The sequence below is a fragment of the Cupressus sempervirens genome, chromosome 11, assembly GCF_028749045.1.
Source record: "Cupressus sempervirens isolate cs-2001-9-10 chromosome 11, ASM2874904v1, whole genome shotgun sequence".
In the NCBI taxonomy this organism is placed as follows: Eukaryota; Viridiplantae; Streptophyta; class Pinopsida; order Cupressales; family Cupressaceae; genus Cupressus; species Cupressus sempervirens.
This window is the reverse complement of record NC_143128.1, coordinates 148555976-148628064: the sequence shown is the minus strand read 5'-3', so window position 1 is coordinate 148628064 and position 72089 is coordinate 148555976.

Below are 72089 nucleotides of genomic sequence, written 5' to 3'. Positions count from 1 at the left end.
TTTCGGAGTTATAAGGGGTTTAAAACATTAAACGGAGAAATAAGAGGTTGAATGCAAACTGTTTGACAAAATTCCTTTCAGCAAATTGGTTTAGTTTTTTGGGACATCTAGGGGTGCCCATTTCAATGGTATCAGAGCTATAAGTCCTGCCATCTTGTGGAGGTCTTATAGGGAATTTGGAATAGTCAGATAGAGGGAAAAGTGTTTGACGAAATGTCAAAACACTAAAATCAGAAATTAAAAAAAACATAGGCTAAGCATTTATGTTTGAGCATGCGACAGGGACCTTATAATTTCCGTGATACCAGAGCAAAAGAAAATAGGATTTTAGACTTGCAAAGAAAACAGTCTAGTGCATCCATGTAGGGGGGCATTGAATCCATCCATACAAACATAGAGGAGATATTCTTTGATCAGGACAACAATATGGGTGATCGAGATGACAGGAATACAGGATTAGGCGGAGGCAGGAATGCCAGTCCAGATCAGGGGGACATAATGTTTAGAAAATTACTAGATACATTAGAGTAGGGGCAACGTGTGCAGCAGGAGCAGAATAGGCAAATGGACATGATGTTGCAGCTCATGGCTAGACAGATGGGTGTCAATATTAATCCAAGTGATGCCAAAAACAGAAACAATAACAATGAGGGAAACAATAACAATGGGGGAAACAATAACCATGGAGGCCAAGGCAACAACAATGGTCCTGAGAATAACATTAATGGTAATAATGGACACGAAAATAATGAGAATAAGGTTGATAACTTTAAACACGTTGCACGCCTAGCGCGGACTGCGAGCTTGAGACCTCTTCTACCCACCTTCCCACCCAGAAATTTGGTTCAACTAGTAAATGAATCGCAGATTACGGAGTTACAGGATCAGTTCAGGAGGGATTGGGAGGCTAGTGGACCAGAGTTTCAGGCGGATATTTCCCTCAGAGATTATATGGACTTGAGGATGAGACACGTGCCTAGAGGAGGAGAGAGGAATCAAAACTTTGAGCTGAGAAAAAAAGTTGGAAAACTTTCCTTACCTTATTATGATGCTTCAGGGAAGATGACTGCACGAGCTTGCGTGCAGAAGGTAGATACATACTTGCAGCTAAATCCTATGCCTAAGGAGGAGGCTATCAAGTATGCGGCTATGCACTTCGATGGCGTTGCACATGAATGGTGACATCATGGCATGGTGACTTTGGGGCATAATCAGATTACATCCTATGAGGAATTCATCGAAACATTGATTGAGAGATTTGACACTAGGGATCCTGAGTTACATTTCAAGGAACTAGCACATTTAAAATAGTCAGGTTCTATGGATGCTTACATTGCTGAGTTTCAATGCTTGTCTGTACTTGTTACTAATATCTCTCCTAGGAGATTGGTGGTGTTATTTTGTGATGGTCTTGCTGATCCATTATGAGGTTGGGTGAAGGGACATGATCAACTCACCTTAGCTGAAGCAACTAAAAAGGCACGAGATTTAGCCCCTTCGGAATACAAAGGAAAAAACCATTCAACAGATTCTTCCTACTGCAAGGACAAAGACAAAAAATTGTTTCAAAAAGAGTATAGCAAACCCAAAGAAGGATCAAAAGGACTAGACAATGAAACCTTAAATGAACTTCGAAAGAAGAAGCTGTGCTTCCATTGTAGAGAGCCTTCGGACTTATCTCATAAATGTTCTCTCAAGGCTAAGGCAAATCAAATGGAGTATTTTTCAGCAGAAGATTCAGAGTCAGAGGGGGAGGATCAGCACTTTGATTCAGATGAGGGTAACACTATAGAGGAGAGCAACATTCCTAAGGATGATAGATCATTGGCACGCTTGACAGGGGCCCAAAAGGCAATTACATTTAAGGTCAGGGGTACTATCCAGGGGCAGAAAGTGATATCTCTTATTAACACTGGGGCTACACATAACTTCATAGATGCACATTTGGTAGCTAGGAGAGGGTTACAGACAGAGGAGCATGATGGGTTTAGAGTCATGGTGGCTAACAATGATAAATTATTATGCACTTGAAAGATATCTAATTTTCACATCAGGTTTGGAGATGGCTACGAGTTGAAGGACGAGTTCTATGTTGTGGACATGGGAGATTATGATGCCATCCTCGGCATGACATGGATGGCTTCACTAGTGGAGTTCACACTCAACCTAGAAAAATTGGAGATGGGATTCTAGCATGAGGGCAGAACTGTGGTACTTAGAGGTCTTTCAGATGGAGGTTGCAGAGTAGTGTCCTTGAGGAGAATGCAGAGACTTTTTTGTCATGATGACATAGAGTGGGCGGCAGAGTGCTACATTATGCCAACTTCACTAGAGCCACAAGAAAAGAGTCATCCATCAGATATCCAGAAGATACTTGATAGACACACTAAAGTATTTAGTGATATTCCTCATGGGGTTCCTCCTGACAGAGGGATGGAACATGTTATTGAGCTCGAGGAGGGAGCCAAACTAGTTATGATTACTCTCTATCGTCATCCTAAGAAACACAACGATGAGATAGAGAAGGCGATTAAGGATTTGTTGGAGATGGGGCATATCGGGCCCAGTAAGAGCCCCTTTGCTTTGGCAGTAGTATTGGTAAAGAAGAAGGATGGGACGATGCGCATGTGCATCAATTATAGGGCACTAAATAAGAAAATAATTAAAAACAGGTATCCCATTCCTAGGATTGATGAGCTGATTGATGAGTTGCATGGGGCATGCTTCTTCACCAAAATTGATTTGTGATCTGGATACCATCAGATCAGGATGAGAGCAAAGGACATTGAGAAAATAGCCTTTCGATGTCACTATGGCCACTTTGAGTTCATGGTTATGCCATTTGGTCTAACCAATGCACCCGCTACATTTCAAAGTTGTATGAACCAGGTATTCAGGAAGCAGCTGAGGAGATTTTTCTTGATCTTCTTTGATGACATCTTGGTCTTCAGTAAGACCTGGGAGGAGCAATTACATCATCTGGAGGAGGTGTTATCTATTTTTGAGAGAGAGTCATTGTATGCCAAGGAATCTAAATGTGAGTTTGGCATGATTGAGCTCCTTTACCTTGGGCATATCATTAGTGCAAATGGCGTTCGGGTTGATCTCGAAAAGGTTAGAGCTATTGTAGAGTGGCCTACTCCCACAAACCTTACATAGCTTAAGGGATTCTTTAGTTTATGTGGTTTTTATAGGAGGTTTGTTAAGGGATTCTCACAAATTGCTACACCCTTGACAAATCTTACTAGGAAAGGAGCCTTCGTGTGGACAGGGGCAGCACAGAGGTGTTTTGAGCATTTCAAGTAGGTAATGTCTTCATGTCCAGTTCTAGCTCTACCAGATTTCATGAAGTCTTTTGAGCTTCATTGTGATGCATCGGGTGATGGGATTGGAGCAGTATTGATGCAGGAGAAGCATCCCATTGCATTCAAGAGTAGGAAGCTTCGAGGAGTTGAGAAGAGTTATTCTGTCTATGACCGAGAGATGTTGGCCATAATGCATGCATTGGCCAAATTTTGATCATATTTGGTAGGTGGACATTTTGTGATCAAGACTGATCACAACAGTATTAAATACTTCATGAGCCAGTGTGATCTTAATGACCAAAAACAAAAATGGGTGACTAAATTGTAGGCTTATGACTTTAACATAGAGTTTGTCAAAGGTAAGAAATATGTGGTGGCTGATGCCTTATCTCGGAGACCTCACTTATGTGCTCTGGTAGAGATTTCAGGAGATTGGAGAGATCAGATTATAGCAGAGTATGTCGGAGATGCTTGAGCTTCTAGATTGATTTCAAGTACCATACAAGATGATCACTATGAGGTGATAGATGGATTGATCAGAGTTTAGGACAGGGTTTATTTGATTCCATCATCACATTTGAGAGAGACAATACTGAAGACATTTCATGATGATGTTTAGAGGTATGTCAGGGAGTGTGTGGTTTGTCAACAGAATAAGGGAGAGCACACATTTCCTGCAAGTTTATTACAACCCTTGCCCATTCCTAATAGGAAATGGGAAAGTATTTCGATGGACTTCATCACTGGTTTACCACGAGTGTAGGGAAGAGATTGCATCTATGTGGTGGTGGACCGCTTGACAAAGTTTTCTCACTTCTTTGCTATTCCATCCACTTACACAGTAGCATAGGTGGCTGATCTTTTCTTTAGAGTGATATTTAGGTTACATGGACTGCCTAGATTCATTGTCAGCGACCGGGATAGTAAGTTTATGAGTGTTTTTTGGTAAGAGTTGTTTAGGTTGTGTGGTATAGATCTTACACCTATCACTAGTTATCATCCACAAATAGATGGGCAAATAGAGATTGTGAATAAATGGGTGGAAGGATATTTGAGGAACTGTGTAACTGCACAACAAAAGGCTTGGATCAGATGGTTGCATATGGGAGAGTATTGTTATAACACCACTTATCATATGTCCATCAAGATGACTCCTTTCATGGCACTCTATGGTTATGAAGCACCTAGCTTCATAGATTTAGTTTTGGGGGACAATAGAGTGCCCAAAGTGAAAAACTTATTGCAGGATAGTCAGGACATCCTGAAAGTGCTCAAAGAGAATATACAACAGGCCTAGAATCAACAAAAATTGTATGTTGATCAGCACCGAATAGAGCATAGGTTCAAGGTAGGGGATATGGTTTACTTGAGGCTACAACCATATAGACAGTCATCGCTCAAGAAGAGCGAAGCTGAAAAGTTGAAACCTAGATTTTATTGTCCCTACAGGGTGATTCACAAAGTGGGCAAAGTCACCTATGAGCTTGAGCTTCTAGAGGGCAATTGAGTGCACAATGTGTTTCATGTGTCTAGGCTTAAGAAAGCCATTGGTCAGAATGTAGTGCCTTCTATAGATTTACCCCCTTTGGATGAGGAGAGGAAGATTGTGTTAGTACTCGAGGCTATTGTGGACACCAGAGAGAGGAAGCTTAGAAACAAGATAATGAAGGAATATTTGGTCAGATAGAGAGACCTTTTGGAGGAAGATTCTACATGGGAGAGTGAGTAGGTTATTCAGTAGGCTGGACTGAGATTTTTTGAGGACAAGCAATTTCAAGGGTGGTAGACTGTAATGTCCCCATTTTAGTAGTTGACCAAGTGTGTGTGTGTGTGTGTGTGTGTGTGTGTGTGTGTGTGTGTGTTAGCCTTGTTCTACATGGTCTCGAGGGCTAACAAAGGGTTTAATGGGATCCTGGAGTGTTTTGGCCTAGCCATTTCTAGTTTGGGCCAAAATGAAGTTGATTTACTCAGTTTTAGGCATACTTACTATTGTTAGTAAGTCAGCAGGACACAGTGTGGGTCAATTTTGGTGATTGGATTTGATACTCCTCGGTGAGACCTTTCCAATGAGCTATCACTCACATTATTTGGAGTCTAATTGCTAATACATTTTAATGCCTGAAGTTTTATTAAAGTAACGTCTAATTTAATTGTAAAATATTAAAGTGTTACTTTAATATTTATTTTATGGCGATGTGTACCCAAGGGAGACATAAGGGGTATTTTAATATATGTTTTATATACTACACATATTTTATCCCACATTGCCCATATGAGTTGAGGGGACCCTTGGAAATAGAATAAAAGAAAGCATTTGTGGCTTCACTAGCCAAGGTTAAATATGAGAAGAAATTGGTGTGTGAGTTGCAGCTCCGTTCTTGGCATTTGAGGACATCTATCCTCTCTTTTAGCATTCTAGACGTCATTCCCTTGGGGTTTGGCCTTTGGAATTATTTTTTATTGGCTTCATTATCAGGCAATTTAGTTGCATTTCTAGCTATAGGCAGATTTGGTATTTTGCTCATATCTTCTTCACTACTTTTCTGACGCTTATGCTGCTTTGAGGGAATGATATTACGAAGGTAGTGGACTGATTGAAGGACAAAGCACTGTAGTAGCAATTTTGAAAGCATGGGCTGAAGTATTATGTCAATACTGCTGAAGTAATTAGTGAGTTGATAAATCTGCCATGTATTTGGTTTTATGAATTCTGAAAATAACATTTTATTAGCAGCAGTTCATTTCCACTTTGCATATTATTGTAGTTTCTTTCTTGTTTATGTTGTATGATACCAATTCCATGCACAAAACACAACAAACAAATAAACATTTGATTTTTGGAGTTATAAGGGGTTTAAAACATTAAACTGAGAAATAAGAGGTTGAATGCAAACTGTTTGGCAAAATTCCTTTCAACAAATTGGTTTAGTTTTTTGGGACATCCAGGGGTGCCCATTTCATTTACACTATTGTCATTTGGTTGTGGCAATGAATATCAAATTAGAAAGATACAAAGGGAGACCAACCAATAAGGTAATATGGACAATTTCAATTGATTAGAATGAGTACATACATTTCACATATTTATAAAATTTAGATAACTCACATTAATTTATGTGTTTATTAAGACATGTTTTTGTTTTACAATTTTATTTTGCAAGACCTCATTTGACGAAGCATGTTGAAGCAAATTTATATTTTGAGTTCACTTCTATTTATTTCATTCAAATTCTCTTACATATATTGTGAAACATGTTGTAAACATTTAAAAATAGGAGTTCACTTCTTTTTGAGAGTTAAAGGTGTGTAGTTGACATTAAAAGTTAATTATCAATTCAAGTAATGACCTCCTATTTTTTCCCATTACTTTTACATTCAAACATGTTTAAATTAATGTTCGTATATAAATAATTTAAATATTTTAAATAATTTTTCATGTAACATATACTTACAAGATGTGTAATTGCATGAATAAAATATGTTCTTATAACATGATAACATAATAATCTATACTACATAAACTAGCATGATAAGACATTGTAAAAATATAATACATGGTCTAACATGTCATAACATGATAGACTGGGTGATCCCACAATAATGGGTTCCACTTTTTGACCAATTTTGATATTGAAATCAACATTTTTGCAATAAACGTCACATTCAACTGACTATATCACAAAAAAATATAAATAATTTCCAGATGACCTAAACTAATGATTTTGAGTACTCTGTTCCTACTTTGTAACCATATTTTTTAATCTAAAAAAAAATTATTTAGGTTAATTTTTTCATCTCCTTCCAAAAGTAATACATAATAAAATTCAATATTTTTAAAGAGTGACAGTCTGTTTGACACATATAACTTTTTTTCTAGAAATGATAATGATGTAATTCTTTTGGTGTTAGATTCCTAACATCAATGTCCAGAGGATTCATTTGGTTTGATTTATTTTGGTTGAATATTGTATAGTTTATGAAGTTTTGAAGTGACACAAATCATAATTCAAACATACGTTCTATTTGACACAGATTATTTGAAGTCAATTTATCAAAAACCTTTTTTTTTCTTTTTTGAATAAAAAGGTATCTCAATAAGCTAGTTCTTACATATTTAAAAAAAAATTTTGACCTAATTTACTGATTTTTTTGAGGTGTCGAAGTCGGTTGATGCTGAATCAAGAATGAATCTATAATGAGTTAAATTCATATTTGAAAGTCTTAATGAATAGAATATGTATTAAAATTATAGTCATTGGAAAGCTTTCTCCGAGTAGCACAAATTGGCATTTTTAATTTTATAGTAGGAGATCATTCAATCTCAATTTTAGGGGTCAAAAGAGCCAATCTCATTTTTTTCTCTAGAAAACAACACCAAAAATTTGTAATTTGAGATGTTTGTATGAACACAATGTTTGCGCGAACTTGTCTAATATGTTTGTGTGAACAAATGTTCACATGAACATATGAGAAAAATAATCCGACAGCCAAAAATTTAATTTAACCTGCTCACATGAACATTTATAATAATTTGTGTTCGCATGAACATAAAAAAAGCCAAATTTATGAAGATCTCAAATGAAAAAGTGGAATTTTAATCGCAAAATTGCCGTTACAAATATGTTCACACCAATATATTAACCATGTATGTTCACAAAAACATACATTATTTAAATTTAACATGTTAGCATGAATATAGAATGCTTATATGTTCGTGCGAACATAGTTAGCACGTTCGAGTGAACATATGTAAAATTCTATATTGGAGTTTTTCATCATTTTGCGATTTCCTTCATCCCCCAAAAGTGGTATCCAATATTGTGGGTTCACCCATCTATGAAGCCAAAAAATAAATATAATAAAGTTAACTATCCTAATACAAAGTTTATCAAAATAAACAATATGTGTCATAAAAACACAATCTAAAGGTGCCAAAAGATCTAACCTATTCCCTCCACATAAAGAGGACTCAAATGGATCATCCTATGTAACATGAGGTGTCTTATCATGTGGGACACCCTGTGGGGCATTGTGTGTCACATCCTAAGAAGACAATATGTACATGTTTAACTGAAATGGGTTTCAAAATTTAGCTTTTAGATAAATAAAATATTTAGTACATAATAAAAATAATACCATGTGAGATGAGTGTCTCTCTATAATAGGAAGAGGTACTTGTGAAAGCTACCAAATATGGCAATAGTGAGGTCCTGTAATTTATAATACATAAATTTTTAAAATTTGATAAAGACTATAATGAACTATGTATCTACATAAATCACAATACTGATCTCAAAGGATGATGTCTTTACCTCCATTTAGCTTAGTCACATAGTCTTAGCAACACTCATGGTGACATAGTCCTAAAATTATGGATTACATAAACCTTGAGTCAAAATTATATATACATGACTTACAAAGTATGTAAATTAAAAAGTACATAATTTGCACTACATTTTTCTGAAATAATAACATATATATCATACCTGAGTAGTAGATAGTGTGACAAATGTCTTTACAAATATGCTACCATGATGATGATCATCATGTCTCAAATGGTCAAAAGATGGAGTAAAAATTAAACTATATTGAGGCCTATATGGATAATTATGATCCATCTCCTATTTGTAAAACCAAAATACATAAAACTATGCATGAATCAAAGTTGAAGATAGGTTAATAACAATGTGTTCATAAAAATAGTACAAACTATTTGGCTCCAAAAGTTCATACCATAGGTATTTGAAGCTGTGCCTTAGTGGTTGATGGATCAGAACCTATAGAAACATCGAATTGTGTACAATAGATGACAATCCCTACAAAATTAGATAAAAAGAACATATGAGAACATGTTATAAAATTCAAATTTGAATGTACATTATTTACAGTGGAATTCAAAGTGCATATCATATGAGGGATGCCAATGTTTGTAGGTATTAAAAATAGACATTGCCTCCTAGGATCAACAGTGTCATCCATCCTCTATTATTTGAAAATCAACATACATTAATATGATTAATATAATTACAAACATATATATGTAGAAATTAAATAATTATGTACTTAATAAATTTTAATTAAATTTTTACCTGCTACTCTTGAGTGTTTCCCTCTCCATGTAGAAGGTCAATGAATGATGACACATCAATATTCTCACTACCATCACCATTAGCAACATATGTCTCATAATCAAAGTAAGTGCCCTTCGCATCATGACCATCATCTATTGCATTAAAATCACTCTAGGGGCCTCTACATATACCTCCACAATTGGTACAAATATGTCCAAGTAGATGAATATTTGTCACTTGCATCCACTTCTCTACTAAATTGCCTTAAAGGGCACTCAATCAAGTAAGAGTAGATGACATTTCTTAGTGATGGTGAGGCACTAGGATAATTATTTTAGGAAGAGGTACAAGAGGCTAAGGATGTATATGATTTCTCATATTATCACTCAACTTTTCCTTAGCCCTATCCTGATACATCCCTCCATCAACCCCTTGAAATGATCTAATATCAATATAGTTGGGTTAGAAACCCAATTCAAACTCAACCCATAGTTTCCTAAGAAAGTAGCTAGGTACCTTGTGATTTTAATGTGGTAGATGGTCAAATACCATCCACCAATGCACCCAAAAGTGTGCTGATATATGCATATGTGTTCACTATCTAATAGAAATGCAAGGATTCTTATCACTAATCTCAAGACCCAACTTCGGGTATACAAAATATCTTTAAAAATGTCTTTTATTTAATTTGAGTTGATGGACCTCTCTATAGGATAGGCCATCAAAAAAAAAGAATGTATGTTTTGACTCCATAATCTAAAACTATTGATGTCACTATCCAAATGCTAGATAGAGTGTACAATTGCTTGCATACTATTTGCAAGGAAAAGTTGAGGGGGGATCACACCTAATGCTTTGAATATCACACATGAGGTCACAAATTTTGTGCCTCGTGCTATCCCTCAAATCCTCTTTGGTAGGTGCTTGAGGAGGACTAGGTGGTCATGGAGGTAGGGGTGGAGGTGTAGGTGGAGATGGAGGGGACAAGGGTGGGGATGGGGGTGGGCGAGGGGGTGGGGGTGGGGTTGGTGGAGCATATATGTTTAAACAACATAAAAAATCACAAAATTACTATTTAATAAATTAATCTAAAATATTAATTATATAAATGTACATATTGAAAACCATATCAATTATATATAAATAAATATAAACACTTAAGTAAACTATAATGTTAAGGCTAATTGAACATTATGCCAAATTTAAGCCTAATCATAAAATAATACTCCTAAAAACTATTAGGATTTAACATAAATTAGATTGTGGTTTGGGTTAGGATTTAGGGTTATCAATTTAAAATTAGGATCGAGTAATTAGCATTATGATTGGGGCACAAAATATAAGATTTGGGATTATGACTACTATTTCAAGGCTTATCATTTAAGATAAGGTATTATAATTTAGAATTATGGTTTAGGTTAAGATTTAGGATTTATGGATGATAATTTAAGATTATAGTTTAGCACTTAGAATAAGTGTTTAAAAATTAGGATTAGAGTTAGGGTTTATATTTTAGTATCACATGCTAGCTTTAAGGATTACGACTTTTAATTATAGTTAAGATTGGGATAATTTAGTGTTTAGTAATTTATATTTTAGCATTTAGGACAATTATTGATCAATTAGGGTCTACCATTTATAATCATGGTTTCACATTTAGAATTAGGGCTAGGGTAAAGATTATAGTATGGGTTTACATCATTAAATTAGAAATATGATTAGGATTATGGTATGTATTTTCTAAGAAATTTAATATGATTTTTTAACATTTATATTTAAATGTTTAGGATTATGCTTTAGCATTTACAATTATGGTTTAATAGTATTTAACAATTAGGATTTCACATGAATAATATTGTGGTTTGGGTTAGGATTTAGGGTTATCCATTTAGAATTAGGGTAGCTCATGATTAACATTATGATTGGGACATAAAATGTAAGATTTAGGATTATGACTACTATTTGAAGGCTTATCATTTAAGATTAGGCATTAGAATTTAGAATTATGGTTTAGGTTTAGACTTAGGATTCATGGATGATAATTGAAGATTATAGTTCAGCACTGTTAGTGTAAATAATTAATTATTATTACACTTTACTTAAGTTTACTTAGGTTAATGCATTATTTTATTATTTATTCGTTAGACACCTAGGAGTTTTCATATGCATATGAGTTGTCTTATTGACAGTACAAGAATTAGCAACTCTATTTTAGCACATGGTGTCTAAAACATCTTTTTTACATGACACACCTATGTAAGCATATCCTCTCATCATTGCACTAACTTTTATGCTCAATCATGTATAATCCACTCTTAGTGGACATGTGGTTAGGTGCGAGTCTTATCACTTTTTTGACTCCTAGCCATTCTAGAGGCCTTTATATTTAGGAACTCCTTGTGTATATGTACATCAATTCATTTTCATATTATTATTCTAATCATACTTTATTGGTCCATATTATGCTAGTGCTTAAGCTTCTTAATCTTACATGATTTTTCCCTAAGGAAAATTCTTACATAGTATCAGAGCTATACCAAATTCTTACATGGTATTAGAGCCATAGGAGCATCATTTCATAGCTATTGGAGACCACTTTTCCTCACCTCTTGGACGACCATGATTAAAATCTGGAGTATATGTACTTATTGGGAGCATCTAGAGCCAAAGTGGACCTCACCATTGCATCTAGAAGATAAATTCGATTAATTTTGACTATAAATTTTCCTACCCTAAGCCATAGTAAAATCTAAGGAAATTTTTTTTCCAAACCACAACTTGAAGGCCCAATTTGCGAAATTAATATGATCTCTTTAGATCTGTGCAATTAATTTTTTAGACTTGAATATTTTTTTACATATTTTCATTTTTGCTTTTCAGATTTGCATTTTATTTCTAAAATTATATCAAAAATTTGGCCTTTTAGGCTAGTAGGAGAGATTTTTTGTAGGACAAGATTAGAGCTTACTAGTGCAAATTAGATATTGGAATCATATTTCGAAGGTCATAAAACCCCCAAGTTGACTTTTGTTTCATACAAATTAGACATCAGAGTTGAAATCTAGAGTAAATTGATTTTTGGAGGTGCAACGATGGTGATTTAGGAAAAATAATTGTAGAGCTGATTTTCAAAAAGCGATATCTCCCTCATACAGACTCCTTTTTTTGAGGAATTTTTTTTTTTTTTGGGATAGAATTTTATGTTCTACACATTGGTGCATGATTTTTTAGATCTTTTTTCCTAATTTTTTTTGCAAATTGCAAATCCCAATTTTCACAACTTCAAAGGCTTAGTTCAAGCTCATTTGAACACATTTTTAGGTTTCATTTTTAAAAACTGAATTTTGTTTGTCTACTTTCTAGATCTGCAATCAAATTCTAGGCTTCTATAGATAGAAATACCACTTTCAGAAATTTGTCCTTTTTTATATTTTATTGCTTTGATTAAGCTTCAAAATTGTTGAATATCTGAGCTACATTGCTAAGTACCAGATTTGAACTCCAAAAGGAGGTTGTAAACAACAAAATTAGAAGCCTATTTTTTTCCATTTTGACAAGTGGCCTATTATAAATGCACTACATATAAAGTGCAAAAAGCATCACTTTTAGGGTGGTTCTTTTCTTGAGTGAATAGGGGGGGGGTGTATCTTGTGTTCTTCTGTCTCTCTTTCTCTCTTGTGCTTCTTTTAATTCTTTGCATCATGGGTTCACCTAAAACTCCACTTCTAACTTCACACAATTATAATACATGGAAAGATATTGTGTGGAGTAGACTAATGGAAAAAGGTTTAAATCTATATGTTGTTAGTGCAATTGTAAAACCCACTGATGCTGTTGGACAAGTTTATTAGCAAGTTAAAGACAACTTGACTTTAGAAACGATTAGGAGTTGTATTCGTAGAGATTTGTTCTTCCACATTTCTAACTTTAAGGATGCCAAGGGTGCTTGAGAGAAACTTGAAGGTTTGTATGGTAAGGTGGATGAGGAAAAGGGATTCCAAATTGAGGATGATCTACTTCTATTGGATCCTAAGAATTTTGACACAATTCAAGACTATGTCAACAAAGACAATGAATTGATATCACTACTTAATGATTGTGGTAATCCCATGAAGGATGATAGATTGATTCATCATATCTTGAAGAGGCTACCTTTAGAGTATGCATCTTTTTTTTCAAGTTACAAAACTCACAGGTTGAGCATGAGAAGTGCCTTCACTAAACCTTCATTTGATGCATTTTTTATAAATGTTGATGTTGGACCAATCCAAGTTGATAGACATGGGAATTCTCAAGTCATCCAAATTTAGCTTTGGTAGCTAGTAATGAAAACCAAACAAATCAAGGCAGCAAAAGTTTCACCAACAACAAGAAAAAGAATTGGAAGCCAAAATCAAAATCAGAGACACAACAACCTTGCTCCTCAGAAAAAGAAGGGAAATAATAACAAGAAGGATAAACTATTTTGTACATATTTCAAGAAACCAAATCATGATAAGCATCATTGCAAGACTAAGAGAATTGATGAGTTGGAAAAGCTACTTAGGAAGAACAAAATCAATGTGCCAAATGCTTCCAAGGATTCAAATCCATCCACTTCAAAGGGAAAAGGGAAAGCATTTATGGAAAGTTGAAGTTCTTGAGAGGAATGGATTCTTGACTCAGGTGCCTCACATCATATGGGTTCTTCAAAAGGACACTTTTCTTCATTGAAGTAGTCTAAGGTACCTCACATTTTTGTAGGGAATGATACACAAGTGGAAGTTGAAGGGAAAGGACAACTTGGGAAAATGGAGAGTTCAAAGATGTTCTCTATGTTCCTAACCTTAGCAGTAATCTCCTTTCAATTTACCAAATCAATCAGTATGGAGGTGGCAATAAAGTTGAGTTCCTTCTTGATTTAGTTATGGTGTGAAATCTTAAGGGTGATTCATTTTTTGCAATGGGTAAATTTAATCATGACACAAGGCTTTATTCTTTCTCCCACTTTGTGGCTAACTCTTCTTCACATGCCTTGTTGACACATTCACAATCAAAAAGTAAATTATGACATGAGTGGTATGGACATCTTGCCTTCCACTATTTTCATCAACTTAGCTCAAAAAATATGGTCAAAGGTCTACCTACAATCAAATTCTCAAAGGGTGAATGTTCAACTTGTTTAATGGATATGCATCTAGAAGACAAGTTTAACAAAGGGAAGTCTTGGAGGGCATCAATTGTTCTTGAGTTAGTTCACACAGTTCTAGCAGGCTCTTTTTCACTGACATCAAATATTAAGAGTTGCTATGTCCTCACTTTCATTGATGACTTTTCACGCTACACATTGTTCTACTTTCATGATCAAAAGAATGAAGTATTTGATAAGTTTCTAGCCTTCAAGAGTCATGTTGAGAAGCAATCAGGTAAAGCCATCAAATTTATCTATATGGACAATGAAAGTAGATATGTGAACTCAAGACTTAGAGAGTTTTGTGACCTTGAGGGTATTGATCTTCAAAATTCTATAGCATTTAGTCCACAAAAGACAAGTGTTGCAACAATGAGGATTAGAACTCTTAAGTTAGTGGCAAGTTGCATGATTCAAGTTAAGTCTCTTGATCCATCACTTGAAGTCGAAGCAATAAGTAGAGCTAATCACATCCTTAATAGGTCTCCTCATGATGTCTTAGATGGAACAACTCCTTTTGAGGCATGGTGAGGAAGAAAACTAGTTGTGAAACACTTTAGAGTTTTTGGTTGGCCAGCATGGGCACCCATATCTTCAAGGGAATGCAAGGCAGCACCACCAAGGCCTTGTACTTTCATTTGATATGACAAAAGTTTTAAGGCATATAGAATTATGGAACTTGAGACTCATGAGATATTCATAGAGAGGAATGTTCACTTTGAGGAAAGTTCACCTAGCTTATCCCCTAATCCTCTCCATAATTCATACATTGTAGAAACTGATAGTGACAATAGTGATAGTGATTCAACAGGTTTAGAAATGGGGGATCCTATTGATAGATGCAGAACAAGATCACAACATCAAAAAATTCCACATGCCTACATTGCTATAGTGATAGGTCCATGTAATTTAGTATAGTTGGGTACACCTTGTCTTCCCATTCTAGCATCGGGGGATGACTACATGATAGATATTTCAAGTTTGTTTACGAAGTCCTACATAGCAGATTTGGGAGACATTATTAATAATATGTATCTTCTCTTTGATGAAGAAGATCCTTCTTCAGTTATTGTGAGGGAACACTTTGACCCTCTTGTCCATTCTCTATATGATCAGTCTCACAAGGTTGATATGATAGTAGATCCTTATGTACAATAGTTTCAGGAGGTATCTTTATCATTCAACAAGATAGTTGGTTCTTTGGGATATGTTCTACATCCATCCTTGCTAGATCTAAACTTGTTCTTTTCAGCAGTATTGGAAGGGGTGACCATCAGTATTGACACAAGGATAGTTGAGCAGGTTTTAGAGACACCATTCATCTTCAAGATTCTTTATACACATTGGGGAAACATCTCATAGGTACCTATAAAAATGTTTCTTCCTAAGGGGAGGATCATTATTCAGAAGTCATGGATCAACTTCTACATTCATCTTGGAGCAAATATCACTGATCAACATTCTACATTTTGTGGGGAACTACCTTGTCTCCTTTCTTATTCTTCTATTTCTTCTCTTTTATGGGATTTTATCCTTCTCATACTTCTCTATTGTATATACATGATGTATGTTGTAATGAGGGGGTTTTAATTACTCCATCCATCCTTGCATCTTGTTTTTTCATCTCTCTTTTTGGGGGGAGGGTTTTTCCGATGAGGTTTTCTCTCTTTCTCCATATTCAAAGAGATTCCTTTGCATTTTTACATGGGTACCTAACATGGCCTAGTATCCAAGATCCATTTTGCATTTTTATCATAGCTTTCCTGAGCTTAAGTGCATTCCCCTAAGTCACACTGAAGGGTGGGGGGAGGGGGGAGTGTGTTAGTGTAAATATTTAATTATTATTACACTTTACTTAAGTTTACTTAGGTTAATGCATTATTACATTATTTACTAGTTAGACATCTAAGAGTTTGCATACTCATATGAGTTGTCTTGTTGACAACACAAGAGTTAGCAACTCTCTTTTAGCACATGGTGTATACAACAGAGGAGTTTGCATATTTATCTGAGTTACCATGTAGAAAACATATTTGTTTGCACTTTAATTAAGAACATGGTGTCTACAACATCTTTTTTAGATGACACATGTATGTAAGCTTATTCTCTCATCACCACACTAACTTCCATGCTCAATGGAGGATAATCCATTCTTAGTGGACATGTGCTTAGTTGTGAATCTTATCACTTTACTCTCCCCTAGCCATTCTAGAGGCCTTTATATATAAGCACTCTTAGTATGTATGTACATTAATTATTTTTCATATTGTTATTCTGATCATACTTTATTGGTCCATATTGTGCTAGTGCTTGAGCTTCTTGGTTTTGGTTGATTTTTTCCTAAGGAAAATTCTTACATAGTTTAAAAGCTATACCAAATTCTTACAAGTACTTAGAATAAGTCTCCAAAAATTAGGATTACAATTAGGGTTTACATTTTAGGACCACATGCTAGCTTTAAGGATTATGATTTTTAATTGTGGTTAAGATTGAGATAATTTAGTGTTTAGTAATTTAGATTTTAGCATTTAGGGTAATTATTGAGCAATTAGGGTCTACCATTTATAATCATGGTTTGGCATTAGAATTGTGGATAGGGTAAAGATTATGTTAGGGGTTTATACCATTAAATTAGAAATGTGATTAGGATTATGGTATTTATTTTCTAGGAAATTTAATATGAGTGTTTAACATTTATATTTAAATATGTAGGATTATGCTTTACCATTTTCGATTAAGGTTTAGCAATTAGAATTAGTGTTTAAAAATTAGGATTAGAATTAGGATTTACATTTTAGGATCACATGCTAGCTTTAAGGATTATGATTTTTAATTATGGTAAGGATTAAGATTACTTTCCCTTATAGTTACTGTCACGGTTACCGAGATAGGGATCAAGTGTTAGGTTTAAGATTTGAAGTTACAATTAAAATTAGGGTTTAACATTTAGTATTAAGTTTGTCATTTGAGAAATAGGTTAGGATACTTGTTTTAGGGTTTTGAATTAATGATTTATGTTTAGGTTTCTCATTTTCCATTATATAATGGTTAAAATTTTAATTACTATTAGGATTAGGCTTAGAATTATGGTGAGAGTGATATTTTACATCAAGGTTAATACTATGTTTAGGATTAGTGAGTTGGTTTATAAACAAAGATATGGTCATTGAATTATTGAAAATCTTGTGGTAAAATTTATCTAGCTAAATAATGAAATGATAAATAGGTATGATGACAGATAATTTATAGTAGGGGATTTAAAAATACATTTGACTTGGAAGAGAAATATTTCTTATTGATAATCACAAATAGAATTAAAGAGAGTCTACGTTTATGTCATAATTAGGGCTAAGGTTGTGTTAAGGATTTGGTTACATGATTTTTTAGGATTAGAGTTTTAGTTACTGTTAGGATTAAAGAGTTGGGCTTATGATTAGAGTTACATGAATCTAGGGTTTAGAGTTAAAATTATGGTTTTAATGTAATAGAACACATTAAATACTTAGTTTTATGTTTAGGGTTTAGATTAAATTACTATATAGTTATGGTTAGGTTGAGGTTAGAGATAGGAATATAGTTATTTCACTTTTTTGTTATACGGTTTACAAACTAATTTACAACTAATTACTATTTAGTGGAGATAAATCTAAAAGATCAATGTAACTACATGTTTAAACAATCTAATTTACATCTATCTAATCATTCATTACTAAAAATTCTATTAAATGCACTGAAACATCTAAAATTTAATATATTTTGAATGAACATCTACAAAACAAACATTAAAATTAATAGAAACAAAACTATTTAAATAAACAGATAAAAAACTATTTAAATTAATTGATATAATAATCTAACTATAAAACTATGAACAATGGAAATTTAAAATTTTACATATTAAAAACTATTAAACATGAAAAAAGTAATAAATTGACAGAATTATAAAGCATAAAACTAAAAATAATAAAATAAAATACTAGAAAACAAAGTAAAATACCTAGTACATTGAAGAAGAACAATGGGGGTTAGTAGAAATCCCAAAATGAGCTCCCATTTCTAATTTTAAATCGAGCTCCCATTTATGATGCCAATAAAAATGAATAAACAACCCCCAAAAAGGTAGGTTTTATAGTTTTTGTAAATCAAGTACACGATTTCTAAAAGGGGGTACTTGATTTTAAAATTGGGCTTTGGGTACCTAAACTAAATTAAAAAATTGAGTTCCCAATTTTTGAATACAAATCGGGCACCTAAACCATAAATCGAGTATCCATTTCTAAAAAGGTCTCATTTTGCGAAATTGCCTCCTATAGAATTGTGACCCAATTTTGTGCATTCACCCTTCTAGATGTACCAAATGAAAAATTAGATAGATTAATTCTGTTCTATCTAATCCTACCTAACCCTAAAATGGACAATTGAGATTGAATGAAAAAAGATCTTAAATCTCTATTTATAGAGAGAGTTAGTCAAAAGCTAAGGTTATCATGTGCAAAAACCTAAGGAAGACAAAGAGTCGAGGGTATTTCTTCATTCAGTGGCCGAATAGTAGAGAGTCCTCCTATTGGAAAGCAAAGCAAGAAGGATTAAGAGTATGCATGCTTGAACGATGAATAAGTTATCAGAGCTAAAGTGTGTGAAAGCTAAGTAGAATAGAGGACTGGAACAAAGATTTGTAATCTACAAGTGATTTGTAATTTTTATATGTAATCAAGCCTTATTGTTATTTTCTAATTATTATATTAGTCTAAGGTAAATCCTTTAGATTAAGGTTTACCTAACAGTAATTTTTAAATCCTTTAATTAGGTGACATTCAAAGTGAATGATCTAAAATCCTCTAACAAGGGTCACTCCTAATAGGGTGATTGAAATCCTCTAACTAGATCACATTTAACAATGTGTATTGTAACCTTCAACAGGGTTGGCCTTTCATAGGGAATCACTTTAGAAGAGTGAGAATTTAGTAGCATGTTACTGGTGGTTTTTCTCAAATTGGCTTTCCACATAAAATCCATGTGTCAAATGTTTTATTGAATCTATTATGTTTCATGTTTATATTTCTCCAGAGATATTTTGACCTAGGATAGTAACCTACAAGTTTTAGTATTGTATGATCTAATGGATGCATGCATATAATTTTTTTTATGGATATGGGTTCACTAAGCTATGAAAAGTTCAATTTGTACATTTGGACCTTGAATAACTAATTCAACCCCACCTTAGCCCCACCCCCCCCAGTTATTCTAAAGAATACCAATAATTGGTATGAGAGCCACTTGGTTAAGAGGATTATTTTGAAGGTACGAGGATAAAAGGATCAAGATGTCAAAAAGAGAGGTAACCATGCTTAACAAGGAAAACTTCCCTGCATGAAAAATTCTGATGAAGCTACACCTAGGAGGTCTTAGAGATCATGCACAATCTACCATCACCACTAAGAATGTTGATCCTATTGGAGCCCTAACTATTGAAGATCTAAAAAAGAAGAAAGAACAAAACCAAGCAATGTTGGAGATTGCCTCTGCCCTAAGTTACTTTGAGTTTGATGATATCAAGGGTTTTGACAGTGCAAAGAAAATGTGGGATGCTCTTCACACCATTTATGGAGAAGACACAAATGTTCTTAGAGACAAATGTGAAAGTCTTAGAGGTAAGTTTGAACATATGAGAATGGAAGAAGGTGAAAATGTTGCTCAATATTGCTCTAGAATAAAAGCTTTTGTTAATTCTATGAGAGGAGGTACTGGTAAGATAGATGATGATACTATATTGAGTAAAGTACCGAGAATGCTACCCATCTATGCTATTAGAGTTTTTACCATAGAAGAATTGAGATGTTTACTAGGTTCTAATCTAACTCTGGAAGGTTTGGTAGGTAGGCTTACTACCTTTAAGCTCTCTAATTTTGATAATTTCAAATCTGACAATGTTGTATCTACTTTTAGTGCTAAGCTATGATTAAAGGAACCTAAGGAGAAGAAGAAGAAAAAGGTTAAATATGTTTCTAGTGATAGTGACACAAATGAGGAGGATTTAGAACAAATTTAAGCATTGCTAGCAATGAGATATCATAGAGGCAAAGTAAAATTCAAAGATAAGCTATCTATCATGTGTTTTAATTGCAATGAGGTTGTTCATATTGTTGCTAGATGTCCATAGAAGAAGAACTATAGAAATGGAGACAAATATAGAAGTAAAAGAGATGAGGACAACAAATATTACAAAGACAAAGGCAAGAAGTCTTGCTACATTACATAAGATTAAACCAAAGATGGATCTGATGTTCATGATGATGAAGTGGTGTATGTTGCAATTAAGCATGATTCTAATGAGGATGAGGAAATTAAAATGGTGTCTTGTGTGAACAAAAATGATAGGTGGATCATTCAAAGTGGGTGCTCACATCACATGACTTGAGATAAAAGTAACTTCATTACCCTATTATTATGATGGAAATAGTGTAAGGTTTGGTAAGGATGTACCATGTAAATGATAAAAGGAAAAGGATCTACCAAACTCATAGAAATGATTTTGTGTGACAATGCTTATTATGTTGAAGGACTTAACTACAATTTTTTGAGTGTGTCACAACTAAATAGTTTGGGTAGCAAGGTTGAGTTTGAGAACAAGATAGCTAAGATCTATGATACTGATGGGAAACTAATTGGGAAAGGTGATAAAAAATGAAGTAATCTATTTCATTTTGATATGAACAATTCTACTTTTCCTATTGTAGAATTTGATGATGTGTTGTTATGACACAAGATGTCATGTCATGCTAATTTTGATAACTTGGATAGTATTAGTAAAATGAGTAGACTCATAGGTTTGCCTAAGTTGAAGAAACCTGATAATATAATTTGCAAATAATGCTAGTTAGGCAAGATGACAAAATCTAGTTTTAAGAGTAAGAATAACACTTCTAAAGGAATCAAAAGGCACGAATCTAAATGAGTTTGAGATATTCTATAATGACAAAGGAATCAAAATGCAGACATCTAAACTTAGGACCCCTCCACAAAATGGAAATGTTGAAAGAAGGAATAGATTTTTAATCGACTACACTAGGAAAATCTTGATGGAGAAGAATTTTTCTTTGAAATACTAGTGAGAGGTTGTAAGTATAATTGTCTATACCTTGGACCATGTGCAAGTCAAGTAAGCTACTCATTCAAAACCTTTTGAATTATGGTATGGATACTCACCTAATGTAAAATATTTTAAGGTATTTTGAAGAAAGTGCTATATTCTTAAAGATTTCAAGAATGGTAAATTAGATGATAAAAGTGAAGAAGGTATATTCCATGGCTATTCCACAAGAAGTAAAGTTTATAAGTGTTTAAATACTAACAATGAAAAAGTTGTGGAAAGTGCAAATGTGATGTTTGATGAATATATATAGGAACATGAGGATGAACCTATGAAGAAACTAGAGGAATAAAAATATTTTGTATACTTTTATGAAGGTATGTCTACTAATGAAGATGTTGTAAATCTAGTTGCAAATCAATAGAAATTTTCAGTAATTGTGGAGTCACATACAATGAATGCCAAGTTGCATTCAAGAATCGAGCTACAATTAAGTATTGAGTTGCAGAATGAAGCTAAGGCACATTCTAATTCTAAGATCAGCGTACATGAAAGAGATGTTGAATTACTTGAAAGAGAAGTACATAGTGATTCAAAAGTTGACAAACCCGAGGAAAATAGAGTAGAACCAATAATGTCAAAGTATTTCAAAAGACATTACCCTACTACAAAAATTATTGGAGATAAAGATGCTAGACCAATGACATAGAACATGTTGAGAAATTATACATGTTTTTTGAGCATGCATGAACTTAAGTTAGTGAAAGATTCCTTAGACAATGAGGACTGGAGTAAATCCATGAAAGAAGATATTGAACAGATTCATAAAAACAAGACATGGACTTTAGTTCCTAGGCTAGAAGATAAGAATGTGATTGGAACCAAGTGGGTGTATAGAAACAAATTAGATGAAAATGGTGAAGTCACAAGAAATAAGGAAAGATTAGTTTGCAAAGGGTATGGACAAGAAGAAGGGATAGAATATGGAGAAACATTCCCCTGTTACAAGATTGGAAGAGTAAGAACTCTTCTTGCTTACTCTATGCACAAAGGTTTCAAAGTTTATCTAATAGATGCGAAATCTACATTTCTAAATGGCATATTACAAGAAGAGGTTTTCATAGAATAGCTAGAAGGATTTAATGATGCTAACTACAAGAACATGGTATATAGACTACACAAAGCTTTATATAGTTTAAAGCAAGTACTAAGAGTAGGGCATGAAAGAATTCACAATTATCTTATGAAGATTGGATTTGAGAGGACTGATGATAACAACAATCTATACTTGAAGGAAAAAGGTGGTAAGGTATTTTACTATCTGAAATTTTTGTTGATGATATCATATTTGGAGGTCAAGATGTATTATGTAAAGTATTTGCAAATGAAATGAAGAAATAATTTGATATGTCTATGTTTGGAGAGATCAAATTCTCTATTGGTTTTAAAGTATATCAGATAAAATATGGTACATACATCACTCAATCTAAGTATGTAAAGGAAATATTGAAATTTTTTGGATTGGAATATTCAAAACCATTTAGTACACCTATGACAATAGGACACAAGTTGTCAAAGAATGATGATTCAATTGATGTGAATCAAACATTATATAGGTCTATGGTTGAGAAATTGCAATATCTAGTACATAGTAGACATGACATAGTATTATCTATTGGGATAGTTGCAAGATTATCTGCTAATCTAAATAGAATAATCAAATATCTAAAAGGAATAGAAGACTCTGGTCTATACTACAAGAAAATGAGAAATTCAAGTTGAGAGCCTACACTAATGTTGATTAGGTAAAAAACATTGATGACAAAAAGAGCACTAGTGGAGGAAAATTTTTCTTAGGAAAGAGGTTGGTTACTTGGACAAACAAGAAACAAAATTACATATCTCAATCTACTGTTGAGGCTAAATATGTTGCTACTGCAGTAAATTATACAAACATTGTATGGATCAAACACCTTCTCAAAGGTATGAAGGAAGAAATCATTAAACCAATGATAATTTATTGTGATAATACAAATGCTATAAATATATCAAAGAACCCTAGGATGCACACAAAGACTAAGAACATTACAATCAAGTATCATTACTTAAGAGAGTTAGTTCAAGACAAAGAAGTGAATATGGAATATGTGAATACAAAAGAGCAAATAGTTGATATATTCACCAAAGAATTACCTAAGGATGTTCATGAGTATCTAAGAGGTAAAATAGGTGTGAGACCCCTATCCAAAGTTGCTTGAAAAGCTAAGTAGTGCCCTTCATCAACTGGAGCTAGATATTGTATCTTACACATTGATGCAGTTGATCTTACTTTAGGAGATTTCTAAAGTAATGAGAAAACTTGAAAAAAATAGATCATTCACAAGCAAGGTGATAGAAAGGAGAAACTAAAATTGTTAACATCTGCATATTCAGATAATAAGTCTTCGGCATTGTTGTCAAAGATGGAGATATAATAACAAGGAGATATAAGATTAGAACATGAAATATCTACTCAAAGGGAGATAATGTACATGATGTTTACAAAAGAAGAAGAAATGACTAAAAGAAACATCTACCTAGAAAGAGAGAGATAGTGCTAAGGGAGATATAAGAATAGTGCAGAGATACCTAAGTATAAAAAAAGAGTGATGAAGAGGGAGTCATAAGGATGAGTTGATTGTCTCTTGATCAGAATAGAATTTTGTAGCCTATAAAGAAGTTGATGATAGAGGGAGAGCTTTCAATACAAGAATTTTTTTTCATTTTGGCATTGTTGTTGGTGATGGTTTGCGATCAATGCCAAAGAGGGAGATTGTTGATATAAGATTGCTTTGAAGTGAAGAAAATGTAATGTTTCAATCATTATTTTGTCGCTGATGTCAAACTTGGTACTTTTTGGTAACATAACTACCTAGTTGATTTGAGTACTATCATTGGTTTGATTGAAGATGAGGATTTGATCAAATATGATAACAAGAGAACCTAGAGGAAAGGTTGAGTTATTGTAAGAAAAAGGAGTACAAAGATTAGTCAAGATAGCGATGACATAATGTAATGATTATATACTTAAGGCTGTAAAGGATGGATACATTGATTAAGTCTAGAAGAACAAGTAAGAATAATTGAGTTTGCCAAGCTTGACTAAGTGGATGGAAGGTGCCAAACAAAGTAAGTGCAAGCCAAGCATAAAATTAGTTTGAGCTGAGCAAAGTAAAGATTTAGTATATGCCAATTGAACTTAGTGTTTGTTGAGTTATCTAGTGGAAGACAAGTGGAAGAACAATAGGCAAGCTGAGTGATAGCATATTGATATTGAGTTCAAGTATTCATGTTAAATCATAGATTTGACAAATCTAAGCTAACTATTTTGTTTTCTTGAAATGTGTAAAGTGTGTGGAAGATAACTATGATGAGCTAGTGGCATAGAATTCAAGGTAAACCATTTTATGGTGAATTCAAGGAGGATTGAGGGAGAAGTTTATATAGGAACCAAATGAGAAAGTGTGTAGATTTGTCGTATCCTACCTAATCCTACCTAACCTTAAAATGGATGATTGAGGTTGAACAAAGAAAGATCTTAAATCTCTATTTATAGAGATAGTTGGCCAAAACTAAGGTTGTCATGTGCAAAAACCTAAGGAAGAGAAGGAGTCTAGGGTATTGCTTCATTCAATGGCTGAATAGTAGAGACTTCTATTCGAAAGAAAAGTAATACGGCTTAAGAGTATGAATTCTTGAAGGGTGAACAAGCTATTAGAACTACAGTTTGTGAAAGCCAAGAAAAATGTGTTGAGATAATAGGTGTTGCACACATTACATAATATTGTTATGTTTTATTATGTAATGTTGTGCCTAGATGGACGTGCAACATCTAAAAATTCCCATGGAATATTCTTGATGAGTTGTATTGTCACATTGTGAAAATGTTTTATGTAATTATTTAATATTAGGGAAAAGAATTAAATGCCCAATATTAAATGTGGGGTCAGTGGGTTAGGTAGCACATGGTTTATGTAATACCACTAAGTGGTTTTGTGGGACTTGCCACTATATAAGCAGCCACAAGGTTAGTTGTTGTAGAGAGAGTAAGAGTGAGAAAGGAAAGAGTCAAGCGGGACAAGGCTTGATAGGTTAGCCAAGGGAGCATTTGTGAAGGTTGGAAGCATGGAATGGGATGTGTGGATTCATGCTTGTTCACATAGTTTGCTCAGTTGAGGCTATGGCCATGAAGGCTTCCATGGTTGTATGGCAATGGTATTTTTTGCTGAATAATACATGGTGAAGGATGCTTTTGGAGGCTGGGTTTTTTCCTCAATGAGGGTTTCCCAGGGCATATCTTGTGTCACAATTTTTTGGGTATGTTGTCTATTCTCTTGTATGTGGATTTTAATTCCGTGTTTATTTTAGATCTATTATGGGTTATGTGAAAATAGTTATATTCTTTGTTACCAAGTTTCCTTACAAAATGGAGGACTAAAAAAAAGATCTGTAATCTGCAAGTGAGTTGTAATTTTTTTTTTTGAAATTAAAAGCGACCAAAAATAAGGGGGTCAGCCCTTAACAGTCAAAACGCTAGTAACCAGCACATTACCAACCAGTAACAAAACTAGATAAATAGAACAGGAGTACCAACAAGTAGAGACTTAAACCATAAACCAAAAATAAGCTAGAACCAAAAAGGAAACAACATAGCTACTAAGAATAACTTCTTTGTGGAGAATGAGGAGTTGATTTGTTATAGAGGAGGGTTTAAAAGGGATAAGTTACCTGAGCCCTGGGATGATGTGTGTCTGGTCCTGATGAAGTATCTCACACTGGAAGGCAAGTTTGGAGTGTGCTATTATTATCATTTTCCTTTGTTGAATCACTTTAGAAATAGGGATTTCATTTCCATTCCATTTTTCCTTTTGCATTCACTTGAGGACATGATTAATGATATTAGGGAAAAAAAGAGAAAAGGCTTAAACTTTACCATTATTCATCAGGGGTTAATTTTCCATTTGTATCAGTTCCACTTAGCTTTGTGTGCCCCTAGAGAGGTTTTAGTGGAAAACCCCCACCATACTCCAAATTCCCCCCTGAGCTCCAATACGGGGACAAAAATTTGTACTCTTAGACCATCTCCTAGCAAGGATGCTAAGAAAAAGAAAAAACCTGACATAGCCCTAGAACAAAAGGGAAACAAGAAAATTAAAGTTGATAAGTTGGTTGAGGTTGTTGGAGAGGATTCTGGTGAAGATATTGGGGGAAAAGTAAGAACATGGTCTATTAGCTAGCTTAGTCCTAGGCTAGGGTTAGGCAAAAGTCCATCAGATACCCTGTTGAGGAAGTTTAAGAAGATAGCTTAGGCAATAATAGTGACAAAAGGGAGGAGGAACATATTTCCAACTCCAAAAAGGATGAAGGTAATGAGGAGGGGGAAAAAAGTTTCAATTCTCGGAACATTTCGATGGATGATACTCAAACTCAAGTGTCAGACGAAAAAGAAAGGAATACTGAGACAACCCATGTTTCAACCAACTTCTCACTTAAACCTATTACTTTTTGTGATGAGATGAGCAAAAAGGATAATTCCACAATTACCATTTCTTCCCTTGTTAAGGAAAATTTGAAGATTTCCTCTAACCCATGGGTGCTGCAGGATAAACCACAAGGACAAAAATTGAAGGAGGTTGCTACAAAGAAGGTCAAGGAGCATAAAGAGGAGACTGAGGCGGTGGAGGAGCATTAAATAAACCTGGAGAAAAGGGTCAAAACTTTGGAGGAGGGGTTTTTCACCTTCTCCAAGTTTGGACTTAAAGTTACTCATGCTATTGCTACTACCCTCTAATTGCTGGCACATGAGAACGAAGAAGCTAGCTTGGACATGGAGGAAAAAAACTTACTCTTCAAGTTTCTTGCCGATGATTGGGCTCAGATTCTACTTCATGCAAGGGGAAAAGGGAAAAAAGAAATCTAAGTCTTTTTTAGTTCTATTTAGTTATGGGGATCTAAGGATCCAAAGACTTTATATACTTTTATGGCAATTATGGTTTTGCTGGTAATCAGCTATATTTAAGATTTTACTAGGCATGAGTTGTAATTTGTTATTAGATCAATCCTTACTATTAATTTTTGCTAATTTTATTCATCTAGAGTAAATCCTTTAGATTACGGTTGACCTTGTTGGAACTCAAAATTGAAGCCTTGATTTTGAGTAGCATTCTAAAAATTGAGCCGTATAAGTGCATTTTAATGCATGTTTACCCAGATGTCCATTTGAGGCCTAAGAGTTGTTTAATGTTTCTAAAAAATTTCATTCATTATATCCATGCATCCATGAAGATAAATTGTTCTTCTGAGTTATTCTGTGAAGTTTGATTTTGAGCAATGTTCAAATTTGCATTTTTGCCTAAGTGTCACAAAGTAATAGGTAGCCTAGTTTGCACATGAATATCTCTCATCGAGTAATGTTTCATGAGTCCCACCTTTGGGAGTGTTTATTACACATATCAAAGAACCTATTTTTCAAATTTCAAGTCATATCACCCTGTGTTGATTAGGTTTTGAATCCCTCAAAGTTGGTTATTTACTATTGTCATGTTGATGTAAATTGTAAAAATTTCTGGGAGGTCCTTTTTGACTAGTTGTAACTTTGACCTAGTTGACCAAAGTGAGAAAATTCCTTTTGCATTGCATTCTAGTGGTTACACTTGCTATATTCTAGATTTGAGCCTCTGACAAATTTGTTTGATCTAATTTCAAATGTGATTCCAAATGGAATCTATCAAGTTTAAGTACTGTCATAAAGTGCAGATTGATTAGTACCCCTGGTTGGGATGTCATAACTCTAAACCCATGATAGGTGAGATCAAGTGGATTATAAAATTTTGTACTAGCTTGAAAATTATTTAAGTTGCCAATTTGTAAGTCTTGACGAATCTATCTACACAGTTTCCTAGGTCCATTCCATTTGAGAAAATCCATTTATGCCATTGTTTCCAATTTTACAAATCCAAGTAGCCCACTTTGACCACTCACCAAATGCACCTAGTTATTTTCATAAAAAAATTATGCTCTCCTCATAATAGTGAGGCAATTCCCAAGTTTTTGTTCCCTCAAGTGTCAATTTGACCTATTTTCAAAGCCAAAACTGAATGCAATTTATGGTTTTCTGACATGTTTGCTTACAGTAAGTTTTAAATAAGAAAATTTTATAGTAAATATCTTTTGACCTTGAAGTTTTCATGAGACAAAATCTAACAGGGTAAGAGAATGTGGAGTAGAGAATTGAAATCTTAGATTTTAGAGCTCAACAAGGGGTTTCAATCAATTTTTTAAGCCAACTCAAAGGCATTCCGAGCAGAGATTGAAAGTTTGCAAAAAATGATAAAATGAGTTTTAATTTGTAGTTCCATGAAGAATTTTAATTTTGATTAACATGAAGGGTCCAATAGGCCATTTTGAGAATTTAAGTGTTTGAGTTCAAAAATTTGTTCAGCTGGACCCACTTTGGGGCCTAACTAATTCTCGTTAGATTGATCGAACATCAACAGCTAAAGATGTTTTAAAAAGGGATTATGACACCTCTAATAATTTTTTATTCTTGTAATATGCACATGATTTTTGAAACCAAAAGAAACATCTATAATTTCACTAGCTTTGGAAATGGTCAAAGTGGATATTTTAATATTGATTAAGACTAAATATAATTTCACAAATAGATGTACAATGTTTGCAATACACTACTGATGCTATAAAGAAGATTTACCAATGAGTTATGGATGTTGAGAGCTATTCATAGAAGACTAAGATGAGTAGGCAACGGAGAACACAAAATAATTGAAATACAAAAGGAGATTTTCAAACATATTATATGGCTATGCATGTGAGATTATGCTCAAACATGCTTGAGGTCTTCACCAGTGATGATCACGATAGGGAAACATCTTATTTATTCTTTGAGTTTCCCACTTGATTTCAAGAGCTAGGAGGTTGTGATGACCATAATCAAAAAAGAAAATGTAATTTCTAAGATGTACTATGTAAGGAGGTGCATTTGGCACTAGTCATGAAGAGAAGCCATGATAGCACACAATGGGGAAAGAAACCATTTTGCCACAAGAACACTAGTGACAAAGTCCTTTGGTAAAAGCACATGTGGATGTTATAAGGATAAAGGATCCAACTTTGGAAGTCACTAGATTCAACGCTACATCTGACCCACCAAAAAAAGTTTTCCCCAACCTAGCACTGAAGTCATTGAATGGTATCAGTGATCCTTGTAAATTATGTTTCTGTTTCCTTTTGCCCATTAAGGATCTCAAGTAATAGGGCACTAGACTAGTGGACATCGTATTTTGTGGTGAGGTAATGGATTCAACAACTTGGGAATTGCATTGTTTATTGTGGATAATCTTGGATGATTGGATGTAGTGGTGAATGTAGCTCCTCATTCCTTCTTTACTACTTTTAATGCCATTCTCAGGCCATCTGCAAGGATTCATGAAGAGTTAGCCTAGAAGTTGCTTAGATGAAGAGATGTATACTTGGCGTAGGAGCATAAAGTGGTGTAAGGGAAGTCTTGTGTCACCCAAATATATACTTAGTATTAGTTTCTATTTAATTTTTTTTAATTTTTGGATACCCATTTGGGTCAAATAAAGATTCCAACTCTCATAGTTCCACTATTGGTTTTTTGGGTTAGAGTTTTTGAGAACCTTGGGATATGTGCCAATGTAGAAAATATGTTATTTTGTAATTGAGCCATAATTATGATGATTTAGAGGCTTTAAGTTGGAGGCATGATTATTCTTATAATTGTAAGCACTCTATAAAAAGAATTAGGTCAAAAGGCTTTACGATTTGAAAGTTATTACATTTTTAAGTTTCTTGGAGACACCTTAAAAGTGCTTCAAAGTTAGGTTTGAGGGACTAAAAGGAGTTGTACAGGCCCAAAAAATATGAGACAAGTGAATCTTTTCTATAGGGCTATAGAGCATGTGGAGAGCTTTCCAAAAATGTAATTGGTTTGTCAATCGGAGTCCTGGATCAAAAGTCATGCCTTTGAGAAGTTGGACTACCATTTTTGGATTCTTCTAAATTTGCACCAACTCCTAACATGTTTTCTAGAACCTTCTATTTTTGAGGTGGATTCCAAATTGAATATTCTAAAATTTAACACTAACCCTAAACCTAATTTGGGTTACTAAAGGTCATTTCTAGCGTTGTAAGCATAGTTTTTTGGTGGAGTTTGGGAGAAGGTACTATGAGAAGGGTTTTCTCTAGAATTTGATAACATTTTAAGCCTATAAGGCATGATGTGGTTTCTAATTTTGTTGTAATAAATGTAATAACATATCAATTTTGATAATAATATTACCCTTTTCCTATTATTTTCATTTTGTCTTGGGTTATTCCCTCATCAAGTAGTATTAGAGCAAGTTTTTTTGAGTGTGTAAACAAAGCACTGACTGTGAAGCAATTTGCACCAAGTTTGTGTGGTTGTGTGTTTTGAGATAGAAAGAATATTTCTCCATGAAGGGAGTGTGGTGGAAGGGTAAAAATTGGTCCTCTTGAGGTTAGAGCCCTCCAAAGACAAGCTCAGGCATTGCATGAGGAGATCTGTAGAGGGATGAATATTGTCATAGGCAAAAAAAGTGAGGAGGAAAATGAAGAAGAAAATATTAAGTAGGAAGGGGACAGAGATAGAGAAGTCCTAAAATAGGTGGAGAAGAAGCTTTTTAGGGCTATTTCCAAGCTATGAAAAAGACCTAAAATTGATGTCGGCATGTTCTTGAGAAATCTAAACCTAGATGAGTTGATGCATTGGATCAATGAGCTTGAGGAATTTTTTTAGTATGAGGATATCAAGGTCCCTAATATGGTCAAGTTTGTAAAGGTCAGAATGAAAGGCCATGCAAAAATTTGGTGGTAAGAGGTCTAGCTAGAAAGATATAGAAGAGGAAAGGATAAAATCATAAGATGGGATAGCATGGTGGACAACTAAAGAACTAGTTCATTCCTATTTATTATGAGCTTGATTTGTTCAAGAAGATGCAAGGGTTAAAGCAAGTAGGAAAATCTATCTAGTTATACATAGAATATTTTTACTAAGTCCTTATTAGGGTAGGGCACGTGGAAGCAAATGAGGAGAAGGTTTCTTGTTACATTAATGGGTTAAGACCTAGCATTTAGGAGGAGTTATGTCTCGTTAGAGTGACTAGAATTGAAGAGACATACTAGTTTTCCTTGTGAGTTGAGGAGAAGTTAAAAAAATAGTTTTATGGAAGAAAAAGAGGGCATAGTATAGGAGGAAGGGGTAGTGGCAGGTCATTTGGGGGCTAAAATGAGAACCAAAAGAAAAATGTAGATGTGGGTATCACCAAAAACCAGAGGAATGAGGGTTTCAACCACTCCTATGATCAAAACTTTGGAGATCAAAGAGGAACAGGTAGAGGATGTGGACAAGGTTTAGGAAGAGGATGTTGGAAATATCACCACACATCTATCTCAGACATTCAATGAGTAAACTAAAATAACATGTACAATATATACATCTAAATCATGTAAAGATGTAAGCATTCACACACATAAAACCAGGTATGATTACCTAGAAACCCTCCAAGTGAGAAGGTAAAAATAGGGTGGGGATGACACCCAAAAATCTTCACTACTACAGTAATATAGTGTATCTAATAAAGGTTACAATGTTTTGATCATGGTTCATGATCTGCCCTGTGAAAGGTATACCCTGTTAAAGGCTTAAAAATATTGTTAGGTCTCACCTTGTTAGAGGATTTCAACACCCTATTAGAAGTGTGCCTTGTTAAAGGACTTTAACTCACAATTAAGTAAACACCCTATTAAAGGATTTCATACAACCTGTTAGGACTACTCTATAAGAGATTTTGACATAAATCACCTGTTAGAATGTCTCAACTTTGATCTTGCAGTTAGCACTTGTTTTCCTAATAACAGATCACCTCTAAACATTTTTCTTCTTTATCCTTCTTGATCAGATGTTTCTATGTTTTATACTTTTCTCTATCCTCTATTCTACTCTAACTGATTCTGCTATTTAATCTCACTTCATAACTTTTAAGCCACCATGAATGCTTTGTTTGTGCATGAAAAATTCTCTCTTCGCTCTTTCAATTCCTTACATAATCATTCATAGAGAGTTTTGGGTTTCATCCTCCTTAAGAAGACTTAGTGACTTAGGGTTAGGTATAAATCTAGGGCTGAGATTCATCCATTTTTCTGCTTAATCCTTCCCTTTTTTGATAGGCTTCATGTATTTTCATAGGGAATCCAACTTGAGATTTGTCCTTATCTCCAAAATATCTAAATTTAATCTTAAGTCAGCTCAAAAACTATTTACATAGTTGTTTGTTCCATTACAAACAAATATTTCAAAACTATGTCACACAACATTTGAAGTCTCTGATGCTTAGCATGTACTAACCTTTTTTCTATGACTCAAAACTTTCATTTCTCAACATCCACTACTTAATAGGCTCCTATGTCACTCAACATATACTATTTTCTTGGTACTTGAGTGACTTGGCATAGGAGTGGCTTAGCACTCACTATGACTTGGCTTGGTCTATTATTTTCTTGGCATATGCTATTTGTTCGGCATGAACTAAGTAAGTAACTTAAGTGTGTTGACACTCACTTGTCTAAACCAATATAAGATCAACAATCTCCCCTTTTACATGAGTGTCAAAAACACTTGAGTAAAAATTATCATCCTTAATCTTACAAGCATAATATATCTCTACTCGACTTATGTACAAAACTTCAAAATTCCAAAATTTTGCAATAACTTAGATACCTTAAAATTTTATAACTCCCCCTAAGTTGATATGTCCGTTTTGTATCCAAAATTGGCTAATCTTGTTGACTAAATCTATCTCTACTATTACACTTTGACTTCAATGTGGTGTTTTGCTAATACTCTTTCATCTAATACTTTTGTCGATACTCTTTCATCTGATACTTCCTTGTATTATCTTATTCTTCCAAAAGTAATATATATCCTCCATTCTCTTATTTCATTCTCCCCCTTTTTTTTATTCTTATACTCCCCCAAAAATATGTATCTCCCCCTTTTTGACACTTATGCCAATGGGCTATACATTGATTGTGTGATTGTACAGAAAAGATTTATGTACATCCAATATCATTTTAAGAGCTGCATCCCAATTCTTACATGCTACATCCAATGACTTGATTTGGATTGTGAGCTCAGTAGCAAGGTGAACTAGACCATCTAAGGTAGAAATATTGGGGTCTTTCTTCAATAGGGTTTCAACATACCCTAGCTCTTTGTGCATTATTCCTATATGGGGGGTGAGGGTTGTTTGAATGCTAGTTAGTTTGGACCTTATGTTGGTTTCATCTATTGTCAATAGAACTAGCTGACTCTGTATTTGAAGCAATTCCCTAAAATACTTCACTCTGAATTGGATTCATTGCTAGTCTTGCTCTTGATGTAGAAATTTGGCTCTCTACATTTAGATTATGACTTCTGGTCTCTTGGGTGAAGAGTGTTGTATTGCATAATTTTTTGTACAATGATAATGTGTTCTCAAGTACCTTCTTCAGATCCTCAACCTTAGTTTCCAATGCAACATGAGTTAGTGCTATATTACCAAATATTTTCTAATTTACTTTTTTTCAGAACTTCTTTTCTCACCATTCAAGTAATTTAGAATTTGTATCCAAGTCTTCATTATTAACCTTATCCACTATATTTTTTAGTTGATCCATTAGTGGCTTGGTCTCATCTAGAGTTGGTAGACTAAATACATCTAAAAAGATTTCTTTGATGTCATGAAGTGCTCGCTTCTACCTGTGCTCCCTTCTAAGAATTTTCTAATGCTTTTTCCTTGCTAGGGCCTACTGCAATATGCCAATTTTCTCTATTTTCATGGTATCAAAATCAAATTTTGGTAAAATTATATCTTTATCAAGGCTCATATCTCCATATTAAATTATTTATTTAGCATTTTATGAACTAGGGCTCGACACTAAGATCTACAATTGAGTAGCATCTGTGCTCAACTTCTAAAGAGTATGAATTGATGAAGTGTCAGATACTGGTAAGGTTACTAGGGCTTGAATGGTAGTTTTATCCTTTATTTTTTGCATCATCTCACTCTCTTTAGGATTTCCTTATTCGACCATAATGAATTGACTTGTGCCTTGTCCTTGTACAGTAGGTGTAGATAAGTCTATCTAACTTGTTTCTACAATAGTAACTTGGGCTTCCACTATGCTCTTTTCTACAATATCAATTTTGGAAATTCTATCAACCTTATTTGATATGGATTTTGGTATCTTTACCAAAGGGTGTACATTAGTGACTAGAGGGGTGATAGAAGGTGGTTCTTGTGGATTCACCTTTTCCCTTGCAATATTACTCACTAATTTATGTAGCTCATCGACACTAACCAAAACAAGATTGTCACAAAGTTTGGCCAACAATGTAGACTAATCCAAGATCTTCTTAAAATCATCTTTAGTAAGGGGATTGATGTTCTGAGCTGATAGATCAAAAACATCTTTGATAGTTATTGTCTCAGTTGTGTTACTTTTTACAAGTGGAGGGTTGACATTCAACAATTGTGTGTCTTACACACTCTATTCTTTTGGCTTCTATGGCTTAGGTGTTGCCTTGTCATCTTCTTGCATTTTTGTTCCTCCTCTACTTCTATCACCTTTTTCATCATATCCTTCATCATCATTTACTTCAATGGGTTCTTTCTCTCCTTCCTTTACTATTATCAACCCATAAGTAAGTTTCCACATCTGAGTGGTCTTCATGTCAACATCTTCAATGTTGTTTTACAAAATGTTGAAGGCTCTATATTTAGGTACAAGCATAGCTGCATACTTCTTCATAGCCTTAGACATTTGTGCCTTTTTTAATTTTGGAAGCACTTGGGCTAGAGATGTTTCTCTTATTTGTTTCTCAAGGTTTAGGTAATAGTGCCATTTTTTCTCAACTCTATCATATAGACTCTTAGGCATTAAGTTGGCAATCTCTAGTGGAGTTGTCTTGAATTTTTCCATCATGGCACATATGGCTCCTCCAAATGATTTTTCTCTTCTTTACCCAATTTATCAAAATCAACATGACCAAGTCTTGATAAATCTATACTATTTCTAACATTTTCACATAAATTATCAAGATCTGAAAGAGGATTATGACTCACCACCTTAAATTGACTATTGTCATTTGATTCTATTTTTTCTTCATTACTCTATGCTTATGCCACATACTTTCTTCTTGGTCTCTTTTTGTCTTGACCTCCTTGTTAGGTTTGTTTGTATTTTCCTTGGCCTTTTGTGTAGGTATACGTGTGCTTGCACTTGTATTAGGTGTAGTGGACTTATCATTTCTTGGTTTAACAATTTTCTTAGCTCTTACCATAGGTTGTGCCTTGGCCTTCCTCTTCTTTGACTTGGTAGAATTAGGTGATTCCTGGGCTTCTTCTCCTATGCCTTGTGTCAGAGCTAGGGGTTCTTCTACTTGGGTTTCTTCTTCCTCTTCATCATCATCTTCTTCTTCTTCCTTTGTACCCTCTCTAAACTTAGCTTTAAACTTCTTTACCATCTTCTCCTATTTCTTCAAATTTGAAGTAGTCTTATATTCCACAGCAATTTTGGACTTTTCCATCTCATAGTTTACAAATACCTTTTCACTTTTATCTACCTATTTTTATAGTAAGGTTATGATGGCTACAAAGGCCTCAACCACATTGATTTCATAACCAAGTGGCCTTAAGCATCTTTCTTCCTATGTAGCAGCTTGCACAAATGTATAGTCAACATCCACAAGAAAGTATGCATCATTATAGTGTTTCTCAACTAAGGATACTAGTATTTTCAATATTTTTTTCATTGAATTCTTGAAATCTTCAAAGTATCTTGTCATTAGAGATTCAAAATTCTCTTCTAGATGCTCAATATACTCACCAATCTATATTTCTACTAATCTATTGGTTTTCCATCCCATAGTTGCACATAAAAGAATATACAAATTAAAATTGAACCAAATTTGCACTGTGCACTCTTAGTTTTCTTGATTTCTCCAACATTCTCCATCAGTTGCTATAATTGTAGTTTAGCTAGATCATATGTATGATCTTTCTTTACAATCTTATATCCCACATCCATAGCTATGCAAGGCACATTGTCTAATCTACTAGATGGATAGAACATATATGATACTACCCTTGTAGAAAAATTAATAAGAGGATTAATGATTATATCTATTGTCATACCTCTTTTGTTCTGGAAAGCTCTAGCGTTCTTCTTAGTCACTTCTTTAGAATCAATTCTCATTATCTTAGGCCAATCTAGGGTTGGGTAACTAGTAACCCTATCGATTATTCTCTTAGTTATTTTAATAGGTCCATTGTCTAGCCATAATGAACTATGATGCATTTGGTTAAACACTATCCTAATCCACTCTGTCTTGAATAAATTTAGAAAATCTAGGGCTCCTATTAATCCCTTTATTTCAATGATTTTGAACTCTTCCTTCAAAACATCATTATCAAATTTTTTTTATATGCCTCCCTAATCTCCATGTCACCAATGCTACCAATCTTATAGTTATAGCATTTCCTTACATCTTGCACCATTATTACATTTGCTGGAATCATCAATAATGCACTAGAAGGGTCTTTCTTATATGAAATGTTAGGAATGACTTTGAAAATAGGTTGCTTGACCTTATTACTTACTAATTAAACAGTCAAAACTCTCTTCCTTCTTCAAACTAGACACCATAATGAGAAACTAGGGTTTACAAAATTTTAAACTACGTAGCTTGGCTCTTGATATTTATACCTTGTGAAACCTGGAAAAATGAAATAGAATTAGTTCTTAGATATTTATACAACTACTTGGATGGATTTTGAGATCACCTTCTACTCTGCTCACTCTTTCTCAAAATTGAAATGATGAAAAATGAGCTAAAATTGAAAAAATACCCATTTAAACATTGCAAATGCTAAGTGTTTACAAAGCTATAAGCTAAGCATCAACCAATTTTAGGCTCACTTGACATCCATTGACATTTCCATCACTCAAAAACCACTACAAGCTTGCCATCAACTAGCCTGATTGCTAGCTCAACATCTTCTAACTTCATGTGACACACATAGTAATTATTTCATACTCGACAACAACATAAAAAAATCAAAGATTTATATTGAGTTCCTAACAACATCTTGCATCTTTATTCATGCTAATTTAGTCCTTTTAGTACTAGCTTCCTTTGCATCTAATGTATGATATATCTCTTAAATATTAGTTTCACATACCTTTTGATTGCCTAGTTTGATGAGGTGTGATCAGTTGACCCATTGGGTGAAGTGATCCTTGATGTGCTACAATCATCCTTATTTTTCCATGTCTTATTCATCTCATTTCTAATATGTTCAAAATCTCCCTTTCCTTTGCCTTTATAAAATTCATGACATGGTACCTTTGACCTAGTTGGACAATATCTACTGATGTGACCAATCTTCAAATAGTTGAAACATATGGTTTGACTTAACCACCTTTGATAGTTACCACTGAAGTGTGTTCTAATACAATTCTCATGAACATGTCCATATTCTTGAAAATAATGATAGCTATATGTTATATTATAATCCTAGTTATAAGAGTTGTCATTGTTGTTAGATTAGGTGAAAAACTAATCTCCCAAGAACACTTGCATGCATAACCCTGTCACATGCAAAAAGCAAAGAACAGAAGCAAGAAAAAATCATGGAGGCCAAAAGGCTGGAGACATCTTATGAACATGCAAAGAGAAATCTCTATTATGATCCAATAAGTGAATGAAAAAATACAAATATGTGAATCCTTATAAAAGGAATCACAAAACCCTAACTAGGTTTGCGCATTATAATTAATGTAAAATATTAATTATATGCACCTAAAAGCAAGCTTAAGAACTAAAGTAATAAACCAATTAATTAACTAAATCAAGATGATCTAATTAATAAGTGAAACAAAATAATTACTCTAACATCCCTCCTTAAGCAAAGCTCGAGAGGAAGCTAACCTAGCAAAGCTATGAAAGCAAGAAAATGGGTACTAGCAACAAGGCCTGATCAGGTAACCAATACAAGGAAAAGAACTAGATGAAGGAAACAAAGCCTCCAATCTAGGAAATGTCCCAAATAAAGGAACAAGAAAGAGCATGAAGCATCTCTAAAGCATGAAGCTGCAAACACTATCAGAAGAAATTGCTAGAACCCCCACTAAAATAGTGCATGACCAAGTAGAGAAGACAAAGTCTGAAGAGCTGATCAATCGAAGAGGTGACCTCCAAAAGTAGGAATGAATAAGTGTCTATATAGTAGATGAACCATCTCATCGAAATACATAGGTGCCTAGCCACTGCATCTATCTAGTACATAGGAACAAAAAATAGATATGTAGATCACTCAATCGAACCAAAGAAGCAATAGAGCCAATAGGAGAACCCCCCCATAATGCTGAACAGGGAGAGGGGTGATAGGAACACTGAAATGCAATGCCAGAAACATCTGCAAGAAGAAGAATCAGGAACACCAATAGTGCAATAGAAGTACAAGCACAAGATAAAGGGCAGTGTCACCAACACACAACATGGGCTAATGTCATGGAAGAAACATTCAATTGACAAAGGTGGATGAGCACAAAAGGAAAAACATCATGACCCCCCATGGAACTTTATAACTGAGTGCGAGTACAAACAAACACAAGGTGTACAAGATTTTGAATATGCAAAAGTAGGCACTTTATCTCAGTGCATTTACAGAAAAAAGAATGCAATAGAATAGAAACATACAATGCTCATAAGTTAGATATAAGAGTGAGCCAAAAGAACAGAAGAAGAGATCCCAAGACCTGTAGAATCCAAGTAATCTACCAGAGTGCAAAAGAGAAAAACTCGAAGGAGAAAAAACCTGGAGTAGAATCTAGATAAAAGACCTCTACAACTGAATAACTCATAGAACCAACTTTCCAACGATATCTGGTGACCCTAGAAAAGAGTCTGGATGCTTAAGATATGCCTCTCAGAGTGCAAAATAGAATATCCAACTTTGACTATAAAAATAGGCATTCAAACTGCATCAAAACCCAAAAAAAACTATACCAGCATCTTTATCTCAAAACCATCTTTCTGACACCTTTTTCGAATAAAAAAAAAATGTCTGTATGCTCATGTTAAGGAAGAAAAACTGACAGGGCCTCTAAAAATGCATGAAAAATTCCTTTTTTAATTAAAAATAATAATAAAAAAAACAAAAACACCACACCACCCCCGCACTATCGAAGGAGCGACAGATGGATGGAGGGTGCGCAATGGGTGGGTGGAACCTACAAGTGGCATGGCCGCAGTGGAGGGCGGTCCAAAGTCACCGTCGGAGGTCACCGAGAACTGCTGCAGTTAGTGGGACTGTTAGCGATTTACCGCAGGCAGTTATTGCCAACCGGTAGTAGTCTCGATGATCATTGGCAATTTTCTTAAACTATTGTGTCAAAAACAAGGCCACATTTTATATATATTTTTTGTTTTTTGTGAAATTTCCACCTCATAACGCGTGCAAGGGGTCATACGGTCTAGTCGGGCAAATTTTTTTCCTCCTAGATCAACGTTGTCCAAAATGGACAAGTTTTATATGGATTCTAAGGTTTTTTGGTGCTCTGAATGCAACAGTGATGTTCGTTTGAGCCCAAAGCGACAAGAAAGAAAGGTCCCCCCTAAATCTACATAAAAAACTTTTGAAACCCTTGAAGAAATCCTACTTCTGAAACACTTCAACAAAACATGAATAGTGAGCAGCAAGATGGCTCTGATACCATGTTAGATTAGGTAAAATACTAATCTCCCAAGAACACTTGCATGCATAACTTTGTCACATGGAAAAAGCAAAGAACAAAAGCAAGAAAAAATCTTGGAGGCCAAAAGGTTGGAGACATCTTATGAACATGCAAAGAGAAATCTCTATTATGATCTAATAAGTGAATGAAAAAATACAAAGAGGTGAATCCTTATAAAAGGAATCACGAAACCCTAACTAGGTTTGCACATTATAATTAATATAAAATATTAATTATATGTACCTAAAAGCAAGCTTAAGAACTAGAGTAATAAATCACTTAATTAACTAAATCAAGATGATCTAATTAATAATTGAAAAAAAAAATAAAATTTCTAACAATTGTTTCCTACCTTTGTTTACCTATTTGATGACCACATGGGTTTTGATCTACATTGAAAAGCTCTTTATCCATATTTATGACAGCTGTAGCAATATCCTTCAAATCTTTGTAATGCATGGACCTGGTTCTACATTCATGTGCATGATGACCTTTCTTGTTGCACTTATGGTAGTGAACCATGTTCTTAGGTTTGACATTTTAATTTGCAGTCTTACTCCAACACACATTCGTAGTATGTCCTTTCTTACCACAATTATGACAAGTATGTTTGAAGTTCTTACCTTTGTTTTTCCTTTCTTTGGCACTTTTGGATGAATTCTCCTTCTTCAATGCTTGTGTAATCTAGTCTTGATGTAGCATTATTAAATCTATGGTATCTCAATAATTGGTCAAAGTATTTGATGGCTTCATTTGGTTTGTTAAAACTTTTAGCAAATTCCTTTTCTCTCTTTAGGTCACTCTGAAATTTTTCATTCTACAACTTTAATGTAGTTATCTTAATATCCTTGACATTCAATTCATAGTTGGCATTCATCATTTGACTTAGAGTATCTAATTGTATGTTAGAAATATTGGTTATTTATGATGGTTTCTCTTCTAGTCTATTGGCCAAAACCTTTTTTTCTTCTTCAATCATGGCTTTATCTTCCATTGCTTTCTTCTTTTGTTCAACCACTTCACATAGTAGTATAGCTTGTGATTCTTACTCTAATTTGAGATTTCTGATTTCCTCTGCTTGGGATCTATTCTTTTTCATTAGTTCTACAATTGTTGCATCAAATTCATTTAAGTTTCCATCTGCAAATAGCTTAGTGGTGCCTATCTCATTGTATTGTGTGTCATTCTTTGCAATGGTAATCTCTTTCCTTCTCTTCAAAATATTCTTTAGGTCTTCTCTTGCTTGATTGATTTGATTTATTATGAGATGTATTTCAATGTCCTAGTTCTTAATAGTCTTTCCCAACTTCTGGACTTCCATTTAAAGATCTTTCTTCAAAGATATAAAGCATCTCTTTTAGAGAACAAGGCTTTGATACCAATTGTTGGAAATACAATACAAAAGGTAAAATTTTCTTTTTTTTTTTTTTTTTGGGGGGCGGGGGGGTGGTTGAACTAGTAGTTTAAACTTGGACCCATTAAACTTTTACCACACATCTATCTTAGACATTCAATGAGTAAATTGAAATAACATGTAAAGCATATACACCTAAATCATGTAAATATGTAAGCATTCACACACATAACACTAGATATGATTACACAGAAACCCTCCAAGTGAGAAGATAAAAATCAGGTGGGATGACACCCAAAAATCTTCACTACTATAGTAATAAAGTGTATCCAATAAATGTTATAATGTCTTGATCATGAGTCTTGTTCTATCTTGTTAAAGGTTTGCAAAGATTGTTAGGTCTCACCTTGTTAGAGGATTTCAACAACTTGTTAGAAGTCTGCCTTGTTAAAGGACTTTAACTCAAAATTACATAGGCACCCTATTAAAGGATTTCATATAGATTGTGAGGACTACTCTGTTAAGAGATTTTGACTATCATCATTTGTTAGAATGTCTCAACTTTGATCCTATCATTAGCACTTGTTTGCCTAATTACAATTCACCCCTAAAAATTTGTCTTCTTAATACTTCTCAATCAGATGTCTCTATGTTGTTTACTTTTCTCTATCCTCTATTCTACTCTAACTGATTTTGCTATTCAATATCACTTCATAACTTCTAATCCACCATGAATTCTCTATTTGCACATGAAAACTTCTCTCTTCACTCCTTCAATTCCTTACACACTCATTGATAGAGAGTTTAGGGTTTCATCCTCCTTAAGAAGATTTAGTGACTTAGAGTTAGGTATGAATCTATGGATGACATTCATCAATTTTTTTACTTAATCCTTCCCATTTTCTAATTGGCTACATGTATTTTTATAGGGAATCCAAATTGAGATTTGTCCTTATCTCCAAAATATCAAAATTAAATCTTAAGTCAGCTCAATAATGGTTTGCATAGTTGTTTGTGCCATTACAAACAAATATGTCAAAATTGAGTCACTCAACATTTGAAGTTTCTAATGCTCGGCATGTACTAATTTTTTTTTGTGACTTAGTGCTTACATTTCTTGACATCTACTATTTACTCATCTCCTGTGTCACTCGACATGTACTATTTGTAGGGAACTTGAGAGACTTGGCACATGAGTGGCTTGGCACTCACTATGACTTAGCTTGGTCTATGATTTGTCCAGCATATATTATTAGTTCAACATGAACTAAGTAAGTAATTTAAGTGTGTTGACATTCACTTGTCAAAACCAATTTGAGATCAATAAAGGAGGCTTTCGTGGTACCTATTTTCATTTCAATGAAGAAGGCCATCGTGCCAATGAATGATCACAATACCAAGGAAGGAAAGATAGCAGAGCTAATGGTGAAGAAATGGTTTCTCATGTGGATGATAATGAACAATTATAACATTTAGGGAACATAGAAAGAGGAGAGGTTTTGGATAATGAAAGGGTCTTGCTAAGCAATGAGACTAAAGTTATATAATGGAGGAGTTTGTTTCCTACTAGGTGCAAGTGTGAGGGTAATTGTTGTGATGTGATTATTTATGGTGGGAGCACTGAAAACTTGTTGGTAGAGGATATGGTCTTAATGCTAAAGCTCAAGAGGGAGAAACATCCCCATCCCTATCAGATTTCTTGGGTGGAGGATAATCATAAGGTCTTGGTTAGTGAGAAATGTTTGATAAAGTTCAATATTGGGAGTTACCATGATGAGGCTCTCTATGACATCATCCCAATGGTTGTCTACCATTTATTGTTTGGAAGGTCATGGTAGTTCGATAGACATTCTATACATGACGGTCATGCAAATACATACACTTTGAAAAAGGATGGAGTTCATCACAAATTAAAGCCCTTGATAAAGGATGGTGAAAAGGTATGCAGTAGTGATAGGGTATGTCTTGTCAATGAAAGAAAATTTTTGGATGGCATGAAACATCAACATATGTGTTATTCTTTAATTCCTAGAAAGGATAAGGAAGGTACTATTGAAGTTCCACTTGAAGTTTCAGGTCTGTTGAGTATGGAGGTGTCATCTCTGATAATGTTTGAGAATGGATTTCGCCAATAAGGAGGAAAATTAGTTAAAAAATAAATTTAGTCCTTGGAGCTAGTTTTCCTAACAAGGCTACTCATAGGATGACTTCTACTGAGAGTGAGGAGCTAAATAGAAGATTTCAAGAGCTATTGAGGAAAGGTTTGATTCAAGAGAGCCTGAGTCCATGTGTAGTACCTATAGTACTGGCACCAAATAAGGATGGAGAGTGGAGAATGTGTATAGAATCTCAAGCTATAAATAAAATAACCATCAATTACCAATTTCCTTTTCAAGGGATGGATGATCTTATGGATTGCTTGAGTGGAGCTTAGTACTTCACAAAGATAGATCTCAAGAGTGACTATCACTAGATACATGTACAAGAGTGAGATGAGTGGAAGATTGCATTCAAGACCAAGGAGGGTCTATATGAGCAGTTAGTCATGCCCTTTGGATTGAGCAATGCACCAACACCTTCATGTGGCTTATGAATGAGGTACTAAAGAAATTTTTGGGAAATTTTGTTATTATCTATCAAAATGATATTTTAATTTTTAGTAAGTCTTTGGATGAGCATTTATTGCACAGTTGTAGTATCCTTGAAAGGTTGAGGGAAGATAAATTGTTGATTAATTTGAAGAAGTCCACCTTTGTCAAAAGGGAGTTAGTATATTTGGGGTTTGTTGTATCAGCTGAAGGTCTCAAAATGGACCTAGAGAAGGTTAAGTTCATCTTGCAAAGGCCTACTCCAAGGTCTGCCATTGAGGTGAGGTCATTCCATGGTCTGGTTAGTTTTTATAGAAAGTTCAATAGGAATTTTAGTAGTATATGTGAACCCCTAACTAAAACAATGATGGGGATAGAAAAGAGTTCAAGTGGACTATAGGAGTTGCAAGGAGTTTTGAATTATTGAAGAACAAGGTGATAGAGAAACCTATGTTGGCACTTCCTGATTTCAAAAAAGTGCTCCACATGGATTGCGATGCTTGTGGTAGTGTTATTGGGGCTGTGTTGAGCCAATAAGGTAAACCTATTGCCTATTTTAGTGAAAAATTGAATGATGCAAAGAATAATTATTTTGTTTATGATCAAGAGTTCTATGCAATAGTTTAGGCCTTAAAGAAATAGAGGGATTATTTGTTGCCAAAATTTTTTGTCTTGTATACTAATCATTAGACATTGCAGTACCTAAATAGCTAAGATAAATTGAATTATAGACATTTGAAATGGGTAGAGTTCATGCAAAGCTATACATTTATATTTAAACATAGAATTGGAAGGTCTAATAGGGTTGCATATGCATTAAGTAGGAGATAGTTGTTATTGATAGAAATGTAGGTTGAAGTGGTTGGGTTTGATGAACTCAAGAATCTTTACCTTGAGGACCCTGATGTTGCAGAGGCTTGGAAGGTTTGTAAATAACCTGTTACTCTAGATAGGACCCGGTGGCTATATTGCATGAGTTAGGATGGTTTTTTGTTCAAGGGTAGTGAATTGTGTATTCCAAGGAGTTCCATGAGGAAGAACTTGATCAAGCAGAAGCACAGTGGATTGATGGTAGGACACTTTGGTCAAGATAAGACCATTGCCATTATTAGTGAACATTATTTTTGGCCTCAATTGTCACATGATGTGAAGAAATTTGTACAGAGTTGTCAAGTATGTTAAACAACCAAAGTATTTAGTCAAAATACTGGACTTTATTAGCCATTGCCTCTTCCATTGAAGCCTTGGGAGGACATGTAAGGAAACTTGCAACAAAGAATATAACCATTTCCACATAAACCTTAATAGATTTGAAATAAATATGTAATTGAAATCCACATGCAAGAGAATAGACAACATACCCACAAAAATTGTGACACAAGATATACCCTAGGAAACCCTTGTTGAGGGAAAAACCTAGCATCCAAAAGCATCCATCACCATGTATTATTTAGAAAACATACCATTTCAATACAACCATGGAATTCTTCAAAGCCATAGCCACAATCAAGCAATCTATGTGAACAAGCATGAATCCACAAATCCCATGCCATGCTTACAACCTTCACAAATTCTCCCTTGGCTAACTTATCAAGTCTTGTCCCACTTGACTCCTTCCCTTTTTCTTTGTTCTTTTCACACCAATAACTACCCTTGAGGCATCTTATATAGTAGCAATTCCAACAAAATAACCATGTGCTACCTAACCCATTGACCCCACATTTAGTATTGGATATTTAGTTTATTTTTTTAATATTAAATAATCACATGAAATATTATCACAATTGTAAAATACAATTCATCAAGTATATCCCATGGGAATCCTTACATGTTGCATGTCCATATAGGTGCAACATAACATAATAAAATAAAAGAATACAATTAAACAATATTATGCAATGTGTACAACACCCAATATCTCAACAATCTCCCACTTGTATACATTTCATAGGGTCAATCCATAGCCACATAAATGAACAAGGGAACAATCCCTCCCAACACATCCACTATCATGGATCAAAGTACACCGTATGCTCCATCCTAGTATCCACAACAAAATCAATGTATCTAGCATCTCAAACATGAATGAAGCCAACTCCTATCATGCCATTGCCACTAGACATGCATAGAAGCCATCCAAAGGGAAAGCCACCCAACCTATCACATTAGAAGATCATAAAATTCTGTACCAATTGAAATGCCAAGCACAAAAACCTGATCTAGAGGTAATAACATGTATCCATAATTGTCAAATTATCCATAGCTAAAATAACACCCACAACAAGTGCCAAACCCATCCAACTATCCATACCTCCAAAAGTATACCAAGTGAATCTCACATCATCAACATATCCAATCTATAACCTACAATCACAAGCCTAAAGAGTAATACCTACCACATAAATACCAAGAAGCTCCCATTGCAAAAGATAATGTCAAATCTATAACCAATCCAATCACAACATCTCAAAGAAGTGAATCCATATAGTCTCAAGGACACCCACAACACATAAACCAATAATCTACAAGAACAACTCCCTTAGCCAATCTCCAATAGTCTCATAGGTTCTCCACAACCAATAGAGGAAAGAGATAAAGGAATAAAATTTTCATCTCTCACATGACATACATGAGCACAAACCAGTGATCACAATCTCTAACAAATTTCAAATCTAATGTAAGTAAAATTGAACATCCAAGAAGATAACCAGGACCAAAGAGAAACCTTACAAATAATAACTTGTATCATGTCCTTCTACACAAACCTCTAGATGTAAATTGTGCAAGTATGATCTCCTTCATAAAACCCTAACAAGAAGCCTCAAAAACACCCAAACCATACCATATAAGTAATCATCAATGTAAATCTCTCACAAAGAAGATCAACTCATAAACCATTCCTAATCTAAGGAATATGCCAAATATAGAACTATCTCCCAAACTCAACGAACATAACAACATATGCAAAAGGAGATAACCAATGCTAAACCATATCTCAAATGAACCCTCTAGAAATAACTCATGTACCATAGCTCAAGATCCATATCCATGAAAGACAAGCATAACCATAATTTACCTAAGAGAAATAATGGGCTATACCTCTGAAGTAATAAAACTGCTAATTAGACCAAGAGTGGGGAATGAGAATTCTCATAAAGATATCCAAGTCTCCAACCAAGACTCATCTAAAAAAAATATCCTCTCAAGTCCATATCAGATGAATGCCCCTTAGACTTCCTACTAAAACCATCAACTATCCCAACAAACACATCTCTAATCAAGAGAAATTGGAATCATCATCATCTCTAAGTATCCATGAGCACTTGTAACCAATAAATCCATACCAACTCCAAATTCAACAAAAAAATATCATGAAGTATCCAACTTGTGATCAATGTACTCAATACAAAGAAACTAAAACTAGATCAATGTCAAAGTTCCAACCATGGCCTCATGAACATAGACATGACAACATGATCTAAACCATCTCAAACAAAGAGATAGCATGCTTCATATGAACATACTATAACATGTCAAAACTCTAAACACATATCAAGAGTATACCATGACATAATAATGAAACCATCCTAACACCAAGGATACCATGTCAAATGAAAACATAAGCTACACCTTTACCAAGAATCCCATTAGTTCTCAAGACACAACCATTTCCACACACCATAAAGATAGCGAAGAACCACACGAGTACTCAAGATTTGACCATCTTCACACACCATAAGGATAACTAAGTGCACCATACCAATGTCAAAGATGCTTCTGTAGCAACATGATCTAAGACAAACCTCCAAAATTTACAAACACTCAATAAATATATCAATGCTAGAAAAAAAGGAAAAAACTCTCACTCAACCATGGTATTAAGGCATCATAAAATAAATCTCCTAGATGAAGGTCCTCTAGGTCTACACTCACAGAACCAAAGTATTAGTACCAAGTAAAACCAAGATCTCCAAACCAAGAAGATACAAACAAAATCAAGAACTAATCTTTCACTGTCACCCCATCACTTTCCCAAGCTCCCACTAAACTATGTATCCAAGCTATCCATGACATCATGATGATATACCATTCTCTAACCATGAGAATTAACCAATGCATCAAACCATCAAAGAACTCAAAGTACACATCATGAGCTCCACAAAAGAAACCAAATAACCATGATCCTCAACCAAGAAGATATACCACCATAACCAAATTAGAAATCCAAGCCAATCAACATTAAAGATGTATTTGTATATCCAATCATGTCATGCCAAAATCCATAGCACCATGATCACATCCATGGACTAAGAAACTAACTCTCAATGTGTCCAACCTATTAGCATAAAATAGTCAAGCATAATCCTCCACCATGACTATACCTGGTAACAACATCTCCTCTCTTCTACATGAAAAAAAAAAATTCAACAAATCATGTGACTTAGAGCATAGACAACCCAAATCCAAGCCACCAATCTAAATATGAATTGATAATGAAAGATCAATGGGAAAAGACAACCCATAACCAAGCTATAAATGCAACCTTTAAGTATAGATCGCTTACAACACTGCACTACTTGTAGAACCAACAAGTCATCATACATATCCGAATAAAATACTAACAACCATATCATCATGAGATCAATATGAAATATGAATTGAGTATACAATGACATCAAATGTTAAATCTTCAAACAATACAATGTCATAAACTCACAATTCTACAATAGTCTATATATATATATATATATATATATATATATATATATATATATATATATATATATATATATATATATATATATATATATATATATATATATATATATATATATATCATAAACTATTTAGATCAATATATCACTAAATAAATGATGTGAAACTTGCACCAAATCTAAACCAATCTATAGAGCTCTCCAAGATCTTTTTGTTAACTACCCGATGGCCAAAATCTAACTAGGTATGCCCAAGTTATGCACTAATTTGTGATCAAAATAAACAACATCTAACTTTTGGGCTTTGAAAACCTGAAAAAATGTTAAAATCGCATAACCAACCCTACACCAACTTATAGTGCTTTGAATTAGCTTTCCAATCCTTATAAGAAGTCTGAAATCTGATATCTTGGGAGAAAGTTATGGTCATTTACTAAGATAGTCTCTTTACCATTTTCAGGGCGATTTTTTTTTTGTGATGAAAATTGTGACAAAATTAAATTTGACGGCCATCATGGGTTGAAACTTAAAATAAAATTCATTATCTTAGAAAATGGATAAACTAGGGCATATATCAAAAATTATGGAAACATTTACCTAAATCCAATGGTGAGGTTTGGTTCTGCCTAGGAGGTCATTTTGGCAAGCTCCCACTAAAACCCTCACTTAAATGAAACATCCAAAAAACCTTTTTGTCCAACAATTTCACATGCCCAAAAACTACCAACATTTGATCATAACATCAAACCCAAAACCCTTAGATCTCCAATAAACAACTCATATATCTTGTCCTTTCTTTTATCTTCTCATGCATTCCCATGGATTCAATCTAGGGTTACAACAACACAACCATAGCTCTAATACCACTTGCAAGGAACCTTGCAAGAAATAATATAACTATTTCGACATAACTCATAATAGATCTGAAATAAATATGTAACTAAAATCCATATGCAAGAGAATAGACAACATACCCACAAAAATTGTGATATAAGATATACTCTGGGAAACCCTTGTTGAGGGAAAAATCTAGCCTCCAAAAGCATCCATAACCATGTATTATTCAACAAAAATACCATTGCAACACAACCATGGAAGTCCTCAAAGGCATAACCACAAACGAGCAATCTATGTGAACAAGCATGAATCCACACATCACATGCCATGCTTCCAACCTTCACAAATGCTCCCTTGGTCAACCTGTCAAACCTTATCCCACTTGACTCTTTCCCTTTTTTCCTTCTCCTTCTCACGCAAAAAGCTGCCCTTGTGGTAGCTTATATAGTAGTAAGTCTCACAAAAGCACTAAGTGGTATTATATAAACCATGTGCTACCTAACCTATTGAACCCACATTTAAAATTGGATATTTAATTATTTTCCCCAATATTAAATAATTACATGAAATATTATCACAATGTTACAATAAAACTCATCAAATAAATCTCATGGATTCTTTACATGTTTCACATCCATCTAGGTGCAACATTACATAATATAATAATTTAATATAATATAACAATATTATACAATGTGTGCAACACCCAATATCTCAATAGGACATAAGTATGGATTTTATTCTTTGATTGTTGAGGACATAAAGGGGTAATGATTCAGTATTTGTGGTGGTTGATAGGTTCTCCAAGATGGGACATTTCATTCCATGCCAAAAGACTCATGATGTAGTGCATATTGTAGATTTTCTTTTCAAAAAGGTGGTGAGGCTACGTGGTCTACAAAAAAGTATTATTTTTGATAGAGATACTAAATTTGTTGGGTATTTCTAGAGGACTTTGTCAAAGAAGTTGAAGACAGAATTGAAGTTTTGTTTTGCAATTCATCCACAAATTGATGGACAAATAAAAGTAATGAATAGAAGACTAAGTAATTTGAAGAGGTTCTTAGTAGAAGATAAGCCCAAGGGATGAGATTTGATTCTACCACAAGAAGAATTTTCTTACAGTTTTTCTGTGAATAGGAGTATTGGTAGATCACCATTCTAAATGGTGTATGGGAGTAGTCCAACGACTACACTAGATCTGAGGTAGATGGAGCAAGGAGAGAGGACAAGTGCTGAGGTAGAAGACTTTTTTGAACATGTCAAGAACCTACATGATGAGGTACATGCACATATTGACAAGATGAATCTGTAGTATAAGGCTAGAGAAGATCAAAAGAGGATACATAAGGAGTTCTAAGTGGGGGATCTAGTTATGGTATACTTGAGTAAGGAATGATTTTCAGTGGGTACCTACAACAAGCTAAAGATGAAGAAATTTGGTCCCTATAAAACTTTGAAGAAACATGAGTCAAAAAATGCATATGAGGTGGAGTTACCAAATAAAATTCACATTTTTCCTATTTTCAATATTGTAGACATAATAGAATATCAAGATGATGGTGCAGAGGAGGATTCGATGCTGGAGCCATGTCCAATTCCTACTTTTGAGAAGGAAGAGATTAAATAAATTCTAGATAGCTTTTTTGGTTGGAGTACTAGAAACATGTGGTATGAAGAATACCTAGTTAAATGGAAAGGATGACTAGTGGAAGATTCAACTTGGATATTCATGGCAGAGGTTGCCCATTTGGGTTTTCCTCTACCAACTATAAAGTGATAGGGTCACTTTTCAATTTACCCTAGGTGTTTAATGCAAGAGCATCCAGTGGTGTAAGGGAAATCTTGTATCACCCAAAAATATTCTTAGTTTTTGTTTTTGTTTAATGTGTTTTTATTTCTAGATACCCATTCGGGTCAAATAGAGATTCCAACTCTCATAGTTCCACTATTGGTTTTCTGGTTCAATTTTTTTGAGTACCTTAGGATATGTGCTAATGTGGAAAATAGTTTTATAATTGAGGCATAACTATGATGTGTTAGAGTGTGTAATTTTGAGTGATTATTATACTAGTAATTTAGAGAATTCCAGAAAAAGAATCAGGTCAAAAGGCTTTACACTTTGAAAGTTATTATAGTTTTAAGTTCCCTGAAGACCCCCTAAGAGTGCTTCAAAGTCAGATTTGAAACACTAAATGGCCTTATAGGTGTTCACAAAATGGTGGATGAGTGAAGATTTCCCATAGGGCTATAGAGTGCTCAGAGAGCTTTCCGAATAATGTGATCGGTTTGTCAATCAAACTCATAGATCAAAAGTTATGTCTCCTAAAAGTTGGACTACCATTTTTGGAATCTTCTAATTTTGCACCATTTTTTGACATGTTTTCTAGAACCTTCTATTTTGGAAATGGATGCAAAATGGCATCTTCCAAAATGTATTGCTTACCCTAAACCTAATTTGTGTTACTGAAGGTCATTTCTGGCATTGTATATGCAGTTTTTTCGGTAGAGTTTGGGAGAAGGTACTATGAGAAGGGTTTTTCTTTAGAATCTATTAACATTGTAAGCCCATAGGGCATTTCATGGAGTCTATTTTTGTTGTACTAAATGTAATAGTATATCACTTCTGATAATAATATTCCCCTTTTCTTGTTGTGTTCATTTTGTCTTGGGTTGTGCCCTCATCAATACTTTGCTTAAAGTTTTAGTCCTACATCATTGCCATGATGAGACTTTATGATCTTTAAATACCCCAATATTCATATGCCATATTTCTAAAAGGTTCCCACCTTTTGAGACACAAGGAAAGCTCATGAGGGGCCCACCTAGTCAGCTTGAGGGAAGTAAAGTCAAATTTTAACCAAACACACAACATGAAATGATGATGTGACACATTGACTAGACATGCCAGATGAACTAAAAGATTGAAAAATGATAGCTAGTTGGGTGAATCATGAGGTGACACCTGGTGCAAAAGTTGAGCTAGTGACAAGGCAAAGTAGTACACATGGAAACTTTTCACATTCCTACATGCAATGTGGTAGTTGTTAACTATGCATATGGGAAAGTGCCTAGCTGACATGTAGTGGTCAGATGTGACTTGTCAGGTTTCAAATCTGATGCTCTAGATTTCACCACATGGCAAGATCTTAGGTTCTTCCCCACATTGTGAAGTTTCTTAAAAATTAGGCAATGTGAGGAAACACCTATCCAACATGTTGCAATGGACCTGGGTTGGTGATGACATGGTAGGGGCAGGCTTGAGATAAATCAAGACGTGCCATGTGGCAGGATGCCTAGTAGGTATGATGTGGCATAGTGACTTTGTGGAGGGGCCCAATAGAAGAATGCCACATAGTAGACCAATGGACCAATTAGAGTGTTCCACATGGTACCTGATGGTAGGTGATGAGGTAGGTGACCGATCAATCACAGGTTCACACATGTCAAGCTTGGTTAAAGTAGTTTGACCTGATTGGATTTTGGAGGGAAAATATATAACATGAAAAAATAGTATTTTATTATTTTTTAAGTTTTTGGACATGTATAAAATTTTAAATCTATTAAATTTATATCCTAAAGTTTAAAGTATAGAAAGATTTCAATTCTTGCAAAAAGAAATGCAATCTTAAAACCTATCCAAGGCAATAATTTTCAATTTGATCCTCTGGGCATTCTTGATATGCTGATATATCACTATTATATATCGTTAGAATTGGGAGAGAGAAAAGTTCTCATATTTATGGTTTTTTTCTATATAGGAAGGCATTGGTTCAAGTTATTCATGGTTTTGTACCAGACACCCATTTTAAAATCTCATTCAGGTATATTAGTTGAGATTTGATTTTTAGCTAAGATGGTGAATAGGGTGAACACTAGATGTAGTTAGGAATGATTCTTCACTCTCATTGTTAGTTTAGTGAATGATTTATTAGAACTCTAATTGAATATGTGATTTTTTTTGTCAAAGATAGGGTTTCTCATAAGTTAGAGGAGATATTTTCAAGTTTGTTACAGACAATGATGAGAATCATATTAGATTTTGGTTGTAGAGAGATGAGAGATGCTTTGCAATGACATGAAATGAAGATTCAAGTGGACACATGTAACTTCTAGATAAGATCCAAGATTTCATTCCTTTCCTATATCTTTCTCTTTCTAATTCATTGTAGGGGTTACAGTTTTTGATATTTTTCATTACTCTAATACCATGTTGGTTGTAGTTAGTCTGTTATGCCACAAGGTTGGATCCAGAACTCTCTTTCTATATTCTTTAGTCTTATCTCTTATATAAACAACAATGAATAAAGATATCATAAATAGTTCTAATCTATTGAGTGGTTTCAAGAGTTATTTACATGCATCTTGAATGTATAATTTCAAATAAATAAATACAATGAAAAAAAATCTTCTTAGTTTCATTCTGATTCTCATCTCCTATCTTTGTAATCTACAATGATGTGTGGTGTAAGGACAAATAAATTAGACTCTTTTGCATCCCCTTAAGGTTGTATGTCTGGTGTGTTTTTTTGTTGGAATGAAAAGTGAAGTAAATGTTTGATGTATTTGATAGGGTTGTTAGTTATTTGAGAAGGATATTTCATGAGAATGAGGTCTTTATGAACATTGATGTCTAATTCACAAAGTGATAGGATAGATCTAATATCTTGATATATGGAATATATCACTGGTATCATAGATGTATGTGTGTAATTTATGGAACTTCCCAATAGATAAGGCACTAATCAGTAGCAAGATCAACTTGCTCTTAGTGTTGCATATTTGGGAATTTGCTAAAATCAAAATTATAATCACAATTTTCACTTTTTATTTAAGAGCTAAAAGGATGCCCTCACTTAGCTTATCAATTTCTAAGGTCATGTTATTAGTTATTTCATGTCATTATCTTTGCATAAGTATAAAAGGTATAAGGTTTCTATCTTCTTTACTTTAGATTTAGTGTAGGCTTTAGATAGTGGTACCATATGAAGAATCTATAGGTATACTCACCTAGGTTTTGCTGAGCCCAAAGTAGAAGAAGGGTCTAGCCTCATAGTTAGCCCAATGTCTAAAAGGATGCATTGTAGTTGGGAAGTAGATACCCCTAGATGTATTCTATTCTCATCAAGATAATTTGAAACTGTGATGTTTCAAAACACCAACCAACCTAAAAGTCATTTGTAAACAATACAATATAATTAGTATATATAAGAAAAGTTCATTCTTTGGAATACAAAATTAAAGGTGCATGGTGAAGTTTGCACTCATCCAATATCCCCACAATAGTTCAACAACTATAGTTGCCACATGTGATATGTTTGACTAAATGTCAAACGTGATGAGAATACCACTAGCTTGGAATGAATACAAGTTACAACCCTCATAATGCAATTGGTTGATAGAATGCCAAAAGAGATTTTATCTCATATTTTGCCACCTCTATATTGTAATCATGTCCCACAATACCCAAATGAGAGTTTGGAAGGCCACACTGATGGACATACATGTAGAATGTGGAAGCATTTTTCAGAGTTTCCATGAGTGAAGAAATTTTTTTCCAAAGAATTATGAAAGGAGGAGGCACGCTATCCATTTGAAAAAAAATTTTCAACAGATTATCTAGAATTTGATATCACACAATTGTGTTGTTGGAGAGAATGCCAATGAATCACTAGTTGGTTGAACTTGGGTTGTAAATACATAATTCATATTCATTCAATTTAACTCCACATGTAAAAGGTCACATTCTCTAGATTTTTCTAACCTTCTACCTAGCATTTGTAAAAAGCACATGGAGATCTTCAAAGAGGTGCCCACCTAATTCATTAATGGGATAACTTTAGAAGGGTTCATGAAAATACAATCAACATATACAAATGTTATCCTATTTGCTTCTTATTACTCCCTACCTACAAAAGGAGGAATGTACACAATATGAAGGTGCATTCAATTTAACATCTCATGCAAAGGGACACATTATCTAGATTTTACTAACCTTCTCGCAAGCATTTCTAAAATGTATATGGAGATCTTCAAAGACATAACTACCTAATTAATTAATGGGATAACCTTAGAAGGGTTCATGAAAATACAATCAATAGATACAAATGTTTTCCCCTTTTCTTCTTATTACTCCCGACCTACAAAAGGAGGAATGTACAAAATATGGAGGTGCAATTAAAAGTGTTTGATGAAATATTTCAAAGGGATGGTGACTCATAGGATATGAAGTTCATATAGTTATATCCACAACATTTAAAAAAACCTCAAAAGTGTAGTTATTTAATAGATAACGATAATTTTTAAATATCCATGAAATACATTTGTTGGATATAATTCAACAATTTTCTAACAGATGCAATTAGGTAGTCTAGAATCAAAGACTAGTTTGACCAAACAATCTAGAAATTCATCTTAATGAATGAATGTGGTAGTAGGAAATACACATAAAGGATTTTTTGTGAAAGCTCCTAATAGCTAACATGTCAAATTATCAATCATCATTAAAAAGTTTGATAGGGTAAAAAAAGGTTTTGATATTTTAAATTAAGATTGAGTGGATTGAGGCATTCCTATAAGAGGATAACTTTGAATATTTTTTCATTTTAGTAAGAGAACAATAGTTTGTGTTTTCAAATTAAATAATGGAACAATGATGAAACACATAAATGAAGTTGGTAGATATGGAGAACAACTCCAATATGATGAATAGTCTTGCCTTCATGTTGCCAAATATTACAAATAAAATTATATACTTTATAGACTTTAAATATATTCCCTACCAAAGTCTAGTCAGCAAAATGAGCAATTCAAAAAGAAAAGCAATATAATTTTCAAGTTCAACAATAATTTCCAATATTGAAAGGCATACTGCTTGAAATATTAGATAAGAAGATGGTGAATATTGGCATTATATATTTCTAGAGAGAAATAAGGAAAGGGAATAATTCACCTATGGCACAAGAGATATTGGAGAGTGGGCTAGCCTACACAAAAGGTCATCTACTAGCAGTTTAGTGTACATAGTAAGTTGTGGAATGTATTAAAATGATCTAGAATATTATAGAGTCATTAAAATATTAGAAGGTAATGTGATAACAAGGCTTAATCAAGTTTATATCTCCATTTCATTGTTACTATCAACTTGAGAGGATTTTGCAGGGGTCGCCATGGAAGGTATGGGGTCCAAGGTTACTTCCATTAAAGAAATTTTTTTTGAACACCATGTCCAAAATTTGATTGGATCCATTGAGGAAAGGAGAGTCACAATTACCAAAGGCACTTCACAAGACACTCTTCACAGAGGGTATCTCAGATATTATAGTCCTTCTAAATAGGGTAGTTGGGAATGAAAGTGTTGAAAATTCTAAAGATTGGATGTTTTTATACATTAATATCAACATCAAGATTTGATTCTTTTTTACATCAATATCATAACTCAAGGTTCATTAGTACCAATTGAATAATCAAACATTTAAACATTTTATGTTCAACATTGTCCTACAACTTGGTCTCTATTGTAGTTTGAATACCAATATTAACTAGTAGATTACTATTCTAATATAATAGACTTGTTGAATGTACACACTTGAAATATAAAACATTCAACACAAGTTTGGTACTGCAATTTAACATGGAAACCTAGTTTGGGAAAGGCCACCAGCAATATGTCACCACATTTTTACTCTTCTAAATTGAGCCCGTTTAAGAGCCAACCATGTTAAAGGTTACCATACACACTATTGAATTTGACCTAGTTAAAGGATTTAATCATCTTGTTAAGAGCAGCCTTGTTAGAGGAATTTAGAACATTCCATTAGAATATTGAACCCCATTAAAGGATTTACGAAAATTGTTAAGTCCTTAATGACTCTTAGGTCAACCTTTGATCAAAAGGATATGAAGACAGATTGTTTACAATTATTAGAAAGAAAATAGTAGGCTTTGATCTATATGATCACATCTTACTTTTATATTTTCAAATCTTTGTTTAGTTCATGTGATGAATCCTTGATAAGCCTTCATTGTTATTTGTGTCCTTAATTTGATTGGCAACCTTTCAAGCATTCACCCTTCTTTTTACAATAAACTTAAGCCTTCTTCTTGGATTTTCTTATCAATCTCAACAACTTTGTTCCATCTTCACTAGAAATATTTTGAACACACACTTCTTCTTTGCATCTCTCTCTCTCTCTCTCTCTCTCTCTCTCTCTCTCTCTCTCTCTCTCTCTCTCTCTCTCTCTCTCTCTCTCTCTCTCTCTCTCTCTCTCTCTCTCTCTCTCTCTCTCTCTCTCTCTCTCTATGTGTGTGTGTGTGTGTGTGTGTTAGAGTTCACCTCCATGCCTCCCTAAATAGATAATTTTTGTCCTTTTTCCTTTTTCACAATCACTATAGATCTTAGGGTTCATAATCTGATAGAATAGATTAATTGTATATGTTTATCATTTTTTCTTCTAGAAACCTCTCATGAAATCCATTCATTAGGTATCTTACCTTATCCTCTCCTTGAATTAAATGATCAAATGCATCAATCCTTATCTTCAACACACTTTTCATATCCCAAGAAATCAACTCAGTTGAATGGAAATCATGATTTCTTGAAAACAATTAAAAAATTGTCCCTCGGCTAACACTAAGTTCTAACACTTGGTCATCACTAAATTTCTTAGTTTCTATAGTACTTCTAGTTTAGCATGAAAATCATCACCCAATCAATATTGGTGTTTGGTCAACACTAAATTTTCTCAACACTTATAGTGTCTCAATGTTGGTGATGAAAACTGTCAGTTTCTTCCCATGTCATCATAATGTAAAGAATCAAATTATATTGTCAAACTCTAACTAATCAAATGTCCATTGCAGCTTCCCTTTCATAACTCAACCTTTCCTCCAAGTTCTTTTATTATGAGAAATTTCTCAAATCCTCTTCACCAATCAAATAGATAAGAAAATTAGATCAGACAACAACATGTCTCATCAGTAGATTTGAAATCAATGACAACACAACAATTGTTTCATTGTACTTTCCAACAAATTTCTATAACCTCTCCTACATGTTCATGATCTACTTAGAATATTGAAGTGACTCAAGATTTAAGTCATAGATAACATAGATGACCAAGAACTCTGGCCTTTGATTCTAAAAGTTCATACAGTAGTAGAATCATCTACAACATTTTCAACATCTTGGCTAAAACAAAGTCTAGAAATAAAGAAAAGAGGGTGAACCAATTAGAAATACTGAATATAGATGCAATTTCTGATGTGGGACATAAAAACATAAAATTCTTTAGAAAACTAAAGTAGAGACCATATTAGTGGTGAACTCCAACACGAGTAATTTATTTGTTGACATAAGATAACTTATCATCAAGAATCTAATGTAGATGAGTTGAATGAATCTTATTTTAAAAGAACTCAAGTGGACTTATGTTGGACCACATGTAAAGGTAAAGTGTGTGCTTTCTAGATGTCAACCGTTGTCCCCATTAAATAGTCAAAAAAAGATAAACAAGTTAAGGATCAACTAAGGTATCAAGTGTGAGCCCTATCTTCATGCATGCAATCAATGATAGGCGATTCACTTTTTGCTCTTAGTTCTTCTTCTACAAAGATAATCAGCTATCCAAAAAATATTGTTAATGAACACATTCTTAATATCACACTAAAGCATCAAACATATGCTAAGATGGTGGATTCTTGGATCAACCACATGAAGGAATGAGAATCAAGTTTTTTAAAAAGTAAAAGTAATGTATGTCAAAGAAAACAACATAGATTAAGGGATTCAAAAAAAATTGGAAATCCTTAGACATAAACAATTATTTCAAGCAAAGAAATGAATAGTAATTTGATAGAAAAAAAATGAATAGATGATAATGGGGAAAAATCTTTCAAATTGATCCCATGTGGAGAAGAGGAACAAGTTGACATATAGCTAGAAAATATTAAAAATAAATGTGCTAATCTAGATCAATAAACATGCGAAGAAAAAATCTTAGATACTTTCAGGAAGCTAAAAATAGTGGCCTTGAGAACTATACTAGTAATTATGAAAATGATTGATATCAATGAACATACTCAAGAATCTAGATGTACCTACCATCTTGGGAATCATATATACAAAGGTTAGCTCTAAACTAGATGAAAAATAGTGCTCAAATGTAGATGTTATGGTAGGATTTAGTACCATTTTAGTGCATTTGATTCTCACATTCAATGCTTACCAAATTATACTAAAGAGTTAGACAAAGTTAGGAAAGGCTATGACATATGCAAGCTAGAAATGGTAGAGTTTGATTATCATAAAAAATATGACCTTAGCACAAGTGATCAAATAGTTTCTAAATAGTATACATGAAAATTTCAATTCAACTATTCACACCAACTTGAGATCAAAAATTAAATTTAGGAGATACTAGTTCCAGTGCTTGAAACTTAGGTTAGGAAGTAGTTTTAAAAACTTTGAGTTTTATTTATATTTTATTTAAATGTTCAGATTTAGGACAAATTTTTGGTTCCATCAAAATCCTAACTTTTTCTTAGTTGTGATTAGGCTTCAAAAGTTGGAGTTTATGAAAAGTTAGAATTAGTTATAAAATTTTCTTCAAAATTCCCAAACTCTAAGCTTTCAAGTAGTTACAAACCTGAAAAGTTAGCTATGGAAAAGATGCTTATAAATTCATGAACATGACATGTAAAGGGGACTTTTGGTTATTAGTGATAACACCTGTGCTAGAGTTTTTTAATAAGTTGCGAGTCAATTTTTGGAAAGCGATTACAAACATTTCCTTTGTAATAAGAAACATCATATGTAATCTCTATATAAGGATATGAAAGGAAACACAAATTTGGGCTCTTTTTCAAATCTCAACTATTAAGGTAATGATTCTAATTGTAATGAGTGTTTTCATATTATTATGAAAATGCTCATGGAATATTGAATTAAAATAATGTTAATGATAACCTTCAAGCATAGATCTTTTTTGTTCTTATTAGTCATTTAAGCTAATTCATCAAAGATCCTAAAGTCATTTGTATATTTGTTGTTAGTAGCTTTCTTTCATTCTTTTCAATTTTTTATATCCTTAAGTTGAAAAAATAAAAATTACATCTTATAACAAAGTTGCCCCTCTAAAGCAGAGGAATGTCACATATCTGACCTATTCAACTAATTAAAAATAAATAAATTCCATTGGATCAAACTACATAACCTCTAAAATAATAATGTGTTTTGAGACATGTAAAGTGGTTTTAAGTAGATAATTAGAGAAATTTGTGGGAAATAATTTACTAATCTTTATTTGATAGTAGATTTAAATAGTTAGTTTCTTGGAGTATTGTATTTCCTAGATTCTTGAAAGTAAAGTTTAATACACTAAAACTTAATTTTTTTAATTTATATTTTTAGCACAAGTGAGTTTCGATGCTTATTTTTTGTTTTGTGATATAAAACTATTATCCTAATATCTAATGTAAATCTTTTGGGTCTTGAAATAGAAATATTGCTTTTCCTCTCATTTTAGAAAATTGTAGTGTTTCTATTCAAGATTCGATGTAGTTGTAACGATTATTTGAATTTGAAAATAAATTAATGAAAGATCTATATTTATGTTTTAGATGTACTCTTAGGATATCCTTAAATATCACATTTGGAAAAAAAAAAAATTTGAAAAAACTAAGTAGATTTTGATTAAATTTAATAGTTTTATAGAATGACATAAATACATTTTATGTTTTTTATTATTAAAAGCAGCAAGAGGGTGCTAGCCCAAGTAAGAAACTAGAAATTAATAACACATTAATATCACTAGAAACATTCAGCAAATAAATAACAATACTCAATTTACTTCCATCAAAAATAAAAAATGTAAAGTTTAGAGTATCTATGGTAAAAGCAAAGTCTTGGAGCATAGTAATAATGAACACATAGTGTCTACACCACATAGGGTGGGTAATATTTCTAAAGCTGGATTTCCTGCCAGTAGTTTGTTTTTATGTTATATTGTCAAATAATATTAGGCCAACTTTCATGGTTACTTGATTTGATTTAGCAGTACTTGGTTACTTGATTGGTTGATACTATTTATATGTTTGGACCTTATATTTCATGAGATACTTTAAACTTAGATATTTTATATATTCATTGTTATTCTTTTGATGATGATGTTTTTAGAAACAATAGTCCACCAAGATAACTGAGAGGGTGGGGGTTGAGTGGGTGAATTAGTTATCCAATAATTAAAACATTTATCAACCTTAAACAATCTTAAACAATCAACCAAAGTAAACAATAACCATAACAAGATGCACATAGACAATTAAACTAGATATGTTAACTAGGGAATAGAGGGAAAACCCCATGGGAATGATGCCCACAAGATGATATATTAATATAAATATTCATTGTTAGGGGATGGACCCTGTTAGGAGTCTATTACAACATTTAGTACATATGAGTCCCTGTTAGGAGACTTTGAATCCCTTTTGAGAGATCCCAACCCTATTAGTAGTTGTACTAACCCTATTAGGAGTTGTACAAGACAGAAGGACCCACTATCCAAACAACTTCTAGGGCAAGACCACTGAACTCATTATCCAACTGATCTCTAAACTATTTGTTGTAGAATAATTATTTGTACAATACTTTAACTTCTTTCCTTTGTCTTATCAACCAAATCAATCATCGTTAAATCTTGTAGACTAGGTCACAAACCTTGGATCTAAGTATCCAACTTTGGATCACACTATTAAACCTCAAAAATGAAGTTTCCTTCACTTCCTCTCAACTCTCATTCTCTTTGCATTTTGTTCCTCAATCATTCACATTTATCCATACACTCTCTTCATCATAAAGGAAAATGCACTTCATTTATACCAAATCCATAAAAAAATTTCTTGAGTCAACTATTACACCTTCTCAATTAATCATTATAGGACCACATTAAGAACATGTTACACTTAGTGATAACATTAATCTTTCACCTTGCAACTTGAATAACTTCCGTACACGTAACATTATGATGAGAGAGAATAGCCACATCATCACCAACATGTCTTCATCACATCTTTAACTTTAACTTCTTAGAATAATGAATTTGCTAAGAGATATAGCAAGTATACCAAAGGATACCTCTATAAACTCTATCTCTAAGCAATCTTCATCAAAACTTGCATAACTTCTTCCAGAATTAATATCTTATGCTTCTGAGGTTGGCTACATATACTAGATGCATAGTATAATCTCCCTTTATCCTCACTACTGAAAATACTCAATGGTCTATCTCTTCCAACTCGATCTTTCCATTGTTCTTCTATTAGATACCACAAAAAACTATTATGTTAACACCTCTGACAAACATAGGCATGACTGTAACATATCATCATGATAATGATCTAATCATGTTTCTAAAATACACTCCCATAGGAATATCATCAACATCCATGTGTCCAACAATCTCCCCCTTTGGCATTGATGGTGACATAGATGAAAAACATCTAGTTCGAAGAATGCCAACTGGAAAAGACTGTTAACCTTTCTTTTCAAATCCTCTTCATTAATCATTCTCTCATGTTTTACTTCTCCCAAACTATTTTCTTCTCCCTTCTATGTACTCAAATTATTTTTCATGCTAAACTTCTCCCCCATTGACATCAATGTCAAAGGTTTCAACAACCATCAAACACTGTGACAACTATTTTTGACTAGCTCAAGTGTCCAAAGACATTGTTTAAAAAATAAATTTGTTTTTAATAGTTTTTTAAAATATAAAACATCTAATGTTTTCAAACATCAATCCTTGAATATTCACTATGTTCCAATATTTTACTCTTGTAAACCACTCTACAAAATAATATAAAATTTACTTTACTTAAATAAAATATTTATTATATTTATTCTTATCATTGTATTACAAAATAAAGTGAAAATTTCTCACAACAAAAGAAACATATCATTATCATAGAGATGATATTAAACATTCTTGAAAAATGAAATAATTTCTCACACTCCCATACTTTGTAGGTTTATAGTATGAATATTTAAGATTCATTCTTTGCTTCAGCAAGATATTGTTGAGTTGAATCTTTGAAGACATAATTACTATCCACAAGGTTCAAAAAGTAGTAATTAAAATTTACCAAGAAGTAGTAGGAAACTTCTAAGGCTTTCCATTTGCATTAATGGTTATTGGGTGATCTTTTTATAAAGATAATGGCAATGCATATTGGAAACATGGAAAAGATGAACTTTTAGGAGGAGGATCTATATATCCATAAAGCTCATGAGGAGGAGGTTCTCAATCTCCTAGTAGTGAGCATCAAAATACTTGATGATGGTATGAAAAAATGTTGTCTTGACTTTGCATTGCTTCTAAGAGTGAAAAAATTTAATGTTGATACCATGTTTGATATTTGACTTTATCATCACAATTCAAAATAGAGTCATGCTAATAACAATCTTGTTGAACTTGAAAGGCCAAGGTTGTTGAGTTTGGTAAACAATAACATGGGGTGAGTCTCTTTAGTTAAATTTTTATTGACTTGGATATCAAATATGTTAATTTTTTTTTGTTTAGCTTCGAAGGTAGACCAGAGTTGCTTTAAAGAAACTTGAGTTGGATATTTGGCAAAAAATTTGTTTTCATTCTTTAAAAGAATATTTCTTTGAGAAAAACAAGAAGTGATTTTATATATGATTTAAAGTCTAAGAAAATAAGAAAATATACTTTTCTTGCAAGCTAAGTAAATAAGCTAGGCTCTATATGTGTAAGATTGTAGTAGAAAACTTGTATTTTATGGAATTGGATCTATTGTATTATTGAAGAGAAAGTTTATTGTTAAGTTGAATAGAATATCTATCCGTTGTAGGTTTTTCCCGACATAAGGTTTCAAGTGTATATCTGTGTTATTGTCTATGTTTTTTTGGTTTTTCTAATCTTGCTTTCACTATTTGCTTATGTTAGTTAACTTAGAGAATTAATTGTTATAAATCAGAATGAGTTTCTTTTTGTGAATTTATTATGCAATTGATTTGTAATTGGGTTATTTAAGAAATCAACAAAATAAACAAAAAACAAATTATTTTGTTTATCAACACAATTTAGATAGTGGTTAGTTGTAGTGATTTCAACATGGAAATTCTTAATAATAGAATTGCTAATTCCCTTGCTGGAAAAAATAGAATGATACATATTATTTATGGAAGGCTGACTACTTTTTTTTTTTCGGAGCACATCTACGAATTAATGAAGGGAGCACTTATGAGCAATATATGGCTCAACATGATGTATTATGAAACTTGGTCAGTTATTTGGAAAATTCAAACCAACTTGGGAATATACCAAGATATTTGAGATTAGTAGATCCATGTTGTAGCTGGAAAAGCACTCATGTGATGTCGAACATACTGCCATTCACATAGGGAAAAGAACTATGTTGCCTTTGACTAGAGGAGATAGTTTTCTTATTTGTGAGAGAAACAAAATAATATAATTAGTATATGAAAGAAAAGTGCATTCTTTGGAATAGAAAATTAAAGGTGCATGGTTGAGTTTGCACTTATCCAATATCCCCACAATAGTTCAACAATTATAGTGACTGCATCAGATATGTTTGACTAAATGTCAAACTTGATGAGAATACCACTAGCTTGAAATGAATACAAGTTACAACCCTCAAAATGCAATTGGTTGATAGAATGACAAAAGAGATTTTATCTCATATTTTTCCACCTCTATATTGTAATCATGTCCCACAATACCCAAATGAGATTTTGGAAGGCCCCATTGATGGACATAGATGTAGAATGTGGAAGCATTTGTTAGAGTTTCCACAAGTGAAGAAAATATTTTCCAAAGAATTAGGAAATGAGGAGGCGCGCTATCCATTTGAAAAAATGATTTTAATGGATTGTCTAGAATTTGATATCACACAATTGTGTTGTTGGAGAGAATGCCAATGGATTGCTAGTTGGTTGAACTTGAGTTGTAAATACATAATTCATATTCATTCAATTTAACTCCTCATGTAAAGGGACACATTCTCTATATTTTTATAACCTTCTCCCCAACATTTGTAAAAAGCACATGGAGATCTTCAAAGAGGTACCCATCTAATTCATTAATGAGATAAATTTAGAAGGGTTCATGAAAATACAATCAATAGATACAAATATTATCCCCTTTGCTTCTTATTACTCCATACCTACAAAAGGAGGAATGTACACAATGTGAACATGCATTCAATTTAACTCCTCATGCAAAGGGACACATTCTTTAGATTTTACTAACCTTCTCCCAAACATTTGTAAAACGCATATGAAGATCTTCAAAGAGGTGTCCACCTAATTAATTAATGGCATAACTTTAGAAGGGTTCATGAAAATACAATCAATAGATGCAAATTTTATCCCCTTTTCTTCTTATTACTCCCTGCCTAAAAAAGGAGGAATGCACACAATATGGAGGAGCAGTTAAAAGTGTTTGATGGAATATCTCAAAGGGATGGTGATTCACAGGATATGAAGTTCATATAGTTATATATAGAACATTTAAAAAAAACTCAAAAGTGTAGTTATTTAATAGACAACAATAATTTTTAAATATTCATGAAATACATTTGTTGGATATAATTCAACAATTATCAAACAGATGCAATTAGGTACCCTAGAATCAAAGACTAGTTTGACCAAACACTCTGTACATGTCATCTTAATGATACAATGTGGTAGTAGGAAATACAAATAAAGGATTTGTTGTGAAAGCTCCCAAGAGCTAACATGTCAAATTATCAACCATTGTTTAAAAGAATGATAGTGGTAAAAATGGTTTCGATATTTCAAATTAAGATTGAGAAAATTGAGGCATTCCTATAAGAGGATAACTTTGAATATTTTTTCATTTCAGTAAGAGAACAAAATTTTTTATTTTCAAACAAGTAAATAATGGAGCAATGATGACACACATAAATGAGGTTGGTAGATATAGACAACTCCAATATGGTGAATAGTCTTGCCTTCATGTTGCCAAATATTAAAAATAAAATTATAGACTTTTAAGATATTCCCTAAAAAGAAAATTATAGACTTTATAGACTTTTAATATATTCCCTACCAAAGTCTAGTCACCAAAATGAGCAATTCAAAAAGAAAAACAATATAGTTTTCAAGGTCAAGAATAATTTGTAATATTGAAATGTATACTTCTTGAAATATTAGATACAAAGATGGGGAACATTGGCACTGTAGATTTCTAGAGAGACATAAGGAAAGGGATAAATTCACCTATGGCACAAGAGATATTTGAGAGTGGGCTAGCCTACACAAAAGGTCATCTACTGGCAGTTTAGTGTACATAGTAAGTTGTGGAATGTATGAAAATGATTTGGGATATTCTAAAGCCATTAAAACATTAGAGGTTAATGTGATAACAAGTCTTAATCATGTTGATATCTCCATTTCATTCTTACTATCAACTTGAGAGGATTTTGCAAAGGTCACCATGGAGGGTATGGGGTCCAAGGTTACTTCCATTAAATTTTATTTTTTGAACACCATGTCCAAAATTTTGTTGAATCCATTGAGGAAAGGAGAGTCACAATTACCAAAGGAACTTCACAAGACACTCTTCACAGAGGGCATCTAAGATATTATATTCCTTCTAAATATGGTGGTTGGGAATGAAAGTTTTGAAAATTCTCAAGATTGGATGTTCTTATACATCAATATCATTACTTGAGGTTCATTGGTACCAATTGATTAATCCAACATTTAAACATTTAATGTTCAACATTGTCCTACAACTCAATCTCTACCATAGTCTCAATACCAATATTAACTAGTAGATTACTATTCTAATATAATAGACTTGTTGAAGGTACAGACTTGAAATATAAAACATACAACACAAGTTTGGCACTGTGATTTAACATTGAAACCCAATTTGGGAAAAGCCACCAGCTATATGTCACCACATTTTTACTCTTCTAAAGTGAGCCCTATTAGGAGCCAACCATGTTAAAGGTTACTATACACACTATTGAATTTGACCTAGTTAAAGGATTTGATCATACTATTAAGAGAAGCCTTATCAAAAGACTTTAGAACATTCCATTAGAATGTTGAACCCCATTAAAGTATTAACGCAAATTGTTAAGTTCTTAATGACTCTTAGGTCAAGAGTTGATTACAAGTATTTGAAGACAAATTATAAATACAATTATTAGAAAGATAATAGTAGGGTTTGATCTATATGATTGCATTTCACTTTGCATTTTTAGATCTTTGTTTAGTTCATGTGATGAATCCTTGATAAGCCTTCCTTGTCATCTATGTCCTCAATTTGATTGGCAACCCTTCAAGAATTCACCCTTATTTTTACAACAAACTTAAGCCTTCTTCTTGAATTTTCTTACACACACTTCTTCTTTGCATCTCTCTCTCTCTCTCATCACTAAATTTCTTAGCTATAATAGATCTTCTAGTTTGGCATGAAAATTATCACTCGTTTGATATTGATGCTTAGTCAACACTAAATTTTCTTGGCACTTATAGTGCCTCGATTGGCACTAACATCACCGGGTATAGACTCCAAAATTCCTTCATCTTTTACTCTATTTCATTATTGAAAGTTTATGAAAATTGTTAGTCTCTTCCCATGTCATCATAATGTAAACTATCAAATTATATTGTCAAAGTCTAACTAATCAAATGTCCATTGCAACTTCCCTTTCATAGCTCAACCTTTCCTCTAGGTGCTTCTATTATGAGAAATTTCTCAAATCCTCTTCATCAATCAAATAGATAAGATAATTAGATTAGACAACAACATGTCTCATCAGTAGATTTGACATCAATGACAACACAAAAATTGTTTCAATTGTACTTTACAACAACCTTCTAGAACCTCTCCTACATGTTCACAATCTACTCAAAATATGGAAGTGACTTGAGATTTCAGTCATAGATAATATAGATGACCAAGAACTCTGGCCTTTGATTCTAAATATTCATATAGTAGTAGAATCGTCTACAACATTTTCAACATCTTGGCTACAAAAATGTCTAGAAATAAAGAAAAGAGGGTGATCCAATTGGAAACATTGAATATAGATGCAGTTGTTGATGTGGTAGAGTTTGATTATCATAACAAATATGACCTTAGCACAAGTGATTAAATAGTTTTTAAATAGTATACATGACAATTTCAATTCAACTATTCACACCGACTTGAGATCAAGAATTAAATGTAGGAGATACTAGTATCAGTGCTTGAAACTTAGGCTAGGAAGAGATTAAAGATTCCTTTGAGTTTTATTTGTATTTTTTTAAATGGTCAAATTTAGGACTAATTTTTGGCTCCATCAAAATCATAACTTTCTCTTAGTTGTGATTAGGCTTCAAAAGTTGGAGTTTATTAAAAGTTTGAATTATTTATAAAATGTTCTTCAAAATTCCCGAACTCTAAGCTTTCAAGTAGTTACAAACATTAAAAGTTAGTTATTGCAAAGATGCTTATAAATTCATGAACATGACATGTAAAGCAGGCTTTTGGTTATTAGTGAGAACACCTATGCTAGAGTTTTTTAATAATTTGAAAGTCAATTTTTGGAAAGTGATTAGAAACATTTCCTTTGTAATAAGAAACATCTCATGTAATGTCTATATAAGGATATGAAAGGAAATACAATTTTGGACTCTTTTTCAAACCTCAACTATTAAGGTAATGATTCTGATTGTAATGAGTATTTTAATAGTATTATGCAAATGCTTGTGGAATATTGAATTAAAATAATGTTAATGATAACCTTGAAGCATAGATCTTGATTGTTCTTATTAGTCATTTAAGCTAATTCATCAAAGATCCTAAAGCCATTTCTATATTCATTGTCAGCAACTTTCTTTCATTCTTTTCAATTTCTATATCCTTAAGTTGAAAAAATCAAAATTACATCTTATAATGGAGTTTCCCCTCTAAAGTAGAGGAATGTCACATATTTTATCTATCCAACTAATTGAAAATAAATAAATTCCATTAGACCAAACTACATAACTTCTAAAATGATAATGTGTTTTGGGACATGTAAAGTGGTTTTAAGTAGATAATTAGAAAAATTTGTGGTAGATAATTTACTAATCATTATTTGATAGTAGATTTAAATAGTTTGTTTGTTGGAGTATTGTATTTCCTAGATTCTTGGAAGTAAAGTTTAATACGCTAAAACTTAATTTTTTTAATTTATATTTTTAGCACAAGTGAGTTTGGATGCTTATTTTTTGTTTGGTGATATAAACGTATTATCCTAATATCTAATGTAAATCCTTTGGTTCTTGAAATAAAAATATTACTTTTCCTCTAATTTTAGAAAATTGTGGTGTTTCTATTCAAGATTTGATGTAGTTGTAATGATTATTTGAATTTGAAAAAAAATTAGTGAAAGATGTATATTTATGTTTTAGATGTACTCTTAGGCTATTCTTAAACATCACATTTGGAAAAAAATTAAATTTGAAAAGAGTAAGTAGATTTTGATTAAATTTAACACTTTTATAGAATGAGATAAATACATTTTATTTTTTTATTATTAAAAGCCACAAGAGGGTGCTAGCGCAAGTAAGAAACTAGCATATTAATAACACATTAATATCACTAAAAAATTTCAACAAATAAATAACAATACCCAATCTACCTCTATCAAAAACAAAAAAATGTAAAGTTTAGACTATCAATGGTAAAAGTAAAGTCTTGCAGCATAGTAATGATAAAGACATAGTGTCTACACCACACAGGGCAGGTAAGAGTTCTAAAGATGGAGTTCCCACCACTACTTTCTTTTTATGTTATATTGTCAAATTATATTAGGCCAACTTTCATGGTTACTTGATTGATTTAGCAGTACTTGGTTACCTAATTGGTTGAAACAATTTATATGTTTGGACCTTATATTTCATGAGACACTTTAAAATTAGATATTTGATGTTTTCATGGTTATTCTTTTGATGATGATGTTTTTAGAAACAATAGTCCACCAAGATAACTAAGAGGTTGGGGGTTGGGTGGGTGAATCAATTATCCAATAATTAAAAAATTTGTCAACCTTAAATAATCTTACCCATTTAACCAAGGTAAATAGTAACCATAATAAGATGCACATAGACAATTAAACCAAATATGTTAACTAGGGAAACCCTTGATCAGAGGGAAAAACCCATGGGAATGATGCCCACAAGATGATATACTATTATAAATATTCCTTGTTAGAGGATGGACTCTATTATGAGTCTATTACAACATTTAGTACATGTGAGTCCCTATTAGGAGACTTTGAATCCTTGTTAGGTGATCCCAACCCTATTAGTATTTGTACTAACCCTATTAGGTGTTGTAGAAGATAGGAGGACCCACTGTCCAAACAACTTCTACGGAAAGACCACTGAACTCACTATCCAACCAATCTCTCAACTATTCCTTGTAGAATAATTGTGTTTAGTATATTTTAACTTCTTTCTTCTATCCTATCAACCAAACCAATCACTGTCAAACCTTGTAGATAAGGTCACAAACCTTGGATCTAAGTATCCAACTTTGGATCACATTATTAAGCCTCAGCAATGAAATTTCCTTCACTTCTGCTCAACTCTTATTCTCTTTGCATTCTATTCTTCAATCATTCACATTCATCCATACATACTCTCTTTATGATAAAGGAAAATGTCCTTCGTTTATACCAAATCTATAAAAAATTTCCCCAAGTTAGTTGTTACACCTTCTTAATTAATCATTATAGGACCACATTAAGAACACGTTACAGTTAGTGATAACACTAATCTTTCTCCTTATAACTTGAATAAATTTCATACATGTAACATTATGATGAGAGAGCTTAGCCACATCATCACCAACATGTCTTCATAACATCTTTAACTTTAGCTTCTTAGAATAATAACTCTACTAGGAGATATAACAAGTATACCAAAGCATGCCTCTATAGACCCTATCTTAGAACAATATTCATTGAAACTTGTATAATTTCTTCTAGAATTAATATCTTATGCTTCTATGGTTGGCTACATATACTAGATGC